The 72,089-nt window shown below is 41.1% G+C and overlaps 1 protein-coding gene and 1 pseudogene across 1 annotated transcript; one reads left to right on the plus strand and one right to left on the minus strand.

Moving 5' to 3' along the window:
- Positions 1 to 5,009: 5,009 nt before the first annotated feature.
- LOC129543061 (DLA class II histocompatibility antigen, DR-1 beta chain-like) lies at positions 5,010 to 37,174 on the plus strand (annotated as a pseudogene).
- A 6,617-nt stretch (positions 37,175 to 43,791) lies between these two features.
- Positions 43,792 to 48,430, minus strand: LOC129543060 (HLA class II histocompatibility antigen, DR alpha chain). Its single transcript, XM_055405855.2, has 5 exons — positions 48,271 to 48,430; positions 46,002 to 46,247; positions 45,311 to 45,592; positions 44,869 to 45,024; positions 43,792 to 44,202 (listed from the first exon to the last, which is right to left on the minus strand). Exons 1-4 carry the CDS (start codon positions 48,347 to 48,349, stop codon positions 44,870 to 44,872), a joined length of 762 nt encoding a protein of 253 aa, XP_055261830.1. The 5' UTR covers positions 48,350 to 48,430; the 3' UTR covers positions 43,792 to 44,202; position 44,869.
- Between the last annotated feature and the right edge of the window lie 23,659 nt (positions 48,431 to 72,089).

Below are 72,089 nucleotides of genomic sequence, written 5' to 3' on the forward strand. Positions count from 1 at the left end.
ACTGAGCCATTGGTTCTTCTTTTAACAATTGACTAGACTCCTCTGAAAGACTTTTCTTTAAGGTCAGGTCCCAAATTCTGAACTATAAATTCTGGCAGAGTGTCTTTCTCACACAACTCACCTTTAGATCTCTAGATGGATGTCTAATGACATCAGTTTTTAAACACTTATCTTCCTGGTGTAACTTATGGAATAAACAAATGACCAAATTGTGGATGGTAGCAGTTATTAGTGAGGGCTGTATACTCCTCCAGCATCCTCAAAATTGCTCTATGATATTGAATGTAATATTCTCCTGGTTGCAACGACACAACTTCCAATTGTACTGAACTCTCAATGGGGTCTGGGGACATAGGTTTTCCTCAAATTCAGGGTCGATAATGACGTTCACCTAACCTCTTCAAAAAGTTTTGAACTTTCCACATTACTAGAAATATATTTTTCCAAAGTAAGTGAGATACTATTTCTGTTCTATTCCAAAATGTTCATACTCACACTACATTATACTGATAAATCCTAGCTAAGAGTTAAAAACAAAATTTGATATAGGAATTTGGAGTGCTCTCTTATCTTCAATTAGAAGATCTTGCCTGGAGAATCCCAGGGACCGGGGAGCCTGGTGGGCTGCCATCTATGGGGTCACACAGAGTCGGACATGACTGAAGTGACTTAGCAGCAGCAGGGAGTTATGAGTGTCATCACATAAAAGAAATGCAACTTTTTGTCATTTCCAGAGGAGACTAACAATGCTGATCATGGGAATATTTGGAAAAACAGTTATTGTACCACATCAGTTCTCTCAATTCAAATAAAATGTTGCCATTTGTTAAAAAACATAGTCCGATTGATATATATATCCATGAATTAAGGTGAAGAGAATGGTTTTGATCTACTGGCACTATTTTCTTCAGAAATTCAATGTGAGGTGGTACAAAGATCATGGCATCTGGTCCCATCACTTCATGGGAAATAGATGGGGAAACAGTGGAAACAGTGTCAGACTTTATTTTTTGGGGCTCCAAAATCACTGTGGATGCTGATTGCAGCCATGAAATTAAAAGACGCTTACTCCTTGGAAGGAAAGTTATGACCAACCTAGATAGTATATTAAAAAGCAGAGACATTACTTTGCCAACAAAGGTCTGTCTAGTCAAGGCTATGGTTTTTCCAGTGGTCATGTATGGATGTGAGAGATGGACTGTGAAGAAAGCTGATCGCCGAAGAATTGATGCTTTTGAACTGTGGTGTTGGAGAAGACTCTTGAGAGTCCCTTGGACTGCAAGGAGATCCAACCAGTCCACTCTAAAGGAGATCAATCCTGGGTGTTCATTGGAAGGACTGATGCTAAAGCTGAAACTGCCATACTTTGGCCACCTCATGCGACGAGTTGACTCACTGGAAAATACTCTGATGCTGGGAGGGATTGGGGGTGGAAGGAGAAGGGGACGACAGAGAATGAGATGGCTGGATGGCATCACCAACTCAATGGACATGAGTTTGAGTGAACTCCAGGAGTTGGTGGTGGACAGGGAGGCCTGGCGTGCTGTGATTCATGGGGTCGCAGAGAGTCGGACACGACTGAGCGACTGAACTGAACTGAATGAGGTAATGGCTGAGCTTATAGGGTTTGGAGTCACCTATCTCTTTGTGACCTCACGTACAATAGTCCTAGGATTCTCCAGGCCAGAATACTGAAGTGGGTAGCCTTTCCCTTCTCCAGGGGATCTTCCCAACTCAGAGATAGAACCCAGGTCTCCTGCATTGCAGGCGGATTCTTTACCAGCTGAGCCACAAGGGAAGCCCACAACTTGCTATAACTTGGCTCGATGAGAAGTGTACCATTCATTAGCTTTGTATCCTTGCAAGGGTTGTTTAACCTCCAACAACCATTTTATTCTTACCTATGTATTTTGAGAAGAGTACTTAAATCACAGAGATGATGTGAGAATTAAATTTTGAAAATGTGTAAAATGCCATTGTGAATTCTGTATACAAAAGTCTCGAATATTGCTCAATACAGTTTAGAAATTTTAATTGTTGCATGGAGTGTACTCTGTCATTAGACATATTAAAGCACGTAAAGGAGGCTTGCTCATCAGAACTGGGGTGGAGTGTAAATTAACACAACTTTAAACAGGGAGTTGTACTTTAAAATTCATTCTGCATCTGAGAGCTTGCATTTATATTCACATAAAGTATAATAAACCTAAAAGTAGAATTATAGTGATTAAAATTATATAAGTGTATTAAAGGCTGTAACATAGTTTTTCAATAGCATTCTGTTTTATTTTAAATTGAAGTATAGTTGATATACAATATTATATGATACAGGTATGCAGCATAGTAATTCACATTTTTAAAAGGTTAAACTCCATTTATAGACAAAATATTAGCTCCATTCCTTCTGTTGTACAAAATATCCCTGTAGCTCATTTTTTATTTTATACATAATGGTTTGTACCTCTTAACCCCCTTCCCTTTTTTGCCCCTCTTCATTTCCCTCTTCCCACTGGTAACCACTAGTTTGTTCTCTATATCTTTGAATCTGATTCTTTTCGCTATAAATCCTAGTTTGTTTTGGGCTTCCCAGGTGGCACTAGTGGAAAGAACCCACCTGCCAAGGCAGGTAGACATAAGAGACACAGGTTTGATCCCTGGGTTGGGAAGATTCCGTGGAGGAGGGAATGGCAACCCACTCCAGTATTCTTGCCTGGAGAATCCCATGGATAGAGGAGCCTGGCAGGTTGTAGTCCATAGGATCACACAGAGCTGGACACGACTGAAGCGACTTAGCACACAAGCACACGCTGGTTTGTTTTAGATTCCACATGTAAGAGCTATCATACAATATCTGCCTTTCTCTCCCTGACTTCACTTAATATAACACCACTCCAATTCCATCCATGCTGCTGCAAATGGCAAAATTTCATTATTTCCTTGGCTATATATACACATTTTCTTTATCCGTTCATCTGTTGATTGACACTAAACTTGCCTCCATACCTTGGGAATTATAAATAATGCTGCATGAATCTTTTTGAATTAGTGTTTTCTTTTTCTTTTTAGATATATACCCAGGAATGGAATTGCTGGGTTCTATTTTTAGTTTTTTGAAAATCCTCCATGAAATCTTCCAGTGGCTATACCAATTCACATTCCCACCAACAGTGTGTGAGTGTTCCCTTTGCTCTACATCCTCTCCAACATGTGTTACTTGTGTTCTTTTTGATGATAGCCATTCCTGCAGGTGTGAGATTATATCTCATTGTGGCCTTAATTTGCATTTCTTTGATGATCAATGATGTTGAATATTTTACATGCGCCTGCTGGCCATCTGTATGTCTTCTTTAGAAAAGTATGTATTCAGGCCTTTTGCTCATTTTTAAGTTGGGTTTTTTTTTTTATTTAATTTTGAGTTGTATGAGCTGTTTATATATTTTGGGTATTAATTCCTTATCATTCATGATATTAGCAAATATTATCTACCATTCAGTCTTTTCATTTTGTGAATGGTTTCCTTTTCTGTGCAAAAACTTTTAGGTTTAATTAGGTCCCATTTGTTTATTTTACTTTTATTCCCTTTGCTTTAGGAGTCAGAGCCATAAAATTCTGCTATGATCTATGTCAAAGAATGTTCTGCCTATGTTTTTGCCTAGAACTTATGTGGTTTCTGGTTTTACATTTAAACCTTAATCCATTTTGAGTTTATTTTTGTATATGGTGTTAGATAATGTTCTGATTTCATTTTTTCACATGGAGCAGCCCTGTTTTCCCAGCACTAATTATTGAAGAGACTGTCTTTTCTCCACTGTATATTTTTGTCTCCTTTTCATAGTGTTCTATTTCTTGAACACACCATAATAAATTTAATAGCAAGGTCTTCTCATATCTTTCCTTAGGATAAAGCACAAGAGAAGATGTATTTAGGGGACATATTTCCAATAAAATGAGGAAATTATAATGAGCATTGGGAGTAAAAAATTGAACACATTTTCATACAAACATTAATTATGCTAAAACTGAGTTATTGTGCCAAAGATTGACTTTGAGTCCTCTATCAATTCTTCAGTTCCCTGCATATTTTGGTTTGGACAGTTGGCCTTTTCACACTGTTAGATTGCGCACTCTACAAAGGTATCTTTAATACCTTCTAGTCCACAGAGATTGTCTCTATTAAGCTTCTTTATGTGTTTTCTGGAGATGTCACTAAAGTCAATGAGAGCATCAGGAGACATATTTGAAAATCCTTTTCACTTGGGTTAAATTGTTGTCTAGCTTTAAATTTTCTTTGGTTTCTTGAGATGTCTCAAGCTGTTAGGAGGGACAGACTGCTGTCTAATCATCAGCTATAATTCTGTCATATCATCAGTTACCAGGAGATGCTGTTCCTTGAGGAGTCCACAGAATCGCAGCACTTTTCAGTACTGAAGCGACTGAAAGGTCACAGTGCCTTCATTTCAACTGTAGAGGGTAAGTGATTTCCCCAAATCTGTAAGACTAAGTTGCAGTGAAACAAGGGACTGATTAAAGGTCTCCTAACTTGCAGTCATTTTCTATTCGCCATCTCAACTTCTAAACACATCCACACATATACTTGTCAAAATAGTTCTTTCTCCAAATGCAGAGGAAAGAAACAATCCTAAAAGTCAAACTTGTGTATATTAATAATTCACTGGCCAGCATACAAATGGCTCACAACAAGGGCTCAATTAAAATGTTTCATATGTGACTGGTCAAATCTTTGAAGCAGTAAATGAAAACAATCCTTTTAAGGGAGGAAATTCTAAAGTTTCAGAAGAGGACTCTCATACTAAATCTCTGATCAGCAACTGATGATGCTTCTCATTGCTGGTGCTGATTGGTTCTCCAACACTGAGCTCACCCAATCCAGGAATAAAGATATGAGCGCTTGGTTGGTATCACTTGGAATGTGGGTGGAGGAGGGCTCCTGTCTCCACTGAGTGAGACTTCCCTGCTCCCCCACACCTTGTCATTTCCTGTTCTCCAGCATGGTGTCACTGTGCTTCCCTAGAGGCTCCTGGATGGCAGCTCTGACAGTGATACTGATCGTGATGAACCCTCCCCTGGCTTGGGCCAGGGACACCGCCACATAAATGTCTACCTTGGGACAGGAGCTGAGCTATCATGGGATGGGGGAAGGAAGGGAGCTAGCTTTGTCACTGTGTTCAGGCCATGTTCCTTAAAATTGTGACATATTCTTCATCCCTATATATAGTGGCTAAGCTGGGTCTGAATAAATGGTAACATTTCTGATGTTCATATGTAACATCAGTGTGCCTTATGGAATATTTCAATATATAGGGGAAATTTTAATTCATTTCACATTTATTATTTGAAAATTTCCATAAAGATTTACACTATGTACTAGAGGTCATGGCTATGTGTTGAGGGACATGAATTCTTCTCTGGAGTTTATTATCAATTTTATTATCAAGTTGAGCTTTGGTTGCCAAATAAAATATAGGACCATCAGTTAAATTTAAATTTGAATTTGAATTAAACAGCAAATAATTTATCCAGAATCTTTAATTGGGCACACTGTATTTTTATTTGCTTGAGAAACCTGTATGCAGGTCAGGAAGCAACAGTTAGAACTGGACATGGAACAACAGACTGGTTCCAAATAGGAAAAGGTGTACGTCAAGGTTGTATATTGTCACCTTGCTTATTTAACTTATATGCAGAGTACATCATGAGGAACGCTGGGCTGGAAGAAGCACAAGCTGGAATCAAGATTGCTGGGAGAAATCTCAATAACCTCAGATATGCAGATGACACCATCCTTATGGCAGAAAGTGAAGAGGAACTCAAAAGCCTCTTGATGAAAGTGAAAGAGGAGAGTGAAAAGGTTGGCTTGAAGCTCAACATTCAGAAAACGAAGATCATGGCATCTGGTCCCATCACTTCATGGGAAATAGATGGAAAAACAGTGGAAACAGTGTCAGACTTTATATTTTTGGGTTCCAAAATCACTGCAGATGCTGATTGCAGCCATGAAATTAAAAGACGCTTACTCCTTGGAAGGAAAGTTATGACCAACCTAGATAGCATATTAAAAAGCAGAGACATTACTTTGCCAACCAAGGTCCATCTAGTCAAGGCAATGGTTTTTCCCATGGTCATGTATGGATGTGAGAGTTGGACTGTGAAGAAGGCTGATCGCCGAAGAATCGATGCTTTTGAACTGTGGTGTTGGAGAAGACTCTTGAGAGTCCCTTATACTGCAAGGAGATCCAACCAGTCCATTCTAAAGGAGATCAATCCTGGATGTTCATTGGAGGGACTGATGCTAAAACTGAAACTCCAATACTTTGGCCACCTCATGCGACGAGTTGACTCACTGGAAAAGACTCTGATGCTGGGAAAGGTTGGGGGCGGGAGGAGAAGGGGACGACGGAGAATGAGATGGCTGGATGGCATCACCGACTCTGTGGACATGAGTTTGAGTGAACTCCGGGAGTTGGTGATGGACAGGGAGGCCTGGCGTGCTGTGATTCATGGGGTCGCGGAGAGTCGGACACGACTGAGCGACTGAACTGAACTGAAATGGCACATGGCCGAGGGATGGCCAACTATATGTATGGCCATACATATAGTTCTGTTACTATATAGACAGAATGTGACTGTGAACTAACATTGCTAACCACAACCATGTAGGTTGATACATACAAGCTACAGTGAACAGCAACTTCACACTTTATTTTTTGACTTCTTGTCTGTCAAGTAGGACCTCAGAGGATTTGTGAATAGTAAAACATGGATGGTCTGATCCAGGTTCCTCTCCTCCCTACAATCATACCTAAAGGGCCAGAGAGCTTTAGGAAGGTCTGTTTAGTTTTGGTAAACTGTCTAATTGAGAATGTCATCTTTTCTTAGTTTCCCCCCTTCTGAGGGGACTTGATTACAGAAGTGAGAGTTCTATATCTGACCCAGGCTGGCAATTTGATATCTACTAGTATTATTAAGAGTAGGGAATAAAAAGTTAGAAAATGAGTTAGTTTGGGCCATTGTACTGGATGAAATGGCTGTGGCTGAAATTTACTACTAAATATAAGTAATGGCTCGGTGGAATGAAAATCAAGAAGGATGATGATGTGAGGAATAAATTAACATGGCTTAGTGATTGACTGGGGCTTCCAGGTGGCATTAGTGGTAAGGATACTTAAGAGGTATGGGATTGACCCCTGGATGGGGAAGATCCCCTGGAGGAAGGCGTGGCAACCTACCTCGGTATACTTGCCTGGAGAATCCTATGGACAGAGGAACCTGGCAGGCTACGGTCCATGGTGTAGCAAAGAGACGGCCACAGCTGAAGCACTTAACCTTAACCTTTCATATCACATCATCGCCATCTTCCTTTAGAAACGACTTCTTTGGCACCCTAATATAATTTAGATCATCCTGTAATTCTCTGTTATAGATTTGCACATTTCTCTTTTGACATTTCTCACTCTCATATAAATCCTTGTATGGTTGAATTTTGTCCATCGCTTTTACTAAATAATAAGCTTCTTTGGATTCCTAGTGGGCAGCATAGGCCTGAAGCTCACCAGTAAAGAAGTAAGTGCTCTGGAGGAAGAGCTAAAGAACTTGTAAGGGTGAACGGAGGGAGTCATGAGTGTCTTTCTGGTTGGGGCTTCAGGGAAGAGTGATGATCGGGAAAATCCTGGTCCAGTTCAGGCTTGAAGGGATCCAGTCAACCACTGAAGCCACTTGGAGACCAGAGGGGTCTCCTCTGCCCACCTTTACCTCCCTCCACTGTAGGCAGATGAAAGAAGAACCTGTGGTAGTTGAGGGGTGCCTGTGGAGCCAATGAGGGAGTCCTAGTGGCCCTCCTGTGCTTGGGCAGCCCTCATTGGTGGCCGTCACATCAGTTCCTTCCTGGGAGCCCACCAGGGTGAGCAAATCCTTCTGTTCCCACAGCACATCTCACGGTGCAGGGCAAGTCCGAGGGTCATTTCTCCATCCTGACTGAGCAGGTGTGGTTCTTGGCCAGATACTTCTATAACCAGAAGGAGTTGGTGCACTTTGACAGTAACGATGTGGGTGAGTTCAGGGCAGTGACTGAACTGGGCAGGCTCTTTGCTGAGAGTTGGAATCACCAGAAGGACTTTGTGGAGTGGACACGGGCTGTGTTGGACACAGTCTGCAGACACTTGGTGAGGGCTTCACGGTGCAGCGGCAAGGTGAGCGTGGGGGTGGGCGGCCAGGGGACTGGGGACAGTGTGTGTGTGTGAGAGAGAGAAGACAGAGAGGCTGGGTCCCGGCGAATGTGTTGTATTATGAGCAAGTATGCTTAAGGAGGGTTCCTGTGAGAGCATGTTGCCTGGAGAAATGACACTCGGACTTGCCCTGCACCATGAAGTGTGCTGTGGGAACAGCAGGATTTGGTCACCCTGGTGGGCTCCCAGGAAGGAACTGATGTGACGGCCACCAATGAGGGCTGCCCAAGCGCAGGAGGGCCACGAGGACTCCCTCACTGGCTCCACAGGCACCCCTCAACTACCACGGCTTCTTCTTTCATCTGCCTGTGTGACTTTGTCAGTTATTGGGAAAGGAAAGAGACAGTGTGTGTGGTGGGGGGAGTACCCTGGAATCTGGGAGGACCAGGAGGGAGTGTGTGTGTGTGTGGGGAGAGGGGTGCAGAAGGGAGACTCCAGGCATCCCTGATGGTCCTTGTGGGAGAAAAAAGGTGGGGAAGGGGAGTCAACACTGGCAGGTGGGAGGTTAGAGATGTGGGAGGGGACTTCAATGTGTTTGTGGTTGGGGGAAGGTTTGGGGGAGGAGAGGTGAGCAATGTTCAAGGATTGGGAGCATGTGAGGAGAGTCACAATGAAGGCACACACCCTCTTAATACTGACCCCCAGAAGTAAGTGTGCAGGTGTCTGCGTGCAGAAGCATTTCATTGACAAAGAGCTAGAAGACTAATTCTTGAGAGATGGGGAACTGCTGAAGCACTTCTGATTATTCTAAGGCTTTGTTTATGTCTAAATTTCTTGCTTTTTGGTTTTCTTTGTATGTACTTTTACATAGTTGAAATGCTTGTGAAACCAGGTTTCTGAATTATATTCATAACTTTGCCACTTAACACACTGTTACTATTTTTATAATGAATGCTAATAGTATTTGTGTGGTTACATATTGTTTATTTTTATAGTTGTAAAATATGCATGACATTCCCTTTTATTAGATATTTCTTCTATTATTGCCAAATACTTAGTTTAAAATTTACTTTAAAAAATTTTTTTAATTAAATTGTTTTTGTTTCCAAGGTTCTTGAACATTTCTCACATATTTATTGGCTAATTATTATTACTGCCCCAAGAATTATCTATTGTCTCTTATCTCTATGGTCCCAGTATTTTCCTCTGTGATTTTATGGGTTCTCTATGTGTTAAGATTAACACATTGATGATTTTCTCCAGTTTGTGGTTTGTATTTTGATTCAGTTCATTATTTTCCATTTTAGAAATTTAAATGTTTTAGTTTAATGTAATAGACTGAGAAAATGTTAGTAATGGTTTACCATTGATCTTAAATCTACTATTTTGTGAAATTGTAAAAATGTTTTGCCCCAGTTTTCTCCTTCTTCTGTGGTTTTCTTTTTTTTTTAACTGTGTTTATTGTGGCTGGTGGAGTTAAGAATGAAGCATTAAGACCAGGTATCAGTGAATTCCAAACCCTGCCCCAAACTGAGGTGTTCTAAAGTGTGAATGCCTGGACGTGGCTTTCCCAGAATTTCACGTTCTATCTCTACACTTACCCTACTACTCTTTCCTAAGTTATCCATACTGCTTTGAACCATATTTTCTCTCTAATGAAACAAAAATAATATATAGGCAACACATATTGCAGGCTAAATTCCAGTTGTGGCTTAGCATACTTTAGGTGCAGTCATCCTCAGATAACCTTCAGAGATCACTGTATGTTATCCTCCTTGGTAGGTCATAAAGCTGAGACACAGAGAATGTGAATATTACGCCAGGATCCGTCAGTAAGAGAGAGAGCTTGGAACTGAACCCAGGCAGCATGGTTACAGAAGTTGTGCTATTAATGAATACACGATTGGTTTGGAAAAAATTGTAAACACTTCAATTCAATAATGAATAAATGGTTCATTGGGTAAAGAAACCCACAAATTTCCTCCACATCTCTCAGATCTAACGGGTTCATGCTGTAAGGATTAAAGACAAGGCTCATGGCACTAACTCCTGTTCAGCCACACGGCCAGCTCTAGTGAGACCTGTCCAAGCCTGCAGTCTGGAACAGCAGACTAAATGAAGAAAGTCAGCCAGTCAGGGAGACCTACTCTGTCTCCTTCACTTAGTCCCTCTGCTTTTTCTCCCCCAGTGGAGCCTAGAGTGACTGTGTATCCTGCAAAGACCCAGCCCCTGCAGCACCGCAGCCTCCTGGTCTGCTCTGTGAACGGTTTCTACCCAGGACACGTTGAAGTCAGGTGGTTCCGGAACAGCCATGAAAAGGAGGCTGGGGTGATCGCCACAGGTCTGATCTCTAATCGAGACTGGACCTTCCAGACCGTGGTGATGCTTGAAACAGTTCCTCAGAGTGGAGAGGTCTACACCTGCCGAGTGGAGCACCCCAGCCAGACGAGCCCTATCACAGTGGAGTGGAGTGAGAAGCTCTCTGATCTCATAAGTTCCTCAGCCACCAAGGCGGGGGCTTGTTTATCCCTGAGTGTCAGGCGTCCTCTCTCCCTACGCCATGTGTTCATTTGCTCCTAGTTCTCCTGTCCTTCAGCTGAGGTTATTGGGGGAGTCCTTTATCCTGTGACAGATATCCTCTGATAGTTTACAGATATCCTGGGATAGTTTCTCCAAATACTTACACGCAACCCCCCTGCCACCACTCCAGGAGGCACTTCTGCCTGACAAGGAGAACAGAGGTGTCCCTGGTCTGAGCCTCCATGAAATCTCAAGTCATGGTCACTCTGTGACCTGGGCACTAGTCCCCTGCCTCAGGCTGGGCTTGTGCTTCGGACACTGTTGCTCTGAGTTGTTCACTGTGATCTGAGAAAAGGTGCATCCTTTACAGTGTAGAAGCCTTCCTGACATGAGTGGAGTTCAACCTCAGCTCTGCCCTCCATTAGCTCTGTCACCATACACAAGCAATTTAACCTCATTCAGCCCCAGGTTCCTCACCTATCAAATATTGAAGTCCTGCAGGCTTGTATCAAGACTGCAGTGTTTAAACGAGTTCAGTGCCTGAATCTTGAAGCTACTCTGTGCGATTTTTTAAAAAAAATTTTGTAGGAATCTCTAATTATTTTAGTTCTTAAAGGGCAGCCTTGTTTCCCCTTCTCAAAACTCTCGGTCTTATAGTAGGTCTGCTCAATGTTATGCAGCAGCCTGGATGCGAGGGGAGTTTAGGGGAGAGTTGTTATTGTTTAGTCGCTAACTCATGTCCAACTCTTTGCAACCCCATGGACTGTAGCCCATCAGGCTCCTTTATCCATGGGATTTCCCAGGTAAGAATACTGGAATGGGGTGTCATTTCCTTCTCCCTTGGGGGAGAATGGATACATGTATATGTCTGGCTTAGTTCCTTTGCTGTCTGCCTGAAACTGTCACAATATTGTTAATTGGCCATACTCCAATACAAAATAAAAAGTTTAATAAAAAAATTCTCAATCTTATGCAGCCACTTTGGAAGGTGGTATGGAGATTCCTTAAAAAACTAGGAATAAAACCTCCATATGACCCAGCAATCCCACTATTAGGCATATACCCAGAAGAAACCAAAATTAAAAAGACACATGTACCCCAATGTTCATTGCAGCACCATTTACAATAGCTAGAACATGGATGCAGCCTAGATGCCCATCGACAGGTGAATGGATAAAAAAGCTGTGGTACATATATACAATGTAATACTACTCAACCATATAAAGGAACACATTTGAGTCAGTTCTAATGAGGTGGACGAAGCTAGACCCTAGTATACAGTGAAGCAGGTCAGAAAGAGAAAGATAAATATTGTACACTAACATATGTATGGAATCTAGAAAGATGGTGCTGATGAAAGTTTCTTCAGGGCAGCAGTAGAGACTCTATGGACATGGAACGGGGAAAGGAAGAAGAGAGTGAGATGTATGGAGACAGTAACATGGAAACTTACACTACCATATGTAAAACAGATAGCTGCATGGCTCAGGGAACTCAAACAAGGGCTCTGTAACCTAGAGGGGTGGGATGGGGAGGGAGATGGGCCAGAGGTTCAAGGGGGGAGGGGACATATGGATACCTATGGCTGATTCATGTTGACATTTGGCAGAAACCATCACAATTCTGTAAAGCAATTATCCTTCAACTGAAAAAAATAAATATATTTAAAAATTCTCAGTCTCAGAGATTGAAGTAGAGAAGTTGTATTTGGGATAAAAATGACTAAAATTAGCTTCTTTTCTCAGGAGCACACTCTGACTCTGCTCAGAGGAAGCTGATGAGTGGAATCGGAGGGTTTGTTCTGGGTCTGCTCTTCCTTGGCTTGGGACTGTCCATCCACTTCAGGAGTAAGAAAGGTGAGGGGCCAAGTTGGCAGATGATCCTCCTCACAGGCTTTTGGGAGAAGAAATATGACTTTGCTTGGGTAGTTCAGTGACCCTGTACAAAGTCTCTCGTTACCTAGTTGACCTCAAATTTCCTGAAAATCCAGAAATTGACAGTCCATGGTTAGCCATGGTTGAAACATAAAACGTGATGGCCTATAAAGATAAGAAAATGGTTAACACACATGAAATTTGGGGTGGAGATCCTGGGGCAAATGCAGGAAGAGACACTCAGGTGATGAAATTACAATGGGTTTGTGTGAGAGAAGCTTCATGCTCTTTATGTCTCTTCTCTCTATCCTGGCATCCTGTGATGTGGGCTGTGGTGTGAGAGAAATCTTAGGACAGGGCTCTGGGTCTGGGAACGTTGTGTTTGGGGATGGATTTACCTCCATATCTTTTAAGTATATGTCTTTCTTCCTCTTTTCCAGGACACCCTGCACTTCAGCCTACAGGTAATCATATTTTAGAATCATATTTAGTCTCCTAAAACAGGTGGTAGAGGTGACAAGACAAGAGACAGAAATAATAAGAAAGACTGTGGATCTGACTTCTGATCACGCAGTTTACATTGAAGCTTCTTCTGTCCACTAAACAGAAGGCTTGAACTCTAAAGTCACTTTGGCTCGAGGAGACTTAAGAATTTTTCCCTTTCTTACTGCAATGCTTTAACAGGAGGCTCTGAGAGGCAGAGACAAGGGGAAAAGCTGCTTGTAAAGTAAGACTGGAAATGACACTGTCCTGTTTCCTGCAGGACCCCTGAGCTGAAGTGAAGATGGTGACACTCAAAGAAGAACCTTCTGTCCCAGCTTCTTCACGGCCTGAAAAGGTCTTCTGCTTGACTCCTGTTCCTCCACAACAAGAGTGCTTCTCAGGATCTCGTTTGCTTCTGGTTGACCCTGCAGAAAATGTCCTTCTTGCTGGTTTCCTTGGCCCCCACATTTGACCTGGATGTTCTCAGTATTGATCATTATACCTTATCTTCATTCTTTCCTGGTCCCCTTTGTTTTCAAGCTTTAGTGCCTCCTGTGCCTCTGATCTCATCTTCTGTCCATATTATTATATAACTTTTTATCTCAAATAAATATGGACTGGCAATCATCTGCTTTATACAGTTTCAAGGAAAGCAGTAGAAAGAAAACAGAAGTGGAGTGTGGCATCACAAAACAATAATTGTTATTTCCTGGAGGTTTCCTTGCTCCCTTCCCTGTTTTTTCCTTGAGTTTTCTACATTCAGTCGTCAGGCATGTTTTCCTGAGCTAGAAGAAGGGCCTTAATTCCCTCTATCAAGGTGGTTTCCTATATACCTCAAAGATAAACACATTTTATAGTAATCTGCTATTATTTAAAAGTTAAAAAATGTATATTCATGTTTTTTTTTTCTCCTTTGCCATGATTTTTAAACAAAGTATCTAATCCTGGGTTAGTTCACTCCTTGAACTCCTCTTTAATTAGACTAATAGTGGGCTTCAATATTTAAATCTTTTCCTGTCTCTCAGATAAACATCAGTGACATGTTGATGCTTTGGCTGGGGTGTATTCTTCCCCATAAGTAGGTTTCAGAAGGCCACTAAGACAAAGCTACAACTCTAGTGGAAAAGATGCATTTCTGAGTCCCCCCAGAGTATGTGATAAACTTGTCTGTTACAGGAAAATTCAGTATGGATCTTATCTTAGCAGAAATCAGAGACAATTCTGAAAAACAAAGGAAAATTTCTGAATACAGGGATGTTCATCCAAACAAAAAAATATCCTACAACTGGAAGAAAAATGAGACTCTCTACTCTAGAATAATCCCCAAAATGTACTTTCAGTAGCTTTAGGAGATTTGTACAGTATATAACATTTGAAAAACTAAGATAGAGGAGGAGAATATCTCTCTCTCATCTACTTACATTTGTAAATAGAAACAATGGCAGAACTTTCAAAAAAAATTGCTATCTTTTGGGCAAATGAGAGAATAGATTAAAGGGGACAAATATGAAAGTCAGACTTTTTTGAATTTATTTCATTTCATAGTTTTAACTAGAGGAACGTTCAAATATTCTATGTAATAAAAATAATTTTAAATTAAAAGTTTAACAAAGTGACGCTTAAAAACTAAAATCAAACTGGAATGATTCAAACAAATTTGACCAAAAGTATATGATAGAAAGCAAGCTAGAAAAGTAAATCAAAATTTTTTTGACCCTTGCATAAAAGTTTGTTGAACTATAATTGTAAGTAAGTATATAGTTTTAAGTTCCAAAGACTTTAATAATATAAAAGAGTTGGATAGGTTCAGAAACCATGGTGGTTTCTCCTAGCTCAAGAAACCACCATGATAGAAGGAATTAAGGCCTTTCTCCTAGCTCAGGCTGGGGCAATTAAATTGCTTAAGAAGATGGTGGGTTCTGCTATTGTATTAAATCTGAAGTCAATGTACATGCTCACTTGTATCCAACTCTTTGTGACCCATGGACTGTAGCCTGTCAGGCTCCTCTGTCCATGTTTTCCAGGCAAGAATACTGGAGCGGGTTGCCATTTCCTCCTCCAGTGGATCTTCCTGATCCAGGGATTAAACCCACGTCTCCTGCATCTCTTGCCTTGCAGGTGGATTCTTTACCCATTGAACCATCAGGGAAGCCCATTCCATCTGAAGAGTCAATTTCAAATGAAATTAAATTGAAACGGTAGGTAATAGATTCAGAAGTTTATTTCAAAGTAATTGTTGAATTCCTTACAGTCCTGCACATCTATTGTTTTCAAGCAAATTCAAAGTTTGTTTTTGAGTATGTTAATTATACTATGTATTATTTGTGTGAAACAGGTTATCATCCTGTAGAGATTTGATAAATCATGTCTGCCATGTGCGTACAGTTGGGATAAGTTTTATTTGATCCCAAGTTTGCAACTTTACTGTCATTTTGCTCTCTGATTTGAATAAGTGTTTCATTTTGTTTGAGGCCTGTGGTGTGAAATTACAAGGTAGAACTGAAGTCTATAGTATGAATATATCTATGAAGACACTTTCTGCTACTAGTAGCAGAAGAATCCAATCTAATTAGCTTTACTTTCCTTTAACTTACTATGTCACTTAACGGATAGACCAAGGTGGGGAATTTCCAGAGTTGGTCGATTTATCAGGCCAATGGCATCACCAATTATCTGAAAGGAAGGCAGGAAAGGAGAACTGTTGCTTCTCATGTGGTTTTATAAGAAGCAACCAACCTTTTCCCATAGTGTTCCCAGCAGACCCACTTCCTCACACATTAGGAGGATCATGGATGACGACGGTGGCTGGCATAAATCACGTTTCACCCTTTGTGACATGGGCCTGCCTCCTCTGATGCACAGGGGAAGGAGAGGTTTACAATCATTTTTCTTTTTTAAGAAAAGAAATGGTCCATGTGGTAAGGAGGATGATTTTCCATGGAAATACATGTCTGGTACTATTCGATTGTATTTTTTGTAACTGCCTCATGAAGGATGATAGGTATTTAAATAACAGTGTCATTTCAGGGATTTTTTTTTTTTTTTTTAGCACTGAGACTTAAGTACCAGCCATAAGCCACTTCCTTCCACCCGAAAAGCAAATAAGCAGGAGGACTATTTGTTTGATTTTAGAATATATGCTGGCTCTTAATTTTATGAAGAAAACTATATTTTTCGGGGAATTTTTTTAAAGGACACGTAATGAGGAATTACTCACTTTTTAAAATGCTAAAACCTATTATACATCTATTTTATTAAGCACTTTTTGGATTGATTTATTATTTGTTATGTGTGTGTGCTCAGTTGCTCAGTCATGTCTGACTCCTTGAGACCCCAGGGACTCTAGCCCACCAGGCTCCTCTGTCCATGGAATTTTCCAAGCAAGAGTACTGGAGTGGATTGCCATTTCCTACCCCAGGGGATCTTTTTGAGGAGGATTCAGAGATCGAACACTATCTCTTGCATCTCCTGCATTGGCAGGAAGATTCTCTACCATTGTGCCAAATTGGAAGCCCTATTATTTGCTATTTGAGTCCAGAATTAGATCCCTGGACATTTGAGGTTTAGATTAACACAGAGAGTTTCAAGTTGTTTTTCAAGAATAAACCAAACTCATTCCTTTAAACGAAATGGATACTTCACACACACGCTCGCGCACACACACACATATGAAAATGTTCATAGCAATATTATTCATTATAACACAAAACTGGAAACAATATCCTTCAGTTAGCAAATGGAAAAGCAAAATGAATTGTATCTATGCAATGGAAAACTATTTAGCAATAAAAAAAAGAACAAGTGAGAAACATCTAAAAGAATTTATGATATATGCTGCAAAATGGATGACCTTCAAAAATATCCTAAGGGAAATAAGTGAACATTGCTCAGTTGCGTCCAACTCTTTGTGACCCCATGGACTATATATACAGTCCATGGAATTCTCCAGGACAGGATACTGGAGTGGGTAGCCTTTCCCTTCTCCAGGGGATCTTCCTGACCCAGGAATTGAACCAGGGTCTCCTGCATTGCAGAAGGATTCTTTACCAATTGAGCTATTATCAGGGAAATAAGTCAAACACAAAAGACTACTTGTCATAGGATTCCATGTACATGAACCATCTTTAAAAGGCACATTTACAGACTGAAAGCAAGTCATTGGGTCTCTAGAGCTTGGAATGGAGTAAAAATTACCTATAAACAGGAAACCTTTGGGGGTGTTAGAAATGTTCTAAAACTGGATTGTGGTAGTATTTGCACATATTTATAAAATTACTAGAAATTTTCCAGTTGAGTATGAGGTAAACTATGGATGTGCCATATATATAAGTCTTTATTATGCTCAACTCTGTTCCTTCTAGATCCATCACAAATCAGTGTTGGATCTTGTCAAGTGCTTTTCATGCAGTTCTTTAAATGACCACGTAAGTTTTATCCTTCAGTTTTTAATGTGGTGTAAGACTCTTGAGAGTCCCTTGTACCGCAAGGAGATCCAACCAGTTCTAAAGGAGATCAATCCTGGGTGTTCATTGGAAGGACTGATGCTAAAGCTGAAACTGCAATACTTTGGCCACTGCATGCGACGAGTTGACTCACTGGAAAAGACTCTGATGCTGGGAAAGATTGGGGGCGGGAGGAGAAGGGGACAACAGAGAATGAGATGGCTGGATGGCATCACCGACTCTGTGGACATGAGTTTGAGTGAACTCCGGGAGTTGGTGATGGACAGGGAGGCCTGGCGTGCTGTGATTCATGGGGTCGCAGAGAGTCGGACACGACTGAGCGACTGAACTGAACTGAACTGATTGTGTTGACTGATCTGCAGATGTTGAAACATTCTTGCATCCCTGCAATAAATCCCACATCACGGTGTATGATCCTTTTAATGTATTGTTGTATTTGGTTTGTTAATATTTTGTGGAGGATTTTTACTTGTATGCTTATCACAGAAATTGGCCTATAATTTTGTTTGTGTGTGTTTTTTGTGTGTATCAAACCTGGTTTTTCTCTCAGGGTAGTGTTGGGTCATATAATGAGTTGGAAGTATTCCTTCCTCTTCAATGTTTTGGAATAATTTGAGAAGAATAGGTATTAAATCATTGAATGTTTGGTAGAATTCACCTGTGTAGCCATCTGCTCTTAGATATTTGTTTTCTGAGAGGTTTTTAATTACTCTTTCAATCTCTGTACTAGTAGTTGTCTATCAGATGTTCTGTTTCTCCTTGATTCAATCTGGGAATGTTATATGAGTCAATGAATTTGTTTGTTTTCGAGATTGTCCAATTTGTTGGCATACAGTGTTAATAGTATTCTAATTCTTTGTATTTCTGTGGTATCTGATGTTATTTCTCCTCTTTCATTTTGGATTTTATTTATAAAATCCTTTTCTCATTTTTCTTAATAAGTCTAGCTAAAGATTTGTCAATTACAAAAAAGATTTGTTAATTTTATTTATCTTTTCAGTGAACCAGCTCTCAGTGTCATTAATCCTTTCAATTGCCTTTTTAGTCTCTATTTCATTTATTTCCACTCAGATCTTCAGTATTTGTTTCCTACTGTCTTTGGAATTCATTTATTCTTTTTCCTAGTTCATTTTTTTTTTAAAGAATATTTACTTATTTATTTGACTGCACAGGATCTTAGTTGTGGCATGTGGGTTCTAGTTCCGTGACCAAGATCTGAACCTTGGCCTCCTGCATTGGGAGCACAGAGTCTTAGCCACTGGACCACCAGGGAAGTCCTTTTTCTAATACCTTTAAGTGTAATGTTAGATTGTTTAGTTGAGATTTTTCTTGTTTCTTGAGTTAGGCCTGTATTATTATAAGTGTCCCTCAGTATTTCTTTAACTGCATCCAAAGACTTTGCTATTTAATTTTTAAATTATCATTTATTTTTAGGTATTTAAAAAATGTCTTCTTTGATTTCTTCATTGACCTATCTGCTATTCTTAGCATGTTGTTCAGTCTCTGCATATTAATGACTTCTCTAGATTTTTTCTCGTAATTGTTCTCTATTTTCATACCATCGTTAAGTCACTTCAGTCATGTCCGGCTCTGTGTCCTACTGTGGACTGTATAGCCCTCCAGGCTCCTCTGTCCATGGGATTCTCCAGGCAACAATACTGGAGTGGGTTGCCATGCTTTCCTCCAGGGAATCTTCCTGACCCAGGGATAGAACCAGTGTCTCTTACCTCTTCTGAATTCGCAGGTGGGTTCTTCACCACTAGTGTCACCCGGAAAGCCCCATGTTTGCTATAATTTGAATCTTCTTAAATTTAGTGAGACGTTTTTTGGTCTCAACATATGGCCTAGTCTCGAAAATTTTCCATGTGCACTTGAGAAGAATGTGTATTCTACTGCATTTGGATGGAATGTCTTTACCTCTAGCCTAATATTTTATTTAAAGCCACTGTTTCTTTGTTGACTTCCTGTCTAGATGATCTATCCATTGATATAAGTGGGGTGTTAAAGTCCCCTACCATTATTGTATTGCTGTCAATCCCTTCATTTAGATAGGTTAATATTTGGTTTACGCATTTTGGTACTTCTATGTTACTGTGTGGGCTTCCCTGGTGGCTCAGTGGTAAAGAATCCAGTTGCCAATGCAGAAGACATGGGTTCAATCCCTGGGTTGGGAAGATCCCCTGGAGAAGGAAATGGAGCCAACTTCAGTATTCTTGCCTAGGAAAGCCCGTGGACAGAGGAGCCTGGTGGGCTATAATCCATAGGGTCACAAAAGAGTCAGACGCGACTTAGTGACTAAACAACAACGTTATGTGCATATATATCAGTAACTGTTATGTTTTCTCAGTGAATTGTTCTCCTTACCATTATAAAACGCCCATCTTTGTCTCTTGTCATCTTTCTGGCTTGAAGTCTATTTTATCTAATATGAATAAGGCTACACCGCTGTATTCTGGCTGACGTTTCCTTGGAGCATCACCTTCCATCCCTTCACTTTGAGCCTATGTTTGTTTTCAGAGCTGAGGTGCATCTCCTAGAGGCAGCACATCGTTGGGTCTTGTTGTTACTCCATCCAACCATCATGTGTGTTTGGTGAATTCATATCACTGACATTTAGTGTGATTATCGAGAAATGAAAAATGGCAACCCACTCCAGTAGTCTTGCCTGGAGAATCCCATGGACAGAGGAGCCTGGTGGGCTCCAGTCCGTGGGGTCGCACAGAGTTGGACACGACTGAGTGACTGAGCACAGTACCAACATTTTATCTTTTCTGGCTGCTCTGTACTTCCTTTTCCTTGTGCTTCTGTCTGCCATTTTAGCTTGTTGGTTTTGCATAATGTTTTTCTGTTTCCTCTTTTTTGTTTCATATCTCTGCTCTAGATTTACATCATATGGTTACCATGAGGTTTATATAAAATGTCTTACAGATAAAACAGTCCTTTTTCTGCTGACATCAGTGTGTCTCCATTTGTCCATACAGGTTCCATCCTTCTCCTTGTCCTTTCTAATGTTTCTGTTATCTCAAAATGCCCCTTTCCATGTTGTGAACTTGTTACCAAATTGAGGCAGCTATAGCTATTTTTACTGCTTTTTTCTCCATTTCCCCTTCATACTACAACCAAGTGTTTAAAAATCTGTTGTGATAAAGTTGCAGTTTTCTGATTCTGTCTGTCGATATATCACTTCCTTAAGGTTTTGTGTACTTTTGCTTTTTTGTCTCAGGTAGAAGGGCACTTTTAACATTTCTTACAAGGATTTAGTTGATGGCCCCCTTCAGCTTTTGTTTGTCTGGGAAGGCCTTTATTTCTCCTTCTTACTTGAATGATAATGTTGCTGGTTAGACTATTCTTGACTGACAGTTTTTACCTTTCAGAATTTTGAGCTTGTCATTTCACCTTCCTGTGGAGTATCTGCTGAGAAATATGCTGATAGTCTAATGAGGGTTCCTTTGGCATATACCATCCTTTTTCCTTGGCCTCTTTTAAAATTCTCTCTGTCATTAATTTTTGGGAGGCTTAATATAATGTGTCTTGGAGAGGTGATTTTGCTTTGAGATAATTAGGTTTGTTCTTAGTTTTGTGGACCTGCATATCCAGTTCCTTTCCCAAGTTTAGAAATTTCTCAGCTACTATTTCTTTGAGAAAACTCTCTACTTTCTTCTTCCTCTTTTCTTTTTCTGTGTACCCATTGTCCTAATTTTTCCTTTGCAAAAGTCAGATAACTCTTATAGAATTTCCACATTTGTTTTTAGATCTTGATTCTCTTTCCTCTTCTACTTGTATTATTTCTAGATTTCTCTCTTTAAACTCACTAATTCTCTCTTCCTTGTGCTCTGCCCTATTTCCAGTGCTTCTAATGCATTCTTCACCTAATTTATTGATTTTTTCAGCTCTAGAATTTTGGTTTATCTCTCTCTCTTTTTTTTTAGAGTTTCTACCTCTTTTGTAAATATTCCTTATGTTTATTAATTTTATTCCTGAGTTCACTGAACTGCCTTTCTGGGTTTTCTTGTAGCTTGCTATTTTGAATTCTCTTATCAGATCACAATAATCCATGACTTTAAGTTTGGTTCCGGGAAAACTGTCATTTTCTTTTTGTGATACCATGTAACAGTGGTGCTTCATGGTGGTTGATGGGTTGTTCCTTTACTGGTGCATCTGAAGTAACACCTTTCTTTAGGTAAAACTTCAGAAAAATTTAAAACCTTAATTCTAATGATTCTCCCTTTAGAAATTAGAGTTCTTTCTATGTGTTCCAGTAGGTGGCGCTACATCGCATATTTTTGGTTTCTTTTACCTGCCCTACCTCTTAGTTCTATCTGAGAGTTGGCAATTTCACTGCCTCTGTCAGAAGTGTTGGCCATCTGTACCTGCTGGGTCACTTGTGCCTGGCTGCTGCCTGGGGCACTTCTGAATGGAGCGTGGGGATCTCCTGAGTCACAGGCCCTGTTGCTGTTGAGAGGGGAGGAAGAAGGTGGGGGATGGGAGGCCAGAGTAGAGGGCTTTTCCACTCTAAAAGCAGAGGGAAAGGCAGTCCTGTTCAACTTCTGCTGTGTAAAGTGAAAGTGTTAGTTTCTAGGTCGTGTGTGACTCTTTGCAACCCCATGGATTATTATATGACTACATCAAAGGATATAACTGATAGTTTTTTTCATAGGATTCTATTTACTAATTAGCAACATATTCTTATATATTTTCTTGTTATAAAGCAAGAGAAGGTGAATAATAAGAGGACATGTTCCCAATAAAATAAGAAAAATCCTAATGGGAGCCAGGAATAAGGAATTGAACACGTTTTTGTTTTTATATAAAACATTAACAGGCTTCCCTGGTGGCTCAGATGGGAAAGAATCTGTCTGCAATGCAGGAGACATGGGTTTGATCCCTGGGTCAGGAAGATCCCCTGGAGAAGGGAATGGCTACCTACTCCAGTAATCTTGCCTGGGGAATTCCATGAACAGAGGAGCCTGGTGGGCTATAGTCCATGCAGTGCCAAAGAATAGGACATGGTTGAGCGCCTAACATGGTAATTCTATTCTCTATTAATTCTTCTAAAGCAAAAGTGCACCAACAGCTGACTTTGACTTTTATCGATCTTTCAACCTCGTGCAAACTTTGATCAGGACAGCTGGCCTTAGCATATTCTTAGATTAAATGCTACAAAGATACCTTCAAGATCCTCCATTCCACAGAGATAACCTACTCTAAACCTTTTTTTCTATGAATATTTTGGAGGTGCCACTAAACTTGGACAGCACCAGGAGACAAACCTGGGAAGTTTTTTCACTCGTTAAGTTACCGACTAAATTTCCATTTCCTTTAGTTTATGAAAGACTTCGCTTCCTGTCAGGAAGTACAGACTATAATCAGCAGCTGTAATTCTGTCACATCACCAGTTACCAGGGGATGGTGTTCCTTAAAGCGTCCACAGAATCATAGCATTTTTCAGTATTGAGAAAGGTCACAGTACCTTCATGTCAACTATAATTTCCCCAAATCTACAACTAGTGCAAAAAGGATCAAAGTTCTCCTAAATTGCAATCATCTGCTCTTTAATGCTTCAGCTCCTAAACACACTCGCATGTACTTTTGTTGAAATATCTGTATCTTCAAGCAAGAGAGATGAATGCTCTTTATGCTCAAACATGAAGCACAGCTGGCTCTCAATTCGGGCCCAGATAAAACATGTCAGATATAACCAGATCAAACACTTAAAGCACTAAATTAAGAACAATCTTTTAAAAAAGATATGTATTTATTGAGCTGCCCTGGGTCTTAGTTGTGGCATGCAGGATCTTTGATCTTTGTTGTGAGTTCTTTCATTTGTAGCATGGGAACTGTCAGTTGCAGCACATGGGATCTAGTTCCCTGACCAGGGATCAAACCTGGGCCCCTTGTATTGGGAGTGTGGAGTCTTGGCCACTGGACCACAAGGGAAGACCCCCCCTTTTTTATTGGAGTATAATTGCTTTACACTGTGGTGTTAGTTTCTGCTGTACAATGAAGTGAATCAGCTGTATGTATGCATATATCCCCTCTCTCATGGCCCACCCTCCCACCACCATGCCCCCATCCATCTAGGTCATCACAGAGGACTGATGATGTCTGTGCTTTACATCTGCGTCTCTATTCCTGCCCTGCAGACACCAAAACAGGGCAGGCTTAGAAAAGTCGAAGTTTCAGAGAAGGACATTCATATTGAATGTATGACCAGCAACTGATGATATCATAGATAACAGATGCTGATTAGGTCCCACACTAAGATCACCTGATCCAGGAACATAGAAATGAGCTTCTTGATTGGTGTTACTTGGGATGCGGGTCGGGGGAGGGTTCTCGTCCTCACTGAGTGATACTCACCTGCTCTCCTCACCCTTTCCTTTCCTGTTCTCCAGCATGGTATGTCTGCATTTCTCCAGAGGCTCCTGGATGGCAGCTCTGTTAGTGCTGATGGGGCCAAGCCCTCTCTTGGCTTGGGCCAGGGAGACCCAATGTAAGTGCACCCCTTGGGTGCTGAGCTATTGTAGTGTGGGAGAAGAAAGAGTACCTTAGTCTCTATGTCGAGACCATGTCCCTTAGAGATTGGGACTCCAACCTGCAACAAACAGTTCCTGCATACTTGCCCTTTCTATGACAGTGGCATACGCAGCCACCATATCTATAGTCTATTTCTTCTCAACTCCCTTCCAATGAAAGAGTCTTGCATCTCCATCGTTGCTTCCCATCCCTTCAGGTATCTGAGAAAATTTAGAAAAAATAGTCTTAATTTTTCGTTCAGTAGTTCTCTTTATTATTTTGAATTGTGCAAGAAAAAGGGAAAGTTTCCCTGAAGATTTTATGACAGATCTAAAGAACTAAGGAGTGCTGTGCTGTGCTTAGTTGCTCAGTCATGTCTGACTCTTTGTGACTCCATGGACTATAGCTCACCAGGCTCCTCCATCCATGGGGATTCTCCAGGCAAGAATACTGGAGTGGGTTGCTGTGCCCTCCTCCAGGGGATCTTCCCAACCTAGGGATTGAACCTGGGTCTCCCGAATTTCAAGTGTATTATTTACCATCTGAGCCACCAGGAAACCCAAGAATACTAGAGTGGGTAGCCTATCCCTTCTCCATGGCATCTTCCTGATCCAGGAATCAAACCAGGGTCTCCTGTATTGCAGGCAGATTTCTTTACCAGCTGAGCCACCAGGGAGACTTGATCTAAAAGGTCGTGTTATGTCCTCAACAGGATCTGTGATGATGCTATTTCTCCCAGTGGGAGGATGTATCAAGGGACCACCCCCATTATCCTCTTTCCTTTTTCCCCAAATCCCAATGTTTATAAAAACTTGAATCCTTGTACTAGATGTTCTTTGACAGAGTTAATTTTCTCTTTATTTGTCTTTATTTATTTATTTATTTATCAGCTCCAACCCTGGAGCTGAAGCAGGGTTTCTTAGTACTTGAAATGACCACGTAGAAAAGGAGTAAATATGGGGTGTTTTTTGATGCCTTAAAGAACTCAAGGCATCTTCTGAAAACCCAGCACAGGTTAGTAACCATCATGAATCTATTTTGAGCCTTTCTATGCTATCATTTTCTCCTATAACTCCCCTTTCTCTGACCTGAGCATACAAGTATCCAATAATTCAATGAGTATAGAATAAATTATATGAAATTCTGATTGTGTAGGTCATAGTCAAATATCAGCCATTTCACATGGCAAGCCATGTGCCCTGAACAGGGTACAGAGAGTGTGACAGTTGTTTCCATCCCATTGGGCTGAAAACCAATAAGTAAGTTGAGGAAACTCAGTAGCCTCTTGGGGTCTCAGGTCCACATTTCGTAAGATTGTCCTCTGTTTCCCTTAATCAGTTATATTTGCTTATATAAACTTTTAACTCCTTCCTATTCTTTTTCCAACCACACCATCACCAGATTTGAAAATCCCCAAAGTTGGCACAGACCCTCAGCACTATAATAGATTCATTGAACTATTTAAAACATAGTGAACTCTCCCTGTTTCTTAAAATGACCATTTCCTCCCTTTGAATGTTTATTCCAACTAGTAGGTGGAGAAAGAAGAAATTTGTCTGAATTTCTTATAGGAAGTAGAAGGGATGTAATGTACCATTAGAATAAAAGAGTGCTAGCCCTGAGCCTTTTCCTGCTTTCCAGGATTCTCGCAAAGATCAGTTCCTAGGATCCTGGGTTTATTCATTTTGACCAAAAGTATTTTTCTAAGCAACTGCTCTATTCTGGACTCTGTTCTTGGCTCAGACAATTCTATTTGATTAAGATATGAAAACCTCTGTCATCAACAGAACTTATCTAATGACAGGAGAGAAAGACGGCAATCCAGTAAGTATTCAACACAAAGCGAATATGAGGACATTTCAGTGAGCAATGGGGCTCTGGCAAACAAAATCTGTGTTATGGGACAGAGAAAATGGGATTCATCCAACTTAATTCAGGTGTCTAGGGGGCTCTACCTGACAAAGAGACATTCAGTTGAGATGTGAATGAGGAGAAGAAGCTAGTCATGTGAAGCAGCTGAGGGACAAGTGTTTCTGAAAAGGGAACATGAGAAAGGCCAGATGTGGGAAGATGCTTGCTGTGTTTAAGGGACAGAAAGAAAGAGTGGCTGGAGCAGAGCAAGCAGGTTGAGGGGTGAAATAAGTTGAGGTCAGAGAGGAACTCAAATGATGGTGAAGATATTATTCACTTCAGGAAGTTAAAAAATAAGAGTATCTTCTAAGCCTGCATTCTTAAGGGTTATAAAATTAAAATGTCAGTATATTTATTGAATATTTACATGATCAGCACTAGGAAGAGTCACTATTTATTAATAATTTCACACTTAACAATATCCTATGAGGAGCATACTATTGTTAAATCCATTAGGCTGTTGGATATTTTAACTCAGGTTAAAAACCCAAGTGTACGAGCTCATGTTCCAAATGACACTTCCTAATTCTGTAGCTTGGGCTTCTCGACTCAATGGACATGAGTTTGAGTAAACTCCGGGAGTTGGTGATGGACAGGGAGGCCTGGAGTGCTGTGGCTCACGGGGTCACAAAGAGTTGAACACGACTGAGCGACTGAACTGAACTCAACGATGATTAGTAAATAGTGGCTTAATTAAGTCTGAATTAGTGATAAAAATTTCTGAGGTTCACATGTGCTAGTGTGTGAGGAGTATGCAAGGAATGCTAGTTCCAATATATACGATCATTTTGCATTTATTTGAAGAAATCCATCAGGGTTCACACTATGTGCAGACTGTCCTGGGTTTGTGTTGAAGAACACAGAAAAGCATTCAATATGTTCCTTCTGAGACTGTATTAGTAAGTTGGGCTAGGGTTGACAAATACAATACAGGCTGCCCAGTTAAACCTGAATTCCAGCTAAACAATGATAGTTTATCTGAAATGCAAATTTCACTGGCCATTCTGCACTTTTATTTGCTAAATCTGGTGATCTTAAGTTGGACACCTGAGCTGGACTAACAGTGCTACAGTGAACAGCAACTTCACCCATTAAAAAGAAAGTGTAACTTTCTTATCTGTAAAGAAGGTACTTAGGGAATTTCTGCATGGTAAAATGTGCCTGTTCTGATCCAGTGTGTCCTTCTCTCTGCCATCGTTTCTAAGTGAGGGTCTTAAAATCTGGGGACTTGCTTTTTTTTTGTAAACTGTCTAAATGAGAATGTCATCTTCTTAGTTTCTCCCTTTCTGAGAGGACTTGACTACAAAGAGTTCTACATCTTCCAAGCCTGGTAATCTGGTGCAATTGCATTATTGGGAGTTGGAGACCAAATTAGAAAATGAATTAGTTGGAACATTGAACAGGAATAAAATGCCTGTGACTATAATAATTTGCCACTATGGATAAGTAGTAGACAGTGGCAGAGAAATTAAGAGAGAATATGATGTGAAGGATAAATTATATGACTTGGTGATTGCTTGGCAAGGCAAAGAAATTGGTAAACCTTTGTCCTGAACAAATTTATTTTGTGGAAAAAATAGTTTTTCACGAGGATAGGATTCCTAAAAAAATAGAAATTTCATGTAGGGTCAAGATTTTCAACAGATAAAATATTGTCAGATGTTTAAATGTAATTCTCCGCTGAATCATAATCAACAGTGTTTTTTTTTTTTTTTTGACCACAGATTTTTTTTCAGGTTGGTTCATTTACAGCAGTTGTGGTCAGTGGCCCCTCCTCCCTTCCTTCCCCCACCCTGTTTCCCTCCCCTTCCTACTGGAACCATTGGCAATTCCTGGGTCCATTTTTGGCTGTCACAGTTTCTTCTGACATCTAGTTGGTAGAACCAGGGATGATGGTAGACATCCTGCACTATGCAGAAGAGCCCTCACTCCCACAATCACAAATAATTACCTGGTACAAATGTCAGTAGTGTAGAGATTGAAAACACACTTTGCTTATGCTGTGCTGCTTCTAAAAATTCTAGACTCATACTTTATATGCATACTCATCTTTTAATAAGGTTATTTATGGTTTGGTTTTGTTTCATTACCCAAACAAAACACGACAGTTGCATAAATTCACCACTTTCTTGTTGAATCTACTCAATGAACTCAAGTTCAAGATCTTCATTTTCACGTCTTGCCTTATGCAATGTCTTTCAAAATTTCATGAGTGTTTTATCATCACAACTTCTTAACTTTCAACAACTTGACTTTTACAAGTCACAAATAGTGGTGACTGCCACAGATATTTTTTCAGGAAAATGCCTCAAATTTCTGCAATAATTCTACTTTTCATTCCTTTGAGGCTGTCAGATGGCTTCGTTTAGTTATCGCACTTTTAACAAGAGTTGTTTAACTCTTCCTGACATTTTCACAATTCAGTTAAAGACAAAACATAAAATATGTGTATTATTTATACATATATGTATATTTAACAAATGTATATTAAAACTACAGAAGCACATGTAACCTCTAAGAGTTCTGAGACATATTTGACTTCTCCCAGGTGATGCAAGTGGCAAGTGCAGGAGACACAAGAGATGCAGGTTCCATCCCTGGGTTGGGAAGATCCCCTGGAGGAAGGCATGGTAACCCACTCCAGTATTCTTACCTGGAGAATCCCATGGACAGAGGAGCCTGGTGGGTTATGGTCCATGCTGCTGCTGCTGCTGCTGCTAAGTCGCTTCAGTCATGTCCGACTCTGTGCAACCCCATAGACGACAGCCCACCAGGCTCCCCCGTCCCTGGGATTCTCCAGGCAAGAACGCTGGAGTGGGTTGCCATTTCCTCCTCCAATGCATGAAAGTGAAAAGTGAAATGAAGTCGCTCAGTCGTGTCCAACTGTTTGCGACCCCATGGACTGCAGCCAACCAGGCTCCTCCGTCCATGGGATTTTCCAGACAAGAGTACTAGAGTGGGGGGCCACTGCCTTCTCCTACGGTCCATAGGGTCGCAAAGAGTCAGACACAACTGAGTGACTGAACTGAACTGAACTGAAGTGACATAGTATGCACCCCAGCAGGTCAGATTTGCTAAACAAGTTCTGGCACAAAGTACTTTTGTTTTGTTGTTTTAAGAGAAATATGGTTTTCTGGATTTGGAAATGCAGAAAAGGTAGATGTACATTGGGATCATGGTTTTAAACTCCTTGAAACTCTTCAAAAGTTTCCCATTACATTGAGCATAAATTCAAATTTCTAACATCACCTGCAAGCTTTTAAGCAGTCGGTTCCTGTAATTTTTCTAGTGGAATCTTTCAGTCTCCATTCTCAATCTCTGTGCTTCAGTGAATTGCTTTTATTTTTATTTTTTCTGCTTTCATAGAGTAGTGTGTCTCTTTCAAGCTTCTACACATGCTATTACCTTTACCTAAAATACGCCTCCCTTTGCCCCCAGACACACACACCCCGCCTCTTCCTCTATTCCTCTATTTCACATCAACACTACCTTTTGGCTCACATCTTAAATGTCATTCTTCAGGAACTTCTGACACTCTAACATAATTATTCTTTGTTCTAGAACTCCACACTTTTCTTCTGACATTTCTGACTCCTGTGTAAAATTAATCCTCTTGTGGTTGGGTTTTGTCCATCACTTTCATTAGATTTGATGCCTAAAAGGAAGGTAGGCTCTTCCTTGGTTGCTCAGGGGTAAAGAATCACCTGCCAATCTTTGTGAGACATCTTTTAGGTCTAACTTTCTTCCTTTTTTGGTTTTCTTAGGATGTATTATTTTTACATGGTTGAAATGATTTTGAAATCACCTTTCCAAATTATAATTTTTTTTTTACTTATGGCAGAAAGTGAAGAACTATAGAGCCTCTTGATAAAAGTGAAAGACGAAAAAAAAAAAGAAAAAAAAGTGAAAGACGAGAGTGAAAAAAGTGAAAGACGAGAGTGAAAAAATTGGCTTAAAACTCAACATTCAGAAAACTATGATCATGGCATCTGGTCCCATCACTTCATGGAGAATAGTTGGGGAAACAATGAGACGTTATTTTTTTGGGGCTGCAAAATCACTGCTGATGGTGACTGCAGCCATGAAATTAAAAGATGCTTGCTCCTTGGAAGAAAAGCCCTGACCAACCTAGACAGCATATTTAAAATCAGAGACATTACTTTGCAGAAAAAGGGCCGTCTAGTTAAAGCTATGGTTTTTCCAGTAGTCATGTATGGATGTGAGAGTTGGACTGTAAATAAAACTGAGCACCAAAGAATTGATGCTTTTGAAATGTGGTGTTGGAGAAGACTCTTGAGAGTCCCTTGGACTGCAAGGACATCCAACCAGTCCATCCTAAAGGAAATCAGTCCTGAATATTCATTGAAAGGACTGATGCCGAAGCTGAAACTCCAATACTTTGGCCACCTGATGTGAAGAGCTGACTCATTTGAAAAGACCCTGATGATGGGAAAGACTGAAGGTGGGAGGAGAAGGGGATGACAGAGGATGAGATGGTTGGATGGCATCACCAACTCGATGGACATGAGTTTGAGCAAGCTCTGGGAGTTAGTGATGGATAGGGAAGCCTGGCGTGCTGCAGTCCATGGAGTCACAAAGAGTCAGACATGACTGAGTGACTGAACTGACTGACTTAACATACTGATGTTACTATTTTTATAATGCTGGTTGTATTTAAGTAGTCTAATTTAATTTAATTTAAGTAGTTGCTTCTTTTTATAGTGGGAACAATTTACCTGACATTTCCCTTTGTTAGATCTTTTTCAGTATTGCCAAATAGTTGATATTTTATATCATTTTGTTTTTATTTTATATATCTTTAATTTCTAAGGTTCCTGAACATTTTCACATATTTATTGGCAAACCTCTGTTACAACTTTAAGAATTATCTAAAGTTTATTATCTCTTAGATCTTTGTGTTTTTCTCAGTGGTTTTATGGATTCTCTATGCATTATAATAAACACTTTGCTGGTAGTTGATTCAGTATTTTATCTTGTTTGTAGTTTATATTTTGATTTTGTTTGTTATTTCCCATGTTAGAAATTTAAACATTTATATTTAATAAAATTACTTCAAAATTGTTATTGAAAATTTGCTGCCTATCTTAAATCTGCCATTTTGTGTTATTGTAAAAATGTTTTTCCAACAGTTTTCACCTTTAAAAAAATAATAATTGTATTTACTATGGCTGGTGGTGTGGGGATTGTCTCGGGCACTAAGCACACATATTAATGAATCTCAGACTCTACCCTGAGCTCAAATGTCAGCTTAAAAAAAGAGAGACTGTTATAAAATGATAAGTTCAGTAAAAAGACTGCTTATTTTGCAAAGGGGGCCTTCTTGGTGGCTGATATAGCAAAGAATGTGCCTGCAATATGGGGGACCCAGCTTCAAACTCTGGGTTGGGAAGATCCCCTGGAGAAGGGAATGGCTACCTTCTCCAGTATTCTTGTCTGGAGACTTCCATGGAAGAGCTGCTGTCCATTGGGTTGCAAAGAGTTGGACACAACTGAGTGACTAACACTTTCACTTCATTTTGCAAAGGAGAGAAATTGATCAACTGAGTGTAATTGTAGGTGTTCTTTTTTTAAATAAATGACTATTTGCTCCTTTCCTTCTCCTTCAGAGCTCAGGCTTTTCTTGGGACTCAACTCATAAAGCTTCAGAATCACTGTTGTCTATTCCTGTTTCCCAGAGTTAGATCACTTTCTTGGGTGTTCTAAGGTATGAGCGTAGCATTCTCAGGAACTTTTTTCTCCATCTCCCCATCTATCTCAAGCTGTTCCCCAATTATCCACACTGCTTTGAATAACATTTTCTCTCCAAGTAAAAAACGATAGCAAATATCTAAAGTATTTTGAAAACTAAGTTCCAGCCATTGTTTTAGGTACGTTAATCCTCACACAACTCTGATACACAAACTAGTATTATCATCCCATTTATAGCTGGGCAAAGCAGTGCAAGTCTTTGAACTCAGGCATTCTGGCTCCAGAAATCATGCATTTAGTAATATGCTATTGTGAAATGGAATATTTCCTGCCATATGAGTGGGCAAGAAATGTCACAGCTATCTGCAATTCCAGCCCTTCAAATGTGAATTTCTGAGCCATGCTGACAAGCAGTGCCACTCTCTACACAAGGAACTTAAGGTCACAGTCATCAGTGATTTCAGCCCTCCAGTGTGAGTAGGAAGGCTCAAAGGGAATTTAAGAAACAGAAAAATATCTCTGTAAATATGCAGGATGCTGACCCCAGATAGCAGAGATGCATATGGAAGGAATGACTTCAATAATCCCAGACTCTTGCATCTTCCCATGCATAGAAGAACACTAAATTCCTTAACTTGATATCTGGTTTTCCTTACTTAACAATAATTTTTGATGTTTAGACTGCCTGTCCTCTTCGTTGCAAACTTGTATATAGCCTGACCCTTTCCCGCTTCCTCAGAACAGTTTTCTCAGGGCCATTGAGATGCCATCTCCCAGGCTCAGATACCTTAACATTCCCACCAAATAAAATAACTCTCTACTTACAGGTTGTGACTAATTTTTTAGTCAACCCTATATACCTTGCAAAGATTGGTAAACACATCAGTTCAATAATGAATAATTCTTTGGGGCTATGAAAAAACAAAACAAAATAAATTTCCTCCACATCTCTGAAATCTAACAGTCCTGTGTTGTAGGAATTAAAGTCTAGGCTCATGGTTCTAATTCCTGATGGGTCACATGGACAGTTTTCAGAGAGGTCTGCCAAGACTGGAGCATGGGACTAGCGACTGGGGGCAGAAAGGCAGCCAGGGAAATTTACTGTCTTACTCACTTATTCCCTCTGCTTTTTCTCTCCTAGTGGAGAAAGTGACTGTGTATCCTTCAAAGACCCAGCCCCTGCAGCACCACAACCTCCTGGTCTGCTCTGTGAATGGTTTCTCTCTGGGCCATGTTGAAGTCAGGTGGTTCTGGAAAGGCCAGGAAAAGGAGGCTGGGGTGATCTCCACAGGCCTGATCCAGAATGGAGACCAGACTTTCCAGACCATGGAGATGCTTGAATCAATTCCTCAGAGTGGAGAGGTCTACATCTGCCAAGTGGATCACCCCAAATGGATGAGCCCTCTCACAGTGGAATACAGTGAGAAGCTTTTTGATCTCGTAAGTTCCTCCCCCACCATGGAGGGGGCTTGTTTACCCCTGAGTGTCAGGTGTTCTTCTCCCTACACCATGTGTTCATTTGCTTCTTGTTCTCCTGTCTTCAGCTGAGGTTATTGGGGGTGCCGTGTGATATCCTGTGATAGAAATCCTCTAATAGTTTATCCTGTGATAGTTTTTCCAAATACCTGTACGCCTAGGGGAGGCAGTTCTGCCTGACAAGGAGAAAAGAGGTGTCCCCCATCTGAAGCTCCATGAAATCTCAAGTCATGGTCACTGAATGGCCCTGGGCACCCATCCCCTGCCTTAGATTGGGCTTGTACTTCTGATACTGTTGCTCTGAGTTCATTCTTGTTTGAAGGGCACATCCTGTCTAATGTAGGGACTTTTCCTGACTTGAGAGGAGTCCAACCTTACTCTGTCACCTAAGAGAAGATACTTAATTTCATTCAATCCCTGACTTCTCATCCATCATGACATTGAAGTCATGTGGCCTTATGTCAGGGCTGTGATACTGAAGTGAGTCAGTGCCTGAACCTTGTAGCTACTCAGTGTGATTTTTAAATTTTTTCTCCAACAGTGGTCAGTTATTTTAGTTCTTCCAGTTGCCTTCCCTCATTCTTGAAGCTCTCAGTCTCAGAGTCGCAATTAGCCAAGTTGGATTTCAGATAAAAATCACTAAAACTAGCTTCTTTTCTCAGGGGCATAGTCTGACTCTGCTCACAGTAAGATGCTGAGTGGAACAGGGGGATTTGTTCTGGGTCTGCTCTTCCTTGCGGTGGGGCTGTTCACCCACTTCAGGAATCAGAAAGGTAAGGAGCCTGCTTGCAGCTGAGACCACACCCACAGGCTTGTTTGTTTTTTTTTTTTGCATGAGTCTTTTTTTTAATTATTATTTTTATTTTACAATATTACATTGGTTGGTTTTGCCATACATTGACATGAATCCACCCCGGGTGTACATGGGTTCCCTTTCCTGAACCCCCTTCCCACCTCCCTCCTCCCCTTATCCTCCCTCTGGGTCATCCCTACACATCAGCCCCAAGCATCCTGTAACATGCATCGACCCTGAACTGGCGATTCGTTTCACATATGATTATATACATATTTCAATGCCATTCTCCCAAATCATCCCACCCTCACCCTCTCCCATAGAGTCCCAAAGACTGTTCTATACATCTGTGTCTCTTTTGCTGTCTCGTATACAGGGTTATCATTTGCATCTTTCTAAATTCTGTTTTAGAAAAGAAGAAAGATGGCTTTGCTCAGTTCTCTGTCTCAATGACACTGTATAAAGCCTTTATTTCCCCTATTGATTTCTGAATTTCCTGGAAATCCAGAAATCAATAGTCCTTGATTACTTATAGTTGAAACATAAGAGGTTATGACCTGTAGAGATAAAGGAAAGGTTAACATGCTTGGTGATTCGGGGTGGAGATCCTAGGACAAATGCAGGAAGAGACCCAGGGTGATGAAATTATACTGGATTTGTGTGGCAGAAGCTTCATGGGTCACAAGTTCTCCTTTCTGCCCTGGCGTCATGTGGTGTGGGTTATGGTGTATTTCAGATGGGGCTCTGGGTCTGAGGACATTGAATCTGGTAACACAACTGCCTCCATATCTTGTAAATATGTATACATCTTCCCTTTTGTTTTCCTGGACACTGTGGACTTCAGCCAGCAGGTAATGGCCTTTAATCCTCTTTTAGAGATAGATTTGGTCTCTGGCTCAGTGGTAAAGAATCTACCTGCTAATGCAGGAGACGCAAGAGACATGAGTTTGATCCCTGAGTTGGGAAGATCCCTTGGAATAGGAAATGGCAACCCACTCCAGTATTCTTGCCTGGAAATTTTCATGGACAGAAGAGCCTGGGGGCTACAGTCCCTGGGGTTGGAAGAGTCAGACATGACTGAACATGTGTGAGGGCACGAGTGCACACACACACACACACACACACGCACACACACACACACGGTCTCCTAGAATTGATCATAGAGATGACAAGACAGGAGACAGACATCATGAGAAAGATTCTGAATTCTAAACTTCTTGCCACTTAATAAAAGCTCTCTCAAGTAGCTTTGGCTCAGGGAGATGTAGAATTTTTCCCCCTTCTTACAGTACTGCTTTAACGTGAGACCCTTTGGAGGAGGGGAAAACAAACTGCTTGTAGAATTAGTAAAGCAACGCTCTCCTTTGTCTCCTGCAGGACTCCTAAACTGAAGTGAATACAATGACACTCATAAGAAGAAAAACCATCTGTCTCACCTGTTCTCCAGCATGGAAGTGTTAGCTTCACCTTTAATCCACAAAGAGATTCTGTAGGTTTCAGTTCAGTTCAGTTCAGTTACTCAGTCGTGTCCGACTCTCCGTGACCCCATGAATCACAGCACGCCAGGCCTCCCTATCCACCACCAACTCCCGGAGTTCACTCAAACTCATGTCCACAGAGTCGGTGATGCCATCCAGCCATCTCATTCTCGGTCGTCCCCTTCTCCTCCCGCCCCCAACCTTTCCCAGCATCAGAGTCTTTTCCAGTGAGTCAACTCGTCGCATGAGGTGGCCAAAGTATTGCAGTTTCAGTTTTAGCATCAGTCCTTCCAATGAACACCCAGGATCGATTTCCCTTAGAATGGACTGGTTGGATCTCCTTGCGGTACAAGGGACTCTCAAGAGTCTTCTCCAACACCACAGTTCAAAAGCATCAATTCTTCGGCAATCAGCTTTCTTCACAGTCCAACTCTCACATCCATACATGACCACAGGAAAAACCATTGCCTTGACTAGACGGACCTTTGTTGGCAAGGTAATGTCTCTGCTTTTTAATATACTATCAAGGTTGGTCATAACTTTCCTTCCAAGGAGTAAGCGTCTTTTAATTTCATGGCTGCAATCAGCATCTGCAGTGATTTTGGAGCCCCAAAAAATAAAGTCTGACACTGTTTCCACTGTTTTTCCATCTATTTCCCATGAAGTGATGGGACCAGATGCCATGATCTTTATTTTCTGAATGTTGAGCTTCAAGCCAACCTTTTCACTCTCCTCTTTCACTTTCATCAAGAGGCTTTTGAGTTCCTCTCCACTTTCTGCCATAAGGGTAGTGTCATCTGCATATCTGAGGTTATTGATATTTCTCCCAGCAATCTTGATTCCAGCTTGTGCTTCTTCCAGCCCAGCGTTCCTCATGATGTACTCTGCATATAAGTTAAATAAGCAAGGTGACAATATACAGCCTTGACGCACTCCTTTTCCTATTTGGAACCAGTCGGTTGTTCCATGTCCAGTTCTGACTGTTGCTTCCTGACCTGCATACAGGTTTCTCAAGACGCAGGTCAGGTGGTCTGTAGGTTTGCTCCTGTGGAAAATACCTTTCTTGGTAGCTTCCTCAGCCCCTGCCCCTTGGCCTGGAAATCCCCAGTACTGAAGGCAGTACTTTATCTTCATTATTTCCTGGTCCCTTTTGTATTCAACCCTAAGAGCCTCCCTTCCATCTGAATACCTTTTACCGACATGTTTTTGCAGAGTTTTTCTCAAATAGACGTAGAATGAGAAGCATCTACTTTCAAGGAAAAAAAGTAGAAAAAAGTGGGGATGGGAATTTCCCTTTCTATCCTTCTTGAGTTCTTTTTGGCAGAGCTAATAATAAAATTGACCCAAGACAGATTAACAGGAGAAAGAGAAACTAATTCTAACTCGGGTGCATGGAGGACTCATAGAAACAGGATCTAAGAAGTGGCCAGAGCAGGCAGCTTTTATGCTTTTTAGACAAAGAAACAAATTAGTGAGTAATTGACAGGACAAAGAAACTTAGGTTTGGGACGCTGCAATAGTGAAGAATCTAAAGGGAGTTTGGGTTTGAGGTAGTAAATGAAAAAAGCAACAAAGTTTGTTTATACCGGCTTCTTGGCCTGAATTCCTCTCTCTGGCGCTAAGTGTGTCTTACCTCCAGAAGCAGGGTGTCCATCTGAACTGCTTGTTGTCATTTCAGAAGGCTCCGAAGAGCTCCGGTACCATCGTCCTTTATGTCTCAGTGCAGAGAAGAATTCAGCGAGAGGGCGAAGTGGTAGACGAGAAGTGATTTACTAGAATAGGATGCCTGTGAGGTTTACAGGCGGGTGAGCCAGACATGCCCAGACTGACCCAAGAACTTCCTGAGCTACAATTTTACAGTCAAAGGAAAAATGGGGAGGGGGAGAAGACCTTCTTTGTCTTTCTTGAGTAGACACGTTGTTTTCATCATTAGCTCCTCCTCCAGGTTGAGTGGGGGAGTTTTCTTGTCCCTAAGTAGTCAAGCTGGTCTACAATTGAATGTTTTTTATGTGTGCAGAGAGCATGTCTGAGGGATCATTAACTCCCTGAGCTCACTGGGCAGGATGTGGGTCTTATGCCACCATTGTTTTGTTGTTTGTGGGCACGTATTAGGCTACTGTTTCATGGTTTTGTTGCTAAGCAAGCCTGCTTGGTTTTGTGATTAAGCGAACCTGCTTTCTGAAGTCATCATTAACTTACAGGGATCTCCCATATTTTTTACTTACAATCCCCTAGTGGGATTAACTATTTAATTATCTATTTTGTCCCCATCACATCTTTTGCATGAGAGATTATTTCCTGCTTTTAGGGAGATAGAAAGGAGGATCAGAGTGTCTCTCTTGCATTAGCCACTTCATAAGTAACATTAATTCAAAATAATCAATATACCATTGTGCCATATTTGGGGACAGACTTCCCGAACCCCAACAGGAGAATTTCATCAAGATTCAATCACAGTTTTAATTTTTATTCCTGAATTTCAGTCATGTGTGGGTCCAGTAGATTTCTTTGCTTCATTTCTCTGTTTTATCTCGAGTTTTCTGTGTTCTGTAATTAGGAATATTTAGTTGAGATAATAGCCAAGTTTTTGGAAGTGAAGTAATACACTTCTCAATAATCCATAGCTTATCAAAGAATAAATTAGATAAGAAATTAGAAAACTATTGGGATGTTAAAATAGACTTTCATAATTTGTTATATACAACCAAAGCAATCTTCAGAGGGAAATCTCCAGAGGGAAATTTATAGATTTAAAATACAAGTATATATTTATATTTGTATGAAAATAAAAACATATAAAATTCAAAGATCTAAGCTTTTAACTGAAGAATCTAGGAAAAGTAAATTTAACTGAAAAAATAAAAGAAATGAAATAATAAAGAGAAAATTAATGCAATTGAATCTAAATGCATAATAAAGAAAATGAACAGAACTAGAAAGTCTCCTTTCTTTCTCTCATTTTTTAAATAAATCACCTATAAGGCTGCTAAAAATAGGGAAAAAATCTAAATTACAAATTATCAATATCCAGAATGCAAAATATTCCTAAAGAGCCTTCAGACATTAAAAAGATACTCAGTTCAGTTCAGTTCAGTCACTCAGTCATGTCCAACTCTCTGCGACCCCATGAACTGCAGCATGCCAGGCCTCCCTGTCCATCACCAATTCCCGGAGTCCACCCAAACCCATGTCCATTGATTTGGTGATGCCATCCAACCATCTCATCCTCTATTGTCCCCTTCTCCTCCTGCCCTCAATCTTTTCCAGCATCAGGGTCTTTTCAAATGAGTCAGCTCTTCACAAAGGATTGGAGTTTCAGCTCCAACATCAGTCCTACCAATGAACAGCCAGGACTGACCTCTTTTAGGATGGACTGTTTGGATCTCCTTGCAGTCCAAGGGACTCTCAAGAGTCTTCTCCAACACCACAGTTCGAAAGCATCAATTCTTCGGCATTCAGCTTTCTTTATAGTCCAACTCTCACATCTATACATGATCACTGGAAAAACCATAGCCTTGACTAGATGGACCTTTGTTGACAAAGTAATGTCTCTGCTTTTTAATATGCTATCTAGGTTGGTCATAACTTTCCTTGCAAGGAGTAAGCATCTTTTAATTTCATGGCTGCAGTCACCATCTGTAGTGATTTTGGAGCCCCCAAAAATAAAGTCATCCACTGTTTCCCTACCTGTTTGCCATGAAGTGATGGGACCAGATGCTATGGTCTTCGTTTTCTGAATGTTGAATTTTAAGCCAACTTTTCCGCTCTCTTTCACTTTTATCAAGGGGCTCTTTAGTTCCTCTTCACTTTCTGCCATAAGGGTGGTATCATCTGCATATCTGAGGTTATTGATATTTCTCCCAGCAATCTGGATTCTAGCTTGTGCTTCATCCAGCTCAGCGTTTCTCAAGATGTACTCTACATATAAGTTAAATAAGCAGGGTGACAATATACAGCCTTGATATACTCCTTTTCCTATTTAGAACTAGTCTGTTGTTCCATGTCTGGGACAATATAAAGAATTTTGTGCCAGTGGATTTGATATTTTAGGTTAAATTCACTGAAAAACATTATATTTTATTATCTATTTCTGTGTAACAAATCATCCCAAACTTAGTGACTTAAAACTAGAGCTGTTTGAAGATTGTTCTCTGTTCAGGGAGTCGACTGGGCTTAGTGGGTGGTTTACATGGAAGGTCTCTCGCATGGCTACAGTCAGACAGTGACTGGGGCTGGGGTCCTCCAGAGGCTCTTCTGGGACACTGGACACACTCTCCCTCTGCATGAAGTCCCATGTGGCCCCATCAGCAATGAAGACAAACATCTTACCTGATGGTTCAGGACTCCCAAGAGAGAAAAGTCAAACTTAGCCTTAAAATTTGTGTGGAGTCAATTCCATCACATTCTAATGATCTAAGGGAGTACAGGTTGGTCCAGATTTATGGGGAAGGGATATATAATCTCTGTCTTCATGAGATAAATGCCAAAGAATTTGTAGTCTTCTTTAATCTACCACATGAAAGTATGTTAGTTACTTAGTTGTGTCCAACTCTTTGTGACCCCATGGACTATAACCTACCAGGCTCCTTGGTCCATGGGATTCTCCAGGCAAGAATACTACAGTGGGTTGCCATTTCCTTCTCCAGGGGATCTTCCCAATCCTGGGATCAAACCCAGGTCTCCCACATTGCAGGTAGATTCTTTATCTTCTGAGACACCAGGAAAGCCCATATGATTTACCCTATATGATTTACCAAAACTGACTCAAAATAGACAATCTGTGTAGCTGTACATCTGATAAAGAAATTTGGATTATCCAGCAATTGAAATCCAAGGCCTGGTTTGCTTCAATGTTAAATTTTACTAAATTTGTTCAATCCATCTGAAATTGGTTTTTATTGACATTTGAGTATGTGTCACAGTAACTTTTCTTAAATAGACATTCAAATGACCTAGTGGCACTGATTGAAAAGACCCTCTTTCCCCCATTGCTCTGCAGTCTCACTATAGACCAGAGCATTATGTTTGTGAGGGGCTCTGTTTCTAGAATTTCTGTTTTGTTCTGTTGTACAGTTTGTCTATACTTGAGCCAACACCATCCTAGATTAATATAACAACATTAACTCATATAGCTTTCATTATTTCTTTCTTTCAGCTTTTTTCCTAATTTTTCAAACTTTTATTGGCCAATGTATAGTATTTACATGTGAACTTTTAATATCAGCTTGGCAGTCCTCCCACACCATCACTACCACCACCAAAACCCCGAAACACTGAAGAAATAAAACTAGCAAGGAATCAAGCAAACAAAATCCCTTGCCATGATATTAATGAGATTTTTCATTTCATTTCAGTCAGTCATGTCTGACTCTTTTCGATCCCATGGACTGCAGCACACCAGGCCTCCCTGTCCATCACCAACTCCCAGAGTTTACTCAAACTCATGTCCATCGAGTTGGTGATGCCATCCAACCATCTCATTCTCTGTCGTCCCCTTCTCCTCCTGCCTTCAATCTTTCCCAGCATCAGGGTCCTTTCAAATGAGTCAGTTCTTCACATCAGGTAGCCAAAGGATTGGAGTTTCAGCTTCAGCATCAGTCCTTCCAATGAATATTCAGGACTGATTTCCTTTAGGATGGACTGGTTGGATGTCCTTGCAGACCAAGGGACTCTCAAGAGTCTTCTCTAACACCACAGTTCAAAAGCATCAATTCTTTGGCGCTCAGCTTTCTTTATAGTCCAACTCTCACATTCATACATGACTACTGGAAAAACCATAGCTTTGACTAGACAGACCTTTGTTGGCAAAGTATTATCTCTGCTTTTTAATATGCTGTCTGGGTTGGTCATAGCTTTTCTTCCAAGGGGCAAGCGTCTTGTAATTTCATGGTTGCAATCAACATCTGCAGTGATTTTGGAGCCCCCCAAAATAAAGTTTCTCACTGTTTCCATTGTTTCCCCATCTATTTTTTACTGAATATAGATTTAGAGACAACTGATTATCCTTTAAATATTTACTCTTACTGTTTCAAAACTTTATATTCTAATCATCTATGTAGATCCATTAATTTCCCCTAATGATGATTTGCAGTTTTAACTATAGAAATCTTACTCATTTTTGTCAGATTTATTCCTTGATAATTGTCATCTTTTGGATGCTATCATTTTCTTGATTCTAAGGTATGCTCCCCACCCCCCAAAACCGCTGCTACAAATAACAAGAAAGTTCATCAAGGCTGAAGAATTCAAAACCACCAAAAAATCTACTTGGCAATGAAGACATTAAACAAAAATTAAATATACAACATCATTTATAAACAGATAAACTGAGGCCTACCAAAATGTTTTCAAGAGTTTGTTTGAGGGAACATGAACTCAAATCCAGCAGTGCCAAATTAAAAGTGGTTAGGAGCACTCCACAAACACAAGTTGGGGAAAAGACTTTTATAGAACTGAGGCAGAAGGAAAAAAAGGAAATTATTAGACTGGCTATAACTTAAGTGGCTGCCTGAGTTGAAAAAGTGTTAAGTGAGTGTTTGTGATTGGTTGTTGTCAAATTCGTTTTCTGGCATATGAGCGCGTGAATGGGTATTAGACCTGACTGGGCCTTAGGCTTGCTTATGTCGGTTACCACGGCATTTGCACCACCTCAGTCTAATGGCCCTCTTGTGTAATCACTTTAACAGTTCCCCCTTTTGGACATCCTCTCAGGTATCGATATCTGTTACTGGCACACTCTCAGTCATCATTAGGGTAACATATTTCACTGTGAAATTGAGAGGTTACAAAATCACGTTTGAAGAAGCTTTTTCTGCTGTTCATCCTATTGTTCATGTTTCTGTTTTTCAAGGTATGATGAGATCATCCAATGTATTACCGCATTAGAATTCCTGTGAATACCTGTAAGACCCTTGAGAGAACACAGCTCAACAGGGGGACAACTGCTGACTATCAGAAGGAAAATACTGAGACTGAAATGTGCATCTAGTTAGGGCCCTCGGGAACCAAACCATTTGGTACCAAATAAAATACTTTATGGGAAGAGGGATTAATCTCTTTTAGCCAAGTGGTTTAATTTTTTGTATTTGAGTTTCTACTAAATCAGAAGTATTTACTATAGCAGACTCCTATGGGCAACAAATAATTTAAGTTCTATTGTTTAAAATCACCTATTGGCTCAAAATAATCTTTATGCCAAAGAGGCATATTTTGTGATGGCATATTCTGCTATCCTTTTGAGGTCATGCTGCCTTGATCTGGCTTGCTTTTGTTTTGCTTCTCTTAAAACTTTGAAGAAAAATAGCAGAATTTATAATATATAGAATATTACTATCACTAAGCATGATATCTAAATTTGCTTGCATTTTTGTTTATTTATTTTCATAATAATTCAATGTGATGAAAATTAGCTTCAGTCTAAGTTAGGAAAAGATAAAGTTTATGTTAAAAAAAGGTCAAGAGTCTGCCTGCAATGCAGGAGATCTGGGTTTGATCCCTGGTTTGGGAAGATCCCCTGAAGAAGGAAATGGCAACCCACTCCAATAATCTTGCCTGGAGAATCCCATGGACACAGGAGCCTGGTAGGCTACTGTCCATGCGGTTGCAAGAGTTGGACACAACTTAGCAACAAAACCACCACCACCACATGTTAAGAAAAGGGCTTCCAAGGTGGCGTTAGTGATAAATAATCCACCTGACAATGCAGGAGACATAAAAGACAAAAGACGTAGGTTTGATCCCTGGGTGAGGAAGATCTTCTGGAGGGCATGGCAACCCACTTCAGTGTTCTTCCCTGGAGAATCCCCATGGACAGAAGAACCTGGGGGGCTACAGTCCACGGGGTTGCACAGAGTTGGACACGATTGAAGCGACTTAGCACACACACATGCATGTTGAGAAAATAGACAATGCCAGTCCTCAGTGTCCAATCTCATCCTTCCTGAAGCCTAAAATGCATGGTGCTGATATGAATCCTCTTACGCATATGGATGTGCATCTGTTGTGCCCACCACTCCACCACTGTCTGCTCCCCACCATCTGTGTCCTCCATTATCAGAAACCTGCCTCAAGGTTTGAGGTTCACTCTATTCATGATCCAAATGCCTCACTGATTCAGAGGCATAAGAATCCAAACCAGACTATGAACTTGTTGTTAAGCCATCTCTCAACAAATAAACCTTACTCTAGTGTTTTCCAGATGAGGACCAGACCCTGACAACTGGATTGCTGGAAGATCCTCCAAATGAGACTCAAGTTCTAATGAACTAGGATATTTCTGATGAATGACAAAGCCTATAAGATACATTCACCATTTAGACATTTCAGGATGAAAGGATCACCTATATTCCCCAGCCTCCATGAAGAACTGACTCAGACACCAAAAACTTCACCTGAGACCCACTTGAAGTTTACTGTATTCAGAAAAATCACAATCACAGTTAGAAGAAACTCCAAGTAATAAGTATACAAGAGATGCCCCCATAGAACTTTCCAAAGGTTCCATAGCAGGAAAGAAAAGGATCCTATGGGGTCCATTCCAAAGTCATTACATGGTGATAATAAGACAGTGGAAAACAGAGGGAAAGCCAATACAAGAAGGAGCAGAAGACAGGGAATAACTAGACCTTAGAATTTGGAGATTGTGGAAGGCATCTTACTCTTAGGGTAAGTAAAGGACTGGGAAGTGCTGAAGCATGGTTGTCTTCAGTGAGGTGAACAATTGGAGAATTGCCGGGTTTGTAAAGCTATTAAGGCAGAAATATCTTCACTGATCTTCTCTCTAACAAAGTCCATTACCTGTAGCAGAACACATATAGTTACTATAGAGTTTAAGATGAATATTTTGAGCTCTTATCTTCAGATTCCTTACTCTTACTCCTTAACCCCTGACTTTGGAAAAGCCTCTTAATATTTGTGTGAACTCTCATAAATGCAACCTTTCCAACATGAACTGCTATTTCCTACTTTCTGTGAAAGAATGAAGGAGCAGGCCATGTTTCACTTTCTCTTGGATCTTCTGACACCATTTTTTTTTTTTTTTTCAGAATGGAGGGGCAAAAGCAGGCATTGGTCTCCAAGAGATTTCCACTTCATACAGTTACCCTAAACCCCAAAAAAGTGACGCTCTGGAAATGCTTCAAAGCTGATGTCTTATCTCAGGAAATATAAGCCAGGAAGTGTTATAATCTTGTGTTTTAATGTGAAACAATTATTTTGGATACTGGAGATAGTTTCCAAGACTGAAGGCATGATCTTTGGTGACATGTATGGAATGGGGTGTAGGAATGCGGGGCTTTGGAATATCAGATGATGACAGTGTCTGATTCTGTCCAGTACGATGAATCAGGAGCCATGACTTTTGGAATGGTCTTCCCTTAAAGGCATCACAGGTCCTTTTCCTCACACTGTTTCCTCCCCTTGAATCATTCCAGAGATGTCATCCTCTGACCACATCAGACTCACCTCACAGAGGCCCTCGGCGTTCAACAGTGTTGGCTTTCCGCGTGCCCTTGATGATGAAGATGGTCCCAGCAATGATGCCCACCAGAGCCACAATCAGGCCCAGGGCACACACCGCGTTCTCTGTGGTCTCTGGGAGGGGGGCTGGAGCTTCATACTCTGGGGGAAAATAAGTCAGAGTACATAAGAAATGCATGTGGCAGGGAGCAGCACTTAGCACAAAATATATGATACTGAGTCAAAAGAATATTTTTTTTTTCATCAATTAAATGAGAGGACGATGTCAGGGAATTACAGAGGAGAAGAGGGGAAAGCAGCGCAATGGGAGAAGACCAGAATCCAGAACTGGAGCAGTTGTGAAGCAGATCCTCGGGGTCCCTACGGACCAGACACATGCATCACAGGAGGAACAATGAAGTAAAGGAGACTGAGGGACGGTTCTCACCCCAGTGCTTGAGAAGAGGCTCATCCAAACCCCAGTGCTCCACCTTGCAGTCATAGACATCCTCAGTTGTGGGCAGGAAGGGGAGGTAGTGGAACTTGCGGAAGAGGTGGTCATTCCTGGGCAGGAAGACCGTCTCTGACACTCCGTCAGTAACAGGTTTGCCATTTCGAAGCCACGTGACACTGACCACGGGTGGGGAGAACTTGTCAATGAAGCAGATGAGTGTGTTGGGCTCTCCCAGTGTCACAGGCTTGTTTGGGAGCAGAGTCACTTCTGGAGGAACTGGGAGACAAGTGACAGAAATTAGCTTTCCCTGCTTAGCCCTGCCCCTCTCCCTCCCCCCGAGGCTGACATAGCAGTTGAAACTATCTTGAGAATCTCTGCTATGGTCTCAGATACCCAGCTCTGATTCCCTCCCCCTTGAAAGGGGAACCAGTACTGGGCCTAACATATTCAAGGACCTCATTCCTGGCTCCCCCAGCATGGACTCAGGACAAAGGCTTTATGAGAGACTGGATGCCAAAGACAAGATGTGAGCACATCAAGAAAAGAGGAAACTCATGAAGTTCTTGGGCCGGTGGCAAGAATACGCCCCTGAGGGGAAAGTGTCAGTAACAAAAAACAAAGAGCTCAAGCATCTGTTTAAAGCTACAGTTCCCAAGTCTAGGAGGACTGGAGCAGAGAGAGGTACCATTGGTGTTCGGGGTGTGGTTGGAGCGCTTTATCATGATGTCCAGGTTGGCTTTGTTCACAGCCATATTGGCCAGGGCACCCTGAGCCTCAAAGCTGGCAAAATGTCCAAATTCTGGAAGCCGCCACACCGTCTCCTTCTTCTCGATATCCACATGGAAAATCTCATCACCATCAAAGTCAAACATAAACTCGCCTGATTGCTCAGGGTTCAGATAGAACTCAGCCTGGATGATCACATGGTCCTCTGAAAAGACAAGAAAGGGGGTCAGGGCGGGAACCAGAAGAGGAAGATGGAGAAGAACCCAGGATGTGAGATGCACACATGTGTGTGGGCAGGGGTGGTAAAACGAGAGGGCCACGTGGGAAGGAGGAGTGACGGAGAGTAGGGATGAGTTGGAAGACAAGGCCTGCGTGGAGGACATTCGCATTGAACAGAGCTATGGGTAGAGAAGCAAAGGGACAGTGTGTGGGCTGAAGGAAATGGGGGCTGAAAACCCGGAGTTCCATGAAGCTTTTGTTTGATTCCATGTTACTGACTGAGAAATGATTCCCTCTTTAGAAATCTAGTAGCAGCTCTTATAAGAGAAATGTTCCCTCACACTCTTGACCTAGAAATTACATCTCCTTAAGCCAGAATCCCAGGGCATGTCTCAGAGCACCACAACTCTAAGAAGAGAGAAACACTGTTTAAAAAGTTGTGTCTGCACTTGGAATCAAATTAAATCTCAAATTCTCATTCAGCTACCTAGTGATCTTGAGTAGATCCCTTAAGCTACTTGAATGTAGGTTTTCCATTATATAGTACTTTGGTTTTGTTTCCATGCTGGGTTTGTTTTTAAGATGAAATGAGACTAGTTTTAAGTAATTTCTTAGTGTATCACCAGGACTACAGTAAGTACTTTCACATCAGAAATCGCTTTGTGTTTAAGGACCAGAGCCATGAAATGTATGACTGGAGATGATGATACCCAAATAATTAAGTGTGAGCCCTGGTAGCATTGTAGAGCACTGACTTTCCTGTATCCATACCCACATCCTGCATCCCTCTGAGGGAATGATTATATTTGGATTGACCTCATCACCATTCCCTTATATCTTAAAGATCTTTAAATTAGACTGTCATTAAGGGACACATTCTATTATGGTTGACAGGGAGAATAATCTGTATTAAAGGAATAATTCATTTCAAATAAGAAAGCTACAATTGAATAGTATGTTGCCTTTGTGGTGTATGCAAATGAGAGGTGGGTTTTAAACTCCAACTGTACATTGATAAACATAGGGATTTATTATGCATTTGCAGCTATAAACACACACACACACACACACACACACTAACTTCCTCTTTTCACTCCACTCCAGGGGAAGTTATCTTTTATGGTAGGCATCCTCATATATGGCTCTTTCTGGGCAATAGAAACCTACAACTGTCATCATGAGTCTTTACCTATTTCCAGTCTATCTGCCACCTTGCCATCCTCTTTGGGAGTCACTCCAGGTGAGGAATATTTTTTCATAATAAACCCACACAATATTTGCTCTGAAGATGGGACAGAATAACATCAGACTTCTTACTCATTTTTCCACTCTCTGAAAAATATTACTAAGCAACAGTGACCAAAGAGCCCTATAAGCTCCACTCTAATTGGGGCTGTTACTGTCCCAAGAGGCTGTCCATTAAATGCGACTCATATCAGCATACCTGCCCTTCCCCCTCCCTTGGGTGGATGGTTGCTTTTCAGTGACTTTCCTTTCTAGTGATCTACAATATAATGTCTCTGCTCCAAATAGGCTGATGGGATTCATAGGCCAAAAAATAGCTACCAAGGTAAAAATAGCTTAGAACAGGTGCCAAGAAATTCTGATATTTTTTTCTGATTTAATCCTCACAAAATTACTGGGGTTTTTCAACTTTTACTAATTTTCCAGGAATGAAAAATGAAAGTACAGAAAGTTAACTTGTTAATGCCTGTCAGAAAATATCTCCCTGCAAGTTTGATTTATATCAAAGTCAATAGCATGAATCAGTACACAGCTCAATTTTGCTCCACTAATCTCAGTTGCATTTCTTGGCTTTACTTACTCCAATTCGTGGTGAGGAGAGAACTCTTCCAATTACAATTTATTATAATTCTAGTGTTACACCCACATAACACCTGTCACACTTCTCTTTCATTCTAAAGACTGTCTTGCAAATGTCCACAGTTCATTTCTCCGAAGTTCTCAGAACTTATTTATTCCTAGTTTTGAACTCTCTCAGCGCTTACCTTTGATAGCCCCTGATTCTTGCAGGCTGATCAAGACAGTGATGAAAAGTCCTAGTATTGGGACCCTGGTTATGGCCATTTTCTTCTTCAGTGTCTCGATGAGGGTCAGTGTCTCGATGAGAGCTCAAGGTGAATTAGAACAGACAGGAATATGAGAAAAGAGAATGTAGGGTGTCATAGAGTCTGACTGATTAAAAATTTAAAATCAGTTGGGCTGCAGCCAATCGGAAAAATCTTTTGAGATGACACTGCTGTTGTTAAGGGAAAGACTCTAGCAAAGGGTCCAGGAAAGAAGAAGCTTTGTGCACTAGATGAAAAGGAACTTCTTAATTAACCAAACACACTCACAACCAAACAAAAAGAATGAAAAACTGAGTTTTCAAGAATAATGGGCAATCATCCACAGACTCTTCCAACTCAAGCCAAGTTCTAGAAAGGGATCTACCTGAAGCACATTAGTGAGAATAGAAGCAACGGGAATATCTTAAGGTGAGAGTTAATGGCAAATCATGGTTCTGTGCTGTGACAGCTGGGGAATTTATTTAAGGGACACCAGGTCATATAAAGACAAGATACAGTGTCAGGCTATGAGAAATGCCTGAATCTTGGCAGTGCCAGGTGACAGAACTTCACTTAAGAGTCACTTTTTACTTGAGGATTCTCCTCAAGTATCTTAAACTCCAAGGTGGCCAATTCTGTACAAGAGCTTAGGATCCCTGGCTCTTTAGTATATAGAGAATATTGGAGGAGAAACTGAGTTCCAACACACCCAAAGCTGGAGAGAGATGGAAAGCTGTACCTTGGAACATAGGTTGTGGTTACTGGAGACAGTAGATTGGAAAGAGAGACCCTATTCCTAATTACTTTCCTATCACTGGAGATTGGAGAAGACTGCTGGGCACACATCTATTTTTGAAGACTCAGATAGATGAATATATACACGGGGCAGAGCTTATTTTACCTGGAAGATGAAAGATAATAACCTGCAGGACTGCTTTACCATTTTTCCCTCATGATGAAAGTTCTGATTCAAAGAATTTATTTTGATGCTCACTATTGAGAATACAGAAAGTTAGGTCATGTTGATGGACCTTCATGTTTTTGAAAATATAGCAAAGTAGAAAAAATGTTAAACCACCCAGAAAGGGCTGGGATCCAGATACTTCCAAGGAAGAGAAAACTGGCAGTGCCATGCTCATGAGATGGTGAGTTCACCACTTAAGATCTCAATACGTATACTTAGGGTGGATAGTTCATACTTTTTTCTACACTGCTGAGGCCTTACCCTGCCCTACAACTCTCCTCACAATTCATAAGAGTCAACACTCTATACATGGTTGATAGTAACTAAGAGTTTTGAACATTCTCTGATGGGGACTTCCATATTACTGGGAGGATGCACGAACAGTTCTGCCTTAAAGTTGTTGAGGACTGTGCTTCCTGAAGATAGTGGAATGAGCCAGATGAGAGTTCTACAGAGTAAGTCGCTGCTTATCATGTGGTCTTATACTGAGGGCTCATCATCAACTCTATCCCAACCTCCTGTAATCACACTTAACCGAGTATGACTTTCCCATGCTGCCCTTTGCTGGCTGCCATACTGGCTTGTTCTTACAAGATGCTCAGTAAATGCATAGTAAACTCAGAGACTACACATCTTTGCATTTTTCATCTTGTAATAGCACCTTCAACCCAAGTGTTGCCCAGCAACTTACAATGTCACTTAGTCCTAAGGCACTGATTGGTTCTCCTCCTGAGATTACTAAACTGGGGAGTCTTTAGAACAGACTTTCAGTTCCCTTTCTATGTGATGAGAAAGAAGTTTCTATTTGGACATTAATCACAGTTCCCTGTTTTTTCCTGACCTCTAACTTCCTGTGCGTTTGAGGGAATTTCTGAGGGTACCTGAATGAGGTTGTCTCTGACATTAAAAGGTGAGGAACTTCTGTACTAGTCAGAATTCATTCAGGAAATAGAAATCCCTGAGGACACCCTACACAGAGTTATTTATTACAATTCTACTCTATTATAGGGAATTGTATCTTCAAACTGTTAGGAAGCCTGGGGGAGCACAGGTCAGTGCAGACCCCTAAATCTGAGAGGGAGGGACCTGTAGGAGCCACTGCTGACATCACGGCTCCTCTAGAACCCAAGAGGAAGGAGTCTTAGGAACCTAAGGATGCTGCCAAGATTTTCGTCTGTGAACACTTGTGTCCATGACCTGAGAAACCCTCAGCCTGTCTGTGCTTCCCAAATCTCATGATACTAAGTTTCACTGGCAGAATGTAGGCCACATTCAGAGACTGGGGGCCAGGGAGAGTCTGGGAGATGGAATATTCTTAGTTTTGTTCCTTACCATATAGACAAGGGGTTTCCCAGGTGGCTCAGTGGGAAAAGAATCTGCCTGCCAATGCAAGAGATGCTAGTTCAATCCCTGGGTTGGGAAGATCCCCTAGAAAAGGAAATGGCAACCCACTCCAGTATTCTTGCCAGGATAATTCCATGGGCAGAAGAGCCTGGTGGACTACAATCCATGGGGTCTCAAAGAGGCGGACATGACTGAAGTGCTGAGCCATTTGCCTTGTGCCACCCCGGGAAGATGAGAGTCTGAGAGTTTGATCCATTTTCTCTTTACCTGAATTTGACATCTGATGTTTCAAAGACCTGAGCTTGTACAGGTTCTCAGGGGTTCAAAGTCACTTTTATTTGTGTACTTTTTATAAACAAGAAGTTACATACACACACACACACACCCATGTCAGGGGAGGAGTTGGAAACTTCAAATCCACCTCTCAGAATATTTCCACAGGCTCCACTGCTATGATTTGAGCATCAAGGGCCAGTTTGTTCTTCTCAATTTCTTTGTCTGTTCTAACAGGCGCGGACTGAACTTGGTAATTGAGAGACTGTGAAGAAAAGATTAATTTGGGAAAAAACCCAGTGAAGCCTGAGAGCTGCTGCCTTCAACAGCTGCCTCCTTGTGCCCAATCAATGACTGATTCACTCCTTTGGCACCACTTCCTGTTCCCTCCATATTTTGGCAAATTATTTTCAGCGCCATTTCTAATTCCGTATGTCATATTTGCCAATCTGTGGCAAAGTGAAGTGTGGGGAATGACTCCTTAGGCCTGCTGACTGACTGGCTTAGAATGAAGAAGGTGGTAAAGAAAATGATTAAAAAAAAAGTATTTTGTAGTTAGTTTTCAAGTCTGAATGTTATGATAAATGAAAGACATTTTAAAAAAAAATGGAGGTCATGACAAGAAGGTGGCTCTTGTTCGCATTAACATAGGATGGGTAAAGCATAGAGGAAAAGGGAGAAGTTAGTTAGGTGATCACGGTAGAACAAGGGAGGCCATGAGTGGATGAATGGCATCTGACACACAGGTCATTTCAAGGCTTAGATAGGATGATACATGAGAACTGGCCAGTGCCGGAAAATGTTTTATAATATCAACACCAATGTTTTTATCAAACCATGAGAGTCATTTTTGTTGCACTCTTTCTCCCTTACCAGTTAAAATAATTTTAATGGTGATGGTGGTGTAGTCTTTAAGGCTTCTCTGACTCTCGTGACCCTGTGGACTGTAGCCCACCAGGCTCCTCTTTCCATGGGATTCTCCAGGCAAAAATACTGAAGTGGGTTGCCATTTCCCAATATTCCCAGGGGATATTCTCAGCCCAGGGATAGAACCTGGGTCTCCTGCATTGCAGGTGGAGCCTTTACTACTGAGCCACTAGGGAAGCCCAGTAAGATAATAAACATCGTATTAAATATTACCATTATATTTTCTACCACTATTTTTCCAATTTATTCTGAGGAAACCGAGATTTACAGAAGTCTGGTCTTTCGGTCCATGTTCTCACTTAGAAAGTGGGAAGATGGTTTTGTAAATCATGTCTCCAACTGTGTAGCCCGTAATACGTGGAGTCAAAAAGCAAGTCCATTCGAAACACCAAAACCATGCCAACCACAAACCCAAGCCTCAGGTGGGGATGACAGTTGTTTTGTCTTATACACTGTGTTTATTGGTGAATATTTTAAAGGTTCTCAGGAAGCATCGCTTTCCTCCCCCGCCACCAAGCATAGTAAAAGTGAGCCTAGGCTTCCCTCTTGTGGTCAATAGTATTTAATTCTTCACATCAGTTTTGTTTTGTTTTGGTTTTTTTTGACATTGAGCATTCACAAGGTTTGTGAACAATCTGAGATTTTTAAAATCAGGATGTTTTAACTAATTTTTCCCCTCATGGACATACTTAGAAATTCCAGGTGTGTTTGCTCTAATTAGGTTGCTTAAATGATTTACAGTTTAAAAACCTTGAAAGTCTTTTTATAGTAAGCATCACAATGCGTTTTTTTGGATAACAAAACACAGAATGTGCTTCTTTTAAATAATTTGAAAAAGAAAGTGATGCTTAGTATAGTGAAGGAAAAAGTAACGGTAAATCATTTTCATTCTTGTGGGTAAAAGTTTAATACCCTTTCTACTTCTCCAGGACAAGTTTAATTTTAGGCTAATTTCCCAGCTCTTTCCAGGAAACCAAAGAAAGAAAGAATGTCAACCAAATTTCTAGACAAAATTGACTGTGGTAAAAATGACCTCTGCTTGATAAGTTGTATCTTGGCTCGGAGAGATTTCTGATGAACTATAACAACGTGGGAACTCATAGCTTGGGCATCTCTGAATGCAGTGATCCTTGCAATTGGCCATGCGCTTACCAGGGGTCTGGAAGCTAGGCTCATGAACTTGATACAAGAGGCACTGATTCCAAATGGATGAGGACTCTACTCCAGGGGAGATGCCACTTTCGCGGGTGTAAATTCATCTTACACCTAAGCTGCCCCTTGCAGGGGCCAGGTGGGCAGAGACTAGTACCTGGTCTGCACCACAGGTTGTCCCAGGAACTTCTCCCATTGAACATAATTATCAGATGCTGCCTGCTTGAAATGCTTTGATCCTGTTATCCTTCTGAGTGACTCTGAGAGCTAAATGAGCCTGAATATTTGATCAAAGCTAAGACGATCCCTGGTCCCTCATTTTATTCATTTTTTACACATATATGTGTATGTGAGACATCATCAGTGTTATTACAGATCCCCCTCTAGTAAGTGTCTGCTGTTACATTTACACAGATAAAGGGGCTAATAATGTCCCATCTGGCTTTGATCACTCTCCCCCACTTTTATACAGTAAAATCACAGCCTTAAGTGAGTCTCCTTATCAACTCCACTCTGGGACTTATCAAAGTGGCAGAAAGTTTGGGGCAGATAGTACCCCTACATGTTCATGATTACATCTAATAACCAGTGGGCTTAACTTTCATGTGACATTTAATATTTGAATTTCTTTCTGATTTCTCTCAACCTACATCACATGATAACACTATGAAATTTTTTTAAAAAACATTTTTGGAATTGCTATTTGAATATCCTTAAGATGCGATTTCTGTTCCTTAGACATATGTATCTTTTCTTTTTTTGCATAAAGTCACTCTTGCTGTCTATCAATACTGCTTTTGAAGTCAGGAAATTCTACCACTTCTCTTTGTGAATTACTTTTCTCCTACCTGAATGGATACCTTAGGTTTTTAACTTATGTAGATTACAGCCAGCACATTTCTATCTACTCTGAAAACACTCACAGCAAAGGAAAGCATCTCTTCTGGGGATACCCTGTCTGGGATTGTCCTGGTGCTCAGTGCCCGGGAGATGTAACATCACCACAGCCTCCTCCCTAGTACAGAGCTGAGATTTCCTTAGCTCTCTTTCTAGAACCCTCATAGGAAGGATGGGCAAAGGACCCTCCATCCCTCACATGGATTGATGCTCACCCGGACTCTGCAGATATCGCTGGGATTCTGGGAAAAGTGTTGGGGAATACAGTGAACTGTAAGTTTCCTCTGAAGAAGTGAGATAAGAGTTAGCATCACCAAAGCTTTATGTGTGAAGTCCATGATCTGGAAAACCTAGTCTTGGGTAGGAGCTTTGATCACCCTTGGGGTGGGTCCCCGACAGTGACCCTGCATGAATGGTGCAAGCATGTTCCATGCATATCTACTCGCACTGGGCCACGGATGGTCATGCACCAGTGTACTCACCCTGCATCATTAAACCACCAGGCACCGGCTGACGTTGTCCCCATGTGTCGCCTCATCAGGCTGGTTTCAGTGGCACTCTCGCTGCAGCTGGGTAGAACTTCCATCAAGCTTCTGTGAAACTGATGTCACATGTGGGGAAATAACTTGACATATTCAGCTGCAGCGTGGGCTGTTTAGCTCTGGATGAAGCAGCAAAGGAACTGCTGGTAATGGTCAGCAGCCAGAGACCCATACTTGTGTATGCTTAGCCTTGTAGTCTTGTCTGGAGGCCAAGAGAAAAAACCAAGAGTGATGATCAGACCCTTAATCACACTGCACAAGGAACTGGAGCTTCTGCTTTATACCCACTCAGAGAAGGTGGAAGGATACTGTTTCAAGCAGGAAAGGCCGTGCAGTGCTGGCCAGTGAGACAAAGGTGGAGGGGAGCTGTATGGCTGCCAATGACCCCCATACCCACTCAGCCTGTTCAGACCCATATCTGAAATCACAGGAATGGTCTTACCAGAGGTCCGGTACACAGCACAGAAGATCCTGGAGAAAAGGTGGGGGCCCTAGAGATATGCTTTTCTTTTTTTCTTTTATGAAAGGACTGCTTTGTGAAACATACATCGTTGTGAGTTGCTCTGAGAGGCCTGGTTCTTTGGATCATATTCAAGCTCTGGAGGCATCTCTCACTTTTAATAATCTGCCTACATGTTCAGCAAGGTGATGGCTCTGGAAAGTTGTAGCAAGTTTGGTGCAGAAGTCAGGGTCCATAAACCTATAAAACTTGTCTCTCAGATTGGCTCTGATGCGCTAGGGTATAGGCCAGGGCTACAGGGGGCTTTGGTATTTTCCTGACAATATATATATTTTTTGCTATTCCTCTTCTCTATTTAGATTTATTGCTCCTCTGTCCTACCAGTCTTACTCTTCCCCAGGGAAAACTGCCCAAGGGGCATGTGAGTCTATTTATTTCAAAATTATATGCAATAGGAAAGGACTGGAAACAGTCCAGATGTCCATTACAAGTGACACGTGAAACAAAGTACAGCCACACCACGCTGTGCAGTGAAGCTGTTAAAAGTAATCATGAGGCAGCAGGGGGTGGGATGGGGGTGGCAGGGGGACAAGCAGAGAGGCCCTAGAATAAGGGACTTTTGGCCTCCAAGTACCAGAAACTGGAGCAACAGAAGCTACAACTGAAGGCAGAAGCTGAAATTAGTTCCCAGAAGAAATAATGTCACTGGACCTGGAGCCAAACATAGAGCTTTCCATGGAGAGCTGCCTAATTGCACAAGCCATTCCTGGATTTCCCCTCCCTCTTCTCTGCTGAGGTAGATGCTTCTTCATGATAAAAAGATCAGAATGGTTTCTCACACCTTATTTATCTGGATCTGAGAAAAAAAATCTAACCATCTGAGCAGCTGTAGACAGTGTTCTCCCCACATGGATATGATCCTCCTTGGTGATGTTTCCTGCTTCTTTATCTTCTGATTACGTCAGCTACACACCAGTCATCATGGACCAGAAATTAATCTCAAGCTGATTTTATTTAGGCAAGAAGTGAGGATTGTGGGACTGCTGAGTTCTCCCGAGAGCTGGTCACCTCCATCAGGGGATTATGGTTATTGTGCTGCTCACAGAGCATGGTCAGCACAGAACACTGTCAGAAAGTGACTGGTTGCAACACGAGAGGGACTCTAACGTCCTACACAGCGGCCAGCAAGAGAAAGACAGCGCTGGATACGCCTCACTCTGAAAATCCAGGTGAGGGCCAAAAAAGTCACTTACGTTTGTGAATTTAGCTATAATTTATAAGAAAATATATAAAGTTATTTATCCATTCAATGGTTAGCAAATGTTTTGCTCTTATGAACAACGTTGTTATGAACTTGCAACAGTTTCTTTAGGTGTGTATTTAAGAGTAGAATGCAGAATTATAATGCATGTACACATTTTCAATGTTACTATGTAATTTTGACTCTGAAATGACTGTATCAACTTATACTCCTATCAGCTGTATATTGGCAGAAACATTGTTCCACACCCTTGCTTATGACTGCTATGTTTTGACATTTTTATTATTTTTTCAGGGTGTTTTTGGTTCGCATTCCTGTGATTAGTACTGAGGAGGTTGAATGACTTCTCATATTTACATATAATTTAGAATGTGTCTGTAGAATGTTTCTTCTTGCCTTTGCCACTTTGTTTTTCTTGCACATTATAAATTTTCCAATTGTCTATTTCTACAAAGCAAACCCGCAGGGAACATTGATGAGGAAACCAAGCATCTTCTATCTCTCCATGTATTTGAGATTTCACTAGTCTCTGGCATCAGATGGACTCCAAAATCACTGCAGATGGTGATTGAAGCCATGAGATTAAAAGATGCTTACTCCTTGGAAGGAAAGTTATGACCAACCTAGACAGCATATTAAAAAGCAGAGACATTATTTGGTCAACAAAGGTCTGTCTAGTCAAGGCTATGGTTTTTCCAGTGCTCATGTATAGATGTGAGAGTTGGATTATAAAGAAAACTGTGCACTGAAGAATTGATGCTTTTGAACTGCGGTGTTGGAGAAGATTCTTGAGAGTCCCCTGGACTGCAAGGAGATCCAACCAGTCCATCCTAAAGGAGATCAGTCCTGTGTGTTCATTGGAAGGACTGATATTGAAGCTGAAACTCCAATACTTTGGCTACCTGATGCGAAGAACTGACTCATTAGAAAAGACCCTGATGCTGGGAAAGATTGAGGACAGGAGAAGGGGATGACAGAAGATGAGATGGTTGGATGGCATCACCGATTCAATGGTCATGGGTTCGGGTGGACTCCAGTAGTTGGTGATGGACAGGGAGGCCTGCGACTCCAGTAGTTGGTGATGGACAGGGAGGCCTGGCGTGCTGAGGTTCATGGGATTGCAAAGAGTCAGACATGACTGAGTGACTGAACTGAACTGAACTGGCATCAGAACTTTGTAGTTTTCCCTGTTGAGACATCATACATATTTTGGTTAAACTCATAACTATTTTATGCTTTTACTGCTATCAGAATTACTTTTAAATTTTATATGCAGTGTTCTGCTAGCATAGCAGATCACAATTGTTTTTTCTTTTTATATTGCCATCATTAAACTCACACATTCTAGACATTTTAATAACTTTCTTAGGGTTTTCTATGAAGGTGTATAAAATGCTTCCCGGGTTGCAATGTTCATTATTTGTCGAAAAGAATCTGAAATGAGGACTTCCCTGGGAGTCCAGTGGTTAAGACTCCATATTTACACTTCAGGATCAAACCAGGTTTGATCCCTGGTTGGGAAACTAAGATCCTGCATGCTATGTGGCATGGCCAAAAATAAAAATAAAAACCGATGCAAAAAAAATCCATGCTAAACATAAAATCAAAATAAAAAGACTGAAATGATGTGAAATCTGCTTGGCTTATATTAATTTGTAAAGTAATATTATTTTAAAAAATAAAGCTTGATTAATTTTTTAAATTGAAGAATATTTGAAAGAAAACTTTGCATACCCAACTCTATGTTAAATTAAAGATATAGTCAATTATATATCTTAGACATGATCGTGGAACTAGTCACCAATTGTGTCCCTGTTCCGGTTTAAATCATTTTCATGGCCTTCAGGGTGTAGGTTTCCTTTCTCTCTGCCAATACCTAGAATACTCTCCATTCTCACATGTGTCCACAGTAGATATTTCCCTGATATTGAAAGCTCCATGTGCCTCTGAGATGCTCCGCCTCCACCAACTCCTGCACTGGTGGCTCACAGCACTCAGTGAAGTATGAATCATGCCATCGGTTTTTATTTCATGAAGCATCTTCTCCATAAAAGATTTTCCTAGCTCCCTCATTAGTCACTGGACTATCATAATTTAGTGCCTCTGTTCTCTTCTTTTAAAGCTGTAATGGCCTTGAGAACTGGATTTATAATTTTTTCAGTGTTGCTTATTTAACAGTGCTTGGTAATAAAACATGGTAACAATGAACGTAAGATAAAGGAAGCAGCCTTTCTCTCAAGGAACCTTCCCTTTTTTTTCTTTGGCTTCTCCTTCAATCTCTCTCTCCTCTTCCGTTCCCATCCCCACCCATGTCTCCAGGGTGGTCCAGTTAAGGAATTCTAGAGCCCCAGAAGACGAGCAGATTCAGAGCAGCAATTTTCCTAGCTCTGCTCCCATTTCGTACAATTTATGAAGGGAAGAGATTGGAAGTTCAGATCTGGGACATTTTAGGACCAACTCTCACGCTTCCCACCTCACTCGGAAGGCTTCACGCATGCTCAGTCCTTTCAGTCCTGTCCGACTTTTTGCGAGGCTATGGACTGTAGCCCACCAGGCTCTTGGGTCCATGGGATTCTTCAGGCAAAAATAACCGGAGTAGATTGCCGTTTCCTCCCGCCACGGGATCTTCCCGACCCAGGGATGGAACTCAGTTTGTCACCGTCTCCTGCATTACAGTCGATTTTTACCTACTGAGCCACCTGGGAAAGCCCCTGAAATCCGGTGCATGTTCTTGGACAAACATGCCATCTACTGGTCACCTGCGGAACTGCAGTAGCCTGGGTGGCGGCTAGGAGAACCCAGTGTTTCAAGGACTGATGCTCAAGTTGAAGCTCCAATACTTTGGCCACCTGATGGGTAGATTCGACTCATCGGGAAAAACCCTGATGCTGGGAAAGATTGAAGGCAAAAGGAGAAGGGGGTGCAGAGGATGAGATGGTTAGGTAGCATCATCGACTCAACGGATGTGAATTTTGGCAAACTTAGGGAGATAGTGAAGGACAGGGGAAACCTGGTGTGCTGCAGTCCATGGGGGTCACAAAAAGTCAGACACAACTTAATGACTGAACAACAGCAACATGTGAAATAAAGAAGTATGGCAGGGGGTGCAAAGGCAGGAAGCTTGCTCAGTTAGTGTGCTTTTCATTAACCTCCGCCCCCCCCCACCCCCAACACACAACATTCAGAAGATTCTATTTCCAGTTTGAGACGCCTGGCTATCTCTGTGAGTGCATTCTCTGGGATCCTGGGAAGAGTTTACAAGTATTAACACACATCCTGTGGTCCTTTTAATTCCTGGACTGCGTCATCCACGCCAGTTTGCTAGTCAATTTGTACAAGCTTCACCAACTCTTCCCATGAGTTTTATTCAGTTCAGTTCAGTTCAGTCGCTCAGTCGTGTCCGACTCTCCGCGACCCCATGAATCACAGCACGCCAGGCCTCCCTGTCCATCACCAACTCCCGGAGTTCACTCAAACTCATGTCCACAAGCTAAAACCTGCAGCAGAATCAACTGCATATGATTTTATCACTTTCAAAAAACCATGGATGGCAATTTGTGATTGCTTTTACACTTCTGTAACTTTTTTCACAAAAGTAAATTTTGAAGTAAAAATTTAAATATAGAAGTACATTTTACTTTACATTTTAAGACCCATTGCTAAGGGACTCCATGAAATAATCATTATCTTTCTGGTGAGTTCCCCTGACAACTCTCAAAATAGATTTCTTACCAGGTCCCCCAAAGAGAAACTGACAGTGATCACCCAAATTTCCCTGAATTCATAGCAAGACTCCTGATGTCCTCTCACAATAATCCTTTTCCTTTTTTCTGATTTTCATTTATCTCCTTTATTGCTTTAGTCTCCCTTCTTTCCAAGACTCCATATTCCCTATAATGAAGCCTAAGACCTAAATAGGGATTTTGTTTCACAGTTATATTCTCATCCTATACTTTTAAGATTATTTTAATGTGAGTAGTGCATATCCAAAGAAGCTTGCCCAAATTTATAGCAAACCTAGAATTTAAATCTCAGGCATCCTAAGCTCAGAACTCCTTTTGTCATCTACTAGCTGAGAGAGTCATGAATGTGTATCATACAGGACAGCAGCGTCTGGGGGAGAAAGGGTCTGGAGTGAATTAGATTTTGAGCAAAAGCCCTTGAGGCAGTGAACAGGTCTCTGCTGCCCTCCGGTGGTCATATTGATGAATTACGCCCTTTCCTTCTATTCCTGCCTTCTCTGGAATCCTCATTTCCCCTGCTTTCCTCAGTGTTATGAGCATTTGTCTTGTTTTCATGCCCTTCTCTTTCAAATACCAGCATGTCCCTACACAAAATGAACCACCAAAATCCACAACATAATTGACGGCACAGTTCTTATTTCAAAACTGGTGTCCCCCTGAGAAAGCATACATAAGGGCTTTTTGTGAAGAGATGCATAAAATTCTAAGCAGAGCTTGTTTTAAGTGGTCAGTGGTTACTAATGTGCCTGGTCACTGCTGCTGCTGCTGCTAAGTCGCTTCAGTCGTGTCCGACTCTGTGCAACCCCATAAACGGCCTCCCACCAGGCTCCGCCGTCCCTGGGATTCTCCAGGCAAGAACACCGGAGTGGGTTGCCATTTCCTTCCCCAATGCATGAAAGTGAGAAGTGAAAAGTGAAGTTGCTCAGTCGTGTCCGACTCTTAGCGACCTCATGGACTGCAGCCCACCAGGCTCCTCCATCCAAGGGATTTTCCAGGCAAGAGTACTGGAGTGGGGTGCCATTGCACACAATGCAAAGACAAGTCCTAAAGTCCTGGGAAAATCCCAGTACTTTACATATCATCAAGATGATACAGAATATGTGTAACAAATAGCTTTTCTTTCTTTTTTGTTTTTAGGTTCTCAATTTAAATTGATTTCATCTTTTTTTTAAAAAAATGTTTTTTTAAAATTTATTTATTTTAATTGGAGGCTAATTACTTTACATTATTATATTCGTTCTGCCATACATTGACATGAATCTGCCCCGGGTGTACATGTGTTCCCCATCTTGAACCCCCCTCCCACCTCCCTCCCAATCCCATCCCTCTGGGTCATACCAGTACACCAGCCACGAGCATCCTGTATCATGCATCGAACCCGGACTGGCGATTCGTTTCACATATGAAAATATACATGCTTCAATGCCATTCTCCCAAATCATCCCACCCTCGTCCTCTCCCACAGACTCCAAAAGACTGTTCTATACATCTGTGTCTCTTTTGCTGTCTCATCTACAGGGTTATCGTTATCACTTTTCTAAATTCCATATATATGCGTTAGTATACTGTATTGGTGTTTTTCTTTCTGGTTTACTTAACTCTGTATAATAAACTCCACTTTCATCTACCTCATTAGAACTGATTCAAATGTGTTCTTTTTAATGGCTGAGTAATACTCCATTGTGTATATGTACCAAAGCTTTCTTATCCATTCGTCTGCAGATGGACATCTAGGTTGCTTCCATGTCCTGGCTATTATAAACAGTGCTGCGGTGAACATTGGGGTACACGTGTCTCTTTCAATTCTGGTTTCCTCTGTGTGTATGCCCAGGAGTGGGATTGCTGGATCATATGGCAGTTCTATTTCCAGTTTTTTGAGGAATTTCCACACTGTTCTCCATAGTGGCTGTACTAGTTTGCATTCCCACCAACAGTGTAAGAGGGTTCCCTTTTCTTCACACCCTCTCCAGCATTTATTCCTTGTAGACTTTTGAATGACACCCATTCTGAATGGCGTGAAATGGTACCTCATTGTGGTTTTGATTTGCATTTCTCTGATTATGAGTGATGTTGAGCATCTTTTCATGCGTTTGTTAGCCATCTGTATGTCTTCTTTGGAGAAATGTCTGTTTAGTTCTTTGGCCCATTTTTTGATTGGGCCGTTTATTTTTCTGGAATTGAGCTGCAGGAGTTGCTTGTATATTTTTTAGATTAATTCTTTGTCAGTTGCTTCATTTGTTATTATTTCTCCCATTTGGAAGGGTCTCTTTTCACTTTGCTTATAATTTCCTTTGCTGTGCAGAAGCTTTTAATTTTAATTAGGTCCCATTTGTTAATTTTTGCTCTTATTTCCAATATTCTGGGAGGTGGGTCATGAAAGATCCTGCTGTGATTTATGTCGGAGAGTGTTTTGCCTATGTTCTCCTCTAGGAGTTTTATAGTTTCTGGTCTTATACTTAGATCTTTAATCCATTTTGAGTTTATTTTTGTGCATGGTGTTAGGGAGTGTTCTAGTTTCATTCTTTTACAAGTGGCTGACCAGTTTTCCCAGCACCACTTATTAAAGAAATTGTCTTTTCTCTATTGAATATTCTTGCCTCCTTTGTCAAAGATAAGGAGTCCGTAGGTGCATGGATATATCTCTGGGCTTTCTATTTCATTCCATTGATTTATATATCTGTCTTGATGCCAGTAGCATACTGTCTTGATGACTGTGGCTTTGTAATAGAGCCTGATGTCCGGCAGGTTGATTCCCCCAGTTCCATTCTTCTTTCTCAAGATTGCTTTGGCTATTTGAGGTTTTTTGTATTTCCATACAAATTGTGAAATTATTTGTTCTAGCTCTGTGAAAAATACCGTTGGTAGCTTGATAAGGATTGCATTGAACCTATAAATTACTTTGGGTAATATATTCATTTTCACAGTATTTATTCTTCCAATCCACGAACACGGTTTATTTCTCCATCTATTTGTCCACTCTGATTTCTTTCACCAGTGTTTTATAGTTTTCTATATATAGGTCTTTTGTTTCTTTAGGTAGATATATTCATAAGTATTTTATTCTTTTCGTTGCAACAGTGCATGGAATTGTTTCCTTAATTTCTCTATTTTCTCATTATTAGTGTATAGGAATGCAAGGGATTTCTGTGTGTTGATTTTATATCCTGCAACGTTACTATATTCATTGATTAGCTCTAATAATTTTCTGGTAGAGTCTTTAGGGTTTTCTGTGTAGAGGATCACGTCATCTGCAAACAGTGAGTTTTACTTCTTCTTTTCCAATTTGGATTCCTTTATGTCTTTTTCTGCTCTGATTGCTGCATCCAAAACTTCCAGAACTATGTTGAATAGTAGTGGTGAGAGTGGGCACCCTTATCTTTTTCCTGACGTTAGGGGAAACGCTTTCAATTTTTCACCACTGAGGATAATGTTTGCTGTGGGTTTGTCATATACAGCTTTGATTATGTTGAGGAATGTTCCTTCTATTCCCGCCTTCTGGAGGGTTTTTATCATAAATGGATATTGAATTTTGTCAATGGCTTTCTCTGCATCTATTGAGATAATCATATGGTTTTTATTTTTCATTTTGTTAATGTGGTGTATTACATTGATTGATTTGCGGATATTGAAGAATCTTTGCATCCCTGGGATAAAGCCCACTTGGTCATGATGTATGATCTTTTTAATGTGTGCTGGATTCTGATTGCTAGAATTTTGTTAAGGATTTTTACATCTATGTTCATCAGTGATATTGGCCTGTAGTTCTCTTTTTTTGTGGCATCTTTGTCAGGTTTAGGTATTAGGGTGATGGTGGCCTCAGAGAATGAGTTTGGAAGTTTACCCTCCTCTGCAATTTTCTGGGAGAGTTTGAGTAGGATAGGAAGATAGGTACCAAATTTTTGGTAGAATTCAGCTGTGAAGCCGTCTTGACCTGGGCTTTTGTTTGCTGGAAGATTTCTGAATATAGTTTCAATTTCCATGCTTGTGATGGGTCTGTTAATATTTTTTATTTCTTCCTGGTTCAATTTTGGAAAGTTGTACTTTTCTAAGAATTTGTCCATTTCTTCCAAGTTGTCCATTTTATTGGCATACAATTGCTGATAGTAGTCTCTTATGATCCTTTGTATTTCTGTGTTGTCTGTTGTGATCTCTCCATTTTCATTTCTAATTTTATTGATTTTTTTTCTCCCTTTGTTTCTTGATGAGTCTTGCTAGTGGTTTGTCAATTTTATTTACCCTCTCAAAGAACCAGCTTTTGGCTTTGTTGATTTTTGGTATGGTCTCTTTTGTTTCTTTTGCATTTATTTCTGCCCTAATTTTTATGATTTCTTTCCTTCTACTAACCCTGGGGTTCTTCATTTCTTCCTTTTCTAGTTGCTTTAGGTGTGCTGCTGCTATTTAGTTGACTTTTTTCTTGTTTCTTGAGGTATGCCTGTATTGCTATGAACCTTCCCCTTAGCACTGCTCTTACAGTGTCCCACAGGTTTTGGGTTGTTGTGTTTTAATTTTCATTCATTTCTATGTATATTTTGATTTCTTTTTTGATTTCTTCTATGATTTGTAGTTATTCAGCAGCGTGTTATTCAGCCTCCATATGTTGGAATTTTTAATAGTTTTTCTCCTGTATTTGAGAAATAGTCTTACTGCATTGTGGTCAGAAAAGATACTTGGAATGATTTTAATTTTTTTGAATATACCAAGGCTAGATTTATGGCCCAGGATGTGATCTATCCTGGAGAAGGTTCTGTGTGTGCTTGAGAAGAAGGTGACCTTCATTGTTTTGGGGTGAAATGTCCTATAGAGATCTATTAGGTCTAACTGGTCTGTTGTATCATTTAATGTTTGTGTTTCCTTGTTAATTTTCTGTTTAGTTGATCTATCCATAAGTGTGAGTGGGGTATTAAAGTCTCCCACTATTATTGTGTTATTGTTAATTTCCCCTTTCTTACTTGTTAGCATTTGTCTTACATATTGTGGTGCTGCTATGTTGCTGCTGCTGCTACTGCTGCTGCTAAGTCACTTCAGTCGTGTCCGACTCTGTGTGACCCCATAGACGGAAGCCCACCAGGCTCCCCCGTCCCTGGGATTATCCAGGCAAAAACACAGGAGTGGGTTGCCATATATATTTATAATTGTAATATCTTCTTCTTGGATTGATCCTTTAATCATTATGTAGTGTCCTTCTTTGTCTCTTCTCACAACATTTGTTTTAAAGTCTATTTTATCTGATATGAGTATTGCTACTCCTGCTTTCTTTTGGTCTCTATTTGCATGGAATATCTTTTTCCAGCCCTTCACTTTCAATCTGTATGTGTCCCTCGTTTTGAGGTGGGTCTCTTGTAGACAACATATATAGGGGTCTTGTTTTTGGATCCATTCAGCCAATCTTTGTCTTTTGGTTGGGGCATTCAACCCATTTACATTTAAGGTAATTATTGGTAAGTATGATCCGTTGCCATTTACTTTATTGTTTTGGGTTCAAGTTTATAGACTCTTTTTGTGTTTCCTGTTTAGAGAAGTTCCTTTAGCAATTGTTGGAGAGCTGGTTTGGTAATGCTGAATTCTCTCAGCTTTTGCTTGTCTGTAAAGCTTTTGATTTCTCCTTCATATTTGAATGAGATCCTTGCTGGGTACAGTAATCTGGGCTGTACGTTATTTTCTTTCAGCACTTTAAGTATGCCCTGCCATTCCCTTCTGGCCTGAAGAGTTTCTATTGAAAGATCAGCTGTTATCCTTATGGGGATCCCCTTATGTGTTATTTATTGCTTTTCCCTTGCTGTTTTTAATATTTATTCTTTGTGTTTGATCTTTGTTAATTTGATTAATATGTGTCTTGGGGTATTTCGCCTTGGGTTTATCCTGTTTGGGACTCTCTGGATTTTTTGGACTTGGGTGATTAATTCCTTCTCCATTTTAGGGAAATTTTCAACTATTATCCCCTCAAGTATTTTCTCATGGTCTTTCTTTTTGTCTTCTTCTTCTGGGACTCCTATGATTCAGATGTTGGGGCTTTTAACATTGTCCCAGAGGTCTCTGAGATTGTCCTCATTTCTTTTAATTCGTTTTTCTTTTTTCCTCTCTGTTTTATTTATTTCTACCATTCTATCTTCTAACTCACTTGTTCTATCTTCTGCCTCTGTTATTCTACTGTTGGTTCCCTTCAGATTGTTTTTGATCTCATTTATTGCATTATTCATTGTATATGGACTCTTTATTTCTTCTAGATCCTTATTAAACCTTTCTTACATCTTCTCGATCCTTGTCTCCAGGTTATTTATCTGTAACTCCAATTTGTTTTCAAGATTTTGGATCATTTTCACTATCATTATTCGGAATTCTTTATCAGGTAGGTTTCCTATCTCTTCCTCTTTTGTTTGGGTTGGTGGGCATTTATCCTGTTCCTTTACCTGTTGGGTATTTCTCTGCCTCTTCATCTTGTTTATATTGCTGTGTTTGGGGTGGCCTTTCCATCTTCTGGCAGTTTGTGGAGTTTCCTTGCTGTGGGTGAGGTTGGATGGGTGGTTTGTCAAGGTTCCCTGGTTAGGGAAACTTGTGTCGGTGTTCTGGTGGGCGGAGCTGGATTTCTTCTCTCCGGAGTACAATGACGTGTCCAGTAATGAGTTATGAGATGTCAATGGGTTTGGAGTGGCTTTGGGCAGCTTGTATATTGAAGCTCAGGGCTATTTTCCTGTGTTGCTGGAGAATTTGCGTGATATGTCTTGCTCTGGAACTAGTTGACCCTTGGGTGGTGCTTGGTTTCAGTGTAGGTATGGAGGTGTTTGATGAGCTCCTATCGATTAATGTTCCCTGGAGTCAGGAGTTCTCTGGTGTTCTCAGGATTTGGACTTAAAGCTTCCTGCCTCTGGTTTTCAGTCTTATTCTTTCAGCAGCCTCAAGACTTCTCCATCTGTCACTTCCAAGCTGGTTCCCTCTGTTTTAGCTTCTTCTATTTGCTGGTCTTTTCAGTGTCGGATTTCTGCCCTGACACTAGGGGGCGGTGGTGGATAATTTTTAAGGCTCACTTGTTCAGTTGTGCTGTGGGGAGGGAGGAACGCTGCAGACAAATATCGCTGGCGTCTGTGGGGAGTGCTCACAGTGTCTTGCCCACACTGGGTTTGCCCCCACTCATGGCGTGTGTTCTGTCCCAGTCTACACTGCACAGGCTCTAGGTTGCTCTGCCGGGAACTGTCTGAGGCCGGCACTGAGTTGCATGCACATACCAGGTCTAAGCCGCTCAGGTTCAGTTTCTCAGGTACTCACTCCACAAAGGCGCAGACTTGGTTGGGCCTGTGTTTTGTGCCCTTCCCTGGTCCAAGCAGCTCAGGAGGCCAGGTATTTGGTGAGCGCAGTCACTGCAGCTTATCGCCTTCCTGTTCCCTGCCGCTCGGTTTTATGGGTGTACAACTGGTGCACCTTCTCAGGCGGATGTTGACCGGCCAGAAACCCAAGAAGTCTTGGTTAGGAACGAAGCCTGTTTGCAATTTGGTATCAGATGCCTCTCTGGGGCCACGATTGACCCCTTCTGGCTCTGGCTGCCTTCCCCTGTCTGTCTCGGCAGGGAATGGGGGATGGGCCTATTTGCAGCCAGCTAGCTCTGCTCAGTTTTTTGTTCTGTGAGTGGGTCTGGCGGAGTCTTAGGTTAGGGCTTTTCGTCTTTTCGCAGGGTAGCTATCCCACAGTCTGCTTTGTTATCTCCAGTTAGCTCTCTCAGATTGTCCTTGGGGCATTCAGGCCTGGTCCTCTCTCTAAGCAATGCAGCCCACGCCTCCCTGCCTAGCCTCCGCTTGTTAGTGGCTGATGAGGGCGTCTGCGCTGCTTCTCCACTGGAGTTACCGCTGAGTGCGTAAGCTGTGGGTTTTAATTATTTATTTCTTTTTCCTCCCAGTTATGTTGCCCTCTGAGGTTCCAAGGCTCGCCACAGACTCACCAGTGAGACTGTTTCCTGGTGTTTGGAAACTTCTCTCTTTTTTAAGCCTCCCTTCCCAGGACGGAGTTCCGTCCCTACCTCTTTTGTCTCTCTTTTTATCTTTTACGTTTTTTCCTACCTCCTTTCGAAGACAATGGGCTGCTTTTCTGGGTGCCTGATGTCCTCTGCCAGCATTCAAAGTTGTTTTGTGGAATTTACTCAGCGTTCAAATGTTCTTTTGATGAATTTGTGGGGGAGAAAATGGTCTCCCTGTCCTATTCCTCCACCATCTTCCTCCCTCCTCCAACAAATAGCTTTTCATACCGCAAGATTGAGTGTGAAAACACAAAGTTCTGTTTTCCTATTACTGATCCTAATTTTTATGTCAAGCCCTATCATGTCTTAGAGCAAAGGGGTCAATCTAGTAATTTCCAGATTACTCCATGGCTTTCTTGACCATTAATAATTTAAAAGCAGCCCTCTGCCCAGGCTTATTTCTAAGTCCCCAGGCAGGAGGTGGTGTAGGACTGCTGGAGAAGACAGTGCTCATATTCACATGTTGGCTCCCACTGTGTGTCATGGTCACACCCCTCTGGTTGTCCCTGTCCTTCCCATATGGGTGATGATGACGTTATATCCATGCCATCACTCTCCTCTTGTGTATCATCCATGCCAGCGTTTGAGGAAGTGATCTTTCATTCTAAGAGTTGAACCTTCCCAGGTCCACCTCTTCTTGCTTCTAGTAGCTTTCCCTTTGCTGCTGCTCTTTGGGGCTGTTGTTGGAGAGACACACCTGTGGCATCACTGCCATTCTGGGAACCAGAGGCGAAGTGGGGCAGCGTCCCCTCCACCCTCATTGAGAGAGAGAAACGGGCTAAAGAGCTTTCACCAAGGTTTAATTTCTTTATTTCTCCTCTTCCAACTCCTCATCCTACAACATGAGAAAGGTCTTTATCTGCACTAAAGGTTGCAGGAAAAAAATTCTTCATTAAGAAGAGCAATCTCAAGTTAGGTGGCCAAAATATGGGTGGACCTTACCAGGGGAGAGGAAGAAACTTCAGGAAAAAAAAAATTCGCTTAAATGCTTTCACATAGTAATGTTGCATACGCTTATATTTTATATTGAAATGAATATTTGCAGTTGAATTGTCTTGGAGAACTTTTTAATTCTGAGAAGCCATACCTCAGGGATACTGTGGGTGTGATTCCAAACCACCACAATAAAGAGAATATGGCAATAAAGTGAGTCACATAAAGTTTTTGGCTTCCCAGAACTTATAAAAGTTACCATTTACATTCTGCTGTAGTCTATTCAGTGTGCAATAGCATTATGTCTAATAAGCTATGTATCTTAATTAAAAATACTTCATTACTAAAAAATGCTAACTATCACCTGTGCCTTCTGTGAGTGGTAGGAGTAACATCAAGGCTCACTGACCACAGATCAGCACCCAAATATAATAATAATGAAAAAGAAATACTGGAAGAATTATCAAGCTGTGACATGGAGACATGAAGTGAGCAAACGCTGTTGGGAAAATGACACCAATAGACTTGCTTGGCTTATGGTTGCCACAAACCTGCAATTTGTTTAAAAATGCAATACCTGGGAAGCACGATTAAAGGAAGTATGCTTGTATTTGCAGATCCCAGCGATACTTGCTCTCTGATTCAAGGAATGGACTTAAAGGAAACTTAAAGGAAAATCTAAGTTAAACCAATGCGTGCACGCACGCGCGCACACACACACACACACACACACAATGAATGTGCCTATAACTTCCCTCTTTATAATTTTTGTGCCTAAACATAGTATTGAAAAGTTTTAAAATTTTCTTTGGTTCAACGTCTGATATAATTAAGCTCTTTATTACCCATCAAAGGGAGATAAAGAACCAAGGTTAAAGGAGCAATAAACTAGCAAGGAGAGACCTTGGCCTGGCTCTCTCTTCCTGGAGAAGGTAGTTCCTGTCTCTGGGCCTCGGGCTTCTCATCATTGGAAGAGGGGAAGGATACTTGATATTCAGTCTTGCGTCCAACTTTAAGCCCCGTGGAGACCTGACACTATGTGGGAGTCCTTAACGTGTGGGGAGGTAGAGGGGCTGTCTAGACAGATGGCCAGCCTGAGGTGTTGTGAGGATCTGCCAAGATGGCCCAGGCCAGATGTTAGATGGGGCTTGGCTTTCTGGGAAAGGGTGAGGCGTGTAAACATTAGTTTGATCTGCAGATCTGAAGAACTCATAACTAAACCCAGTCAAAGTTCACTTGCCACCTGCGTTACACTTTTCAAAGGATTACAGCTAGGAAGTGAAGATGTGATTCTGGCGGGAGTTTCATCTTCAGGGATTTGGCTTTTCAGTTTAGGGGAGGCGGCTTAACACCTCCTTCACCCAAAGCCCAGGGGCCTGGGGGTGCCTCCACCCCCTTTGACTGTGCCTTCATTCTTGCTCCAGGCAGCACTGACCCATCTGTGGAACCTGCTCTGTGGATGAAGGGTGCACCTGAGACCAGGTGAGGAGAAACCCCAGCAGCCCCCTGCTTTCACCCCGAGGGAAAGCGGGAGATGCCTGAATGGACTGGAGAGTCCCTGGTGGGGGAGGATGAGGAGGCGGGAGTTGACCACGATGAGGAAGCAGGGCCTAGAGACATGTGGCAGGGACACTCTGCCACCTGCTGTAACACCCCTACTTGTGTTTTGTGCTCAGCCCACCCTATGTTTTTCAAAGTGCTGCCATAGCTTATTTGAGCCTCACAATATTGCACCGAAGCAGGCTGGTGAAGAATTGGCTCTAGATTAAGCCTCAGAAAACCAGGATCATATTACTCATTTGTCTTGTCTGAAGCTGTGCTTGTGCCCCTGAGCCTTGCTTCCTTGTCTATCACATGGTGATGATACAGCTGGAAAAATCTTAGGAATGACTGTCCCCTTCAGAGAGCAGAGAAAGGAGAGGTTCAAGAAATAAAGTGAGATTCTCAAGGTCGTGGAGTTAAACACAGAGTCACCTTGTTTCCAGGAAATCTCATGTTACTTTTCTTTATTGTTTCCAAGGAATCTCATGTTACTTTACTTTATAGAATTGTCATTGTATTTAAGTTTGTGTAGATAAATAGGCTTCAAACTTCATGAACTGATTTAATTCATTATTACCAGTTGATTACTATGGTTACATGGCATTTTGAGAATTTAACTTTTGAGGCTTTGTACTGAAAAAAAAAATCCTCTAACAACCCCTGCTGTGTGGAAATTTGTAATTTTGTTTGGTATGGATTTGAACAGTTCATACATAGACCTTGAAATTTGAAATTGCTATTTACCCAGCGCCTAAGTACAAACTACCACTTATCATTTCATCTTAATAGTTGCACTTTATTCAGAAAATGAAGTGAAATATGGAACTTTAAGAATTTGATAAAGCACATGCATACCCGATCATATCACTTCACAATATCCAAGTTTACCACATTTAATATCAATGGTAGTTTCAGAAGAGCCTTGACTTACACTCAAATGGTAATACAGAGATGTCTAAAGCTTACAATTAAAATGCTTTGATTTAAAGCTTACAACGTAAGTCCAGTTATTCATTTACAAAAAAAAAAAATTGTGTCAAAGATTTTCAGCCCGCTGACAGCAGATGGTCTATGGCAGCTTTTTTCCTTGCCACTAGGATTTCCTGGTAGCTCAGCTGATAAAGAATCCACCTGCAGTGCGGGAGACCTTTGTTTGATCTCTGGGTTGGGAAGATCCCCTGGAGAAGAGAAAGGCTACGCACTCCAGTATTCTTGCCTGGAGAATCCCACCGACTGTAGAGTCAGACAGGACTGAGCAGCTTTCACGTTCACTTTTTTTTCATTGACATTTGGGGCTGGGTGATTCTTTGCTGTAGGGGCTTTCCTGTGCATTGTAGGATGTTTAGTAGCAATGATGGCTCGTACTCATTATATGTCCCCCTCCCCTTAGGTGTGACAATCAAAAATATCTGCGGACATTGTCAAATGCCTTCCAAGGGCAAACTCTCCTCCCTCCCCACTGAGAACCCTGGTTTAAGGCATTTATTCTCCCTGTTTATACTCTCTCACCAATCTCTTTCTGGGCATCATTGAACATGCAGTGTTTGCATTGAACATCACAACTTTCTTCAAAAGCTCCCCTGGTTTGGACAGCTTTTTTCCTACAGTACTTTTGTCAGTTTTCTCTCTGCTTTCCGTAAACAGTCTAAAGGAACATAAACTTACAAACCAATTTGTAGCAAGTGTGGGTCCTTCTTAATTTGCCTCAGTGAGTGATGG

The sequence above is a fragment of the Moschus berezovskii genome, chromosome 23 (assembly GCF_049115385.1).
Source record: "Moschus berezovskii isolate FMDL1 chromosome 23, NW_MosBer_1.0, whole genome shotgun sequence".
In the NCBI taxonomy this organism is placed as follows: Eukaryota; Metazoa; Chordata; class Mammalia; order Artiodactyla; family Moschidae; genus Moschus; species Moschus berezovskii.

Excerpts from the sequence above, each read along its gene's own strand:
- LOC129543060 (XM_055405855.2), bottom strand. The coding sequence starts at position 48,349 with ATGGCCATAACCAGGGTCCCAATACTAGGACTTTTCATCACTGTCTTG. Across the intron at positions 45,593-46,001 it reads CCACACCCCGAACACCAATG|TTCCTCCAGAAGTGACTCTG; the intron begins GTACCTCTCTCT and ends CTTGTCTCCCAG. Across the intron at positions 45,025-45,310 it reads GCCTCTTCTCAAGCACTGGG|AGTATGAAGCTCCAGCCCCC; the intron begins GTGAGAACCGTC and ends ATTTTCCCCCAG.